The 72089-nt window shown below is 43.1% G+C and overlaps 1 protein-coding gene and 3 pseudogenes across 1 annotated transcript; 3 read left to right on the top strand and 1 right to left on the bottom strand.

Moving 5' to 3' along the window:
* The first annotated feature begins 15676 nt into the window (after nucleotides 1-15676).
* LOC123769107 (PE-PGRS family protein PE_PGRS5-like) lies at nucleotides 15677-16237 on the top strand. Its single transcript, XM_045760058.2, has one exon. It carries the CDS (start codon nucleotides 15677-15679, stop codon nucleotides 16235-16237), a length of 561 nt encoding a protein of 186 aa, XP_045616014.2.
* An 18200-nt stretch (nucleotides 16238-34437) lies between these two features.
* Nucleotides 34438-34489, top strand: LOC123769123 (U6atac minor spliceosomal RNA; annotated as a pseudogene).
* Nucleotides 34490-51365: 16876 nt separating this feature from the next.
* Nucleotides 51366-51417, bottom strand: LOC138354846 (U6atac minor spliceosomal RNA; annotated as a pseudogene).
* Nucleotides 51418-58325: 6908 nt separating this feature from the next.
* Nucleotides 58326-58377, top strand: LOC138354847 (U6atac minor spliceosomal RNA; annotated as a pseudogene).
* The last annotated feature ends 13712 nt before the right edge of the window (nucleotides 58378-72089 follow it).

Here is a 72089-nt window from a genome sequence, read left to right on the forward strand (position 1 = left end):
TCTGCAGCTTGTCCAGGTCTTCTTGAAGCTATAAGCTTTCCTCCTCTGTCTTAATCCTTCTCATAATTTTGGCGTCGTCAGCAAACATTGAGAGGAATGAGTCTATACCTTCTTTGAGATCAATTACAAATATCAGAAACAGGAAAAGTCCGAGTACAGAGCCCTGTGGGACTCCACTGGTGACTTCATGCCATTCTGAGGTCTCACCCCTCACTGTAACTCTCTGCTTCCTATTGCGTAGGTACTCCCTTATCCACTGGAGCACCTTACCAGCTACACCTGCCTGTCTCTCCACCTTATGTACCAGCCTCTTATGCGGTACTGTGTCAAAGGCTTTCCGACAATCCAAGAAAATGCAGTCCGGCCATCCTTCTCTTTCTTGCCTAATCTCTGTCACCTGGAATTATATTAAGCCAGTCAGGCAAGATTTACCCTCCCTGAATCCATGTTGGCGATTGGTCACGTAGTCCCTTCTCTCCAGATGTGTTACCAGGTTTTTTCTCACGATCTTCTCCATCACCTTGCATGGCATACACGTGAAGGACATTGGCCTGTAGTTCAGTGTCTCTTGCCTGTCGACCTTTTTGTATTGGGACCACAATCGCCATCTTCCATATTTCTGATAGGTCTCCCGTCTCCAGTGACCTACTATACACTATGGAGAGTGACAAGCAAAGTGCCTCTGCACACTCTTTCAGTCCCCATTGCGAAATCCCGTCTGGACCAACAGCCTTTTTAACATCCAGATCCAACAGGTGTCTCTTGACCTCGTCTCTCGTAATTTCGAACCCTTCCAAAGCCGACTGGTTTACTTCCCTTTTTCCTAGCACAGTGACCTCATCTTGTTCTACTGTGAAGACCTCCTGGAACCTCTTGTTGAGTTTTTCACACACCTCTTTGTCATTCTCTGTATACCTGTCCTCGCCTGTTTTAAGTTTCAATACCTGTTCTTTCACTGTTGTTTTCCTTCTGATGTGACTGTGGAGAAGCTTTGGTTCGGTCTTGGCCTTGTTTGCTATATCATTTTCATAACTTTTCTCTGCTTCTCTTCTCATCCTGACATACTCATTTCTGGTTCTCTGGTATCTCTCTCTGCTTTCTGGTGTTCTGTTATTCCGGAAGTTCCTCCATGCCCTTTTGTTCAGTTTCTTTGCTTCCATACATGCCCTATTATACCATGGATTCTTCTTTTGCTTCTTGGATTTTTCCCTTTGGGCCGGGATGAACCTGTTTATTGCCTCCTGACACTTTTGGGTGACATAGTCCATCATATCTTGTACAGACTTAGCTCTGAGGTCTGTGTCCCAAGGTATTTCCCTTAGGAAACTTCTCGTCTCATAATTCCCCTTTCGGTATGCCAGCCTTTTGTTTCCTAGTTCTTTTTGGGGGGAGATAAGTCCTAGCTCTACCAGGTACTCAAAGTTCAATACACAGTGATCACTCATTCTCAAGGGGGCTTCCTTCTTAACTTGCCTTATATCCCATTCATTTAGGGTAAATATCAAATCAATCATTGCTGGTCCATCTTCTCCTCTCATTCTTGTTGGTTCCTTGATGTGCTGGCTTAGAAAGTTTCTTGTTGCCACGTTCAGCAGCTTAGCTCTCCATGTTTCTGGTCCTCCATGCAGGCCTCTGTACTCCCAATCTATCTTCCCATGGTTGAAGTCTCACATGATTAGTAGTCCAGTTCCATTCCTGCGCTCTCTGTTATGTTAATGGTGGCCATGTTGTTTCTATCATATTTCTATCTGGGTCATTTGTCATTTGGTGGTGGATTATATATGACTACGACTATAATTCTTTTGTCCTCCAGTTGTTATGGTAATTGTTATATAGTCACTGAAACCTTTACAGCCTTGAATAACCTCTTTCCTTACACACCACACTACCTTCAACGTTGTAACCGTCTTAACTACACATCATTCCTGTCCTCCTCCACCTGCCTTACATATCATGACCTTCTCTACCCTTCACCATTCCACTTATTTACCACTCTAATTGCACGCCAGTATTTTCTTGGATAGTATTTTTCTTGTATTTCCCGTCCCATCCCAAATCCTTATCCTGATCCCTTCCCAGTGCTATATAGTCGTAATGGCTTGGTGCTTTCCTCTGATAGTTCCCTTACCTTCCTCTTGTCCTCCATCCTCCTCCTCCTGTACCTATTCCAACCTATTTTTTCCTCTTCCTTTTACTATCTTCCACCTCTAATTTTTCCCTCTCATCTGTTCCCCTTCTTGTGTTCTACTTGGTCTCTTAACCCCATCATGGACCTCCTACACAGCAGCTGCCAGCCAGACTGGAATGTTTATGGCCGGGGCCAAATTAGCGTGTGAGCTGCGCGGTCCTTCTTGATGAAGAGTTGACGCCACCCGCGATATTGGTCACCAGGAGTGTTCCGCAGATTGTTGGGAGGGAGACGGAGGGAGAGAGAGAGAGAGAGAGAGAGAGAGAGAGAGAGAGAGAGAGAGAGAGAGAGAGAGAGAGAGAGAGAGAGAGAGAGAGAGAGAGAGAGAGAGAGAGAGAGAGAGAGAGAGAGAGAGAGAGAGAGGAACTATCAGGAGAAAGCGCCAAGCTATTACGACTATATAGCACTAAGAAGGGATCAGGATAAGGATTTGTGATGAGATGGGGGAAGGAATGGTGCCCAACTACTTGGAAAGTCGAGGACTGAACCCCGACCTGCGTAAAGCAAGACCGTCGCTCTACCGTCCTGACTCAGTGGTTGGACCCAGAGAGAGAAATAACTGTTGCTATTGCTAGAAACTGCTAGCTCAGCCCATCCTCATGGTAAAGCAATGTATTTCACTGTCTTAGGGTATTGAGACACCAACCTCTCTCACACACCATACTGATAATTGTGATATCATAAAAACCTATTACAGTTCCAACAATATTCTTCTTATAAACTGGCAAGAGAATTTTGTCTAAAACAGATAATTTTTATCTTTTTAACTTTATTGAATTACAAATCGATAGCTTAAAATATAAAAAGTCTATGGTTAACACATTTTCTTCAATACAGTTGAATCCTAATTTTTTTTAATTTGAAATGCTACGAGAGACTAAAAAAGTTTCCAAATTTCATATTTCACAAATTTGAATATAATACGACATTATGAAATGTTTTAATATAATGAAACCTAACCAAGCTTAACAACCTAATCTAATAAAACCTTAATTAACTAACCTAAACTTAACCTTAACCTAACTTACTCATGTATAAGGAGTAGATAATAACATTAATTACATCATCCCATTCACAGTAAAAAATTATTATATTGAGACACCAACCTCGTCTCGAAACCATCTGGATAGTTTTCTAGATATTTGTGGTTGTCTGAAAATATATAATGATTCCAGTGATAGTCTACTTGTAAACACAAACAGGAACAAAGCAAAAATTAAAGAAAAAACACAAAACACGCACCATGACAAGCCATACTGGGCACAGCGAAAGTACAGTATACACCAGAACACACACAGACCAGGGAGACAAATCAGACCCACACACACACATATACACACACAGTGGAAACAAACCCCGGCACACACAGGAACCAGGAAACAAAACCACAACCCCACCCCAAACACACATGAAAGAAAAAACTGGAACACGCAGGAACCGGCAAAAGAAACAGAAAACACACACAACACAGACATGAGAAAGCACATGCACACACCTAACAGCACAAGTACATAACACAGGAAACAACATGAAAACACATAAGGAAAATCAATAGCACAGGACTATCAAAATACAAACAAAATACAACGCCCAAACGAGGCGAGCCAACACCACGGATACAAGACAGACATAAAGCAGACAAGGCAACAATTACAGGGAGCACGCAATTCAAGCACAGGGACTATTTATATTTATCGGGAACGCCCACGCTGGAAAGCGCATGCAATAAGCCTCCCAAACCAGCATGACGTCATCGGGCAACCGTCCACCAAGAGGCACACATGGCCAAGGCATCAGATCCGGCACCCCAGAAAGAAACCCCTCTCGCCCGCGGCACCCAAATGGTAGAAGAGCACTAGGGGACCAGACGCACCTTGTTATCCAAAGTGAGTTCCAGCGGCTATGACTCATGAAAGACGACCCCGGAGGCCGTGACCACAAAGAAGGGTACCCCACGAGGGGTGTCGAGCACTGCGTGGCATACAAAGTTTGTCACAAGGAGTCGCATTGGCTTCCACACGGGGCTTCACACTGGGAGGATCCGCAGGGGACGCAGGTGCGCCAGGGCCCCGCCACCGGGCACAGGAGCAGAGGCCTACCAGCGCACATGCTTCCACAGCCCCAGGACGAGGTCCCGATCACTGGGCAATCTCCCATGGAGGGGAGCCAACAGCAGGAGGCGCAAGGCAGCACAGAGCCCCCGCAGCACCATCAACCACATCGTCATACTCGGCAGCCCACTCATTAGGAGGTGTCACACTCCTAGCCATCCGAGAACGCCTTGACACAGGTCGCTGGTCATCCAAACTGTCGCCACCAGCAGCAGGCACTCGAGAAGAGCCCTCAGCTGGCTGCATCACCCCGTGCAAAGCGCGAGCCGGAATCACAGCAGCCTCAACAACAGGGGGGGTTCAAGCCCACACCTCACAGGCGACACAGGAACTGGAAACAGGGCAGGCAGAGGCGAGGGAGCCGGCAGAGGCGAGGAAGCTGACTGTGGGGGCAAGCTGTCCCACATCACCACCCAGACACCCACACCACCAATCGCACTCACGGGCACACAGGCCGAGGAACCCGGTAACACCACCGAGGCAGCAGATGGCAGGGAAGCTTCCCCCACCAGGCCATCACAAGGCGATAGGTATGTAGCCGCCAACGGGGGAAAATCCTCGTCCCGAAACAGATTCACAGGAGCCTCTGCCACACCAGTGCAGGCCGCTGCCCGATGCCCCTCAAGGCCACACAGAAAACACAACCTTTGCTGTCCAGCGTAGAAGGCACGGACGGTTTAGCTCAACAACATGATGGACGACAGAACAGGAGTCTGAAGATGGAGACCGACGGTCCGAGTCCCGTTCGAAACCCCGGCCACCGGCCAGAGGAGACTGAGTTCATCTGGAGGGACACCACTGACCCAAATTTACTGAAGTAACGACGAAGCAGCCCCTCTAAAAACTCAAAAAGGACCCAATGTAGCGCCACATATGTGAGGGTGCAGCAACGATCAGACACAGCAACCATACCACCGCCAGCAAGGAGGGAATACGAGCGGCCATCATAACGGGCAATCAAATCTTGATAAACAGCCGGAGAGCTGATCTTCGCAAGCGCTCGATGGTACGTGAGGAGCTGCACACAAGAAACATCCACCACATTCACCCGGAACATGTCCAGGATGACCACTTCCACAGCTAGGTACGACGCCTTGCGAGAAGAATTCGAGACCAATAGTCTCCGAACGGTGGATAGGGGAAGGGGGGGGGGGGGTTCCTCATGACGCCAAGCAAACGGCCGGAGCCGCGCCCCCAGTCCACACACAACAACAGCCGGAGCAACACTGGGAGAAGGTCGCCACGCACACCCTAACCCGGCGCTGGTCAGCCACCCAATCTATTGGAATTGAAGTGATTACTTCCAGGGCTACTATCCCCCTGAGAACAGGTTGGCTTGTTATGGTATCAGTTACCATTACCTGCATTATGAGAACACCTGTCGAACAAAGAAATTAATTTGAAAACATAAACATATGTTTAGGTATGTAATGTCGGACCATTTAAAGAAGTATTCATATTTTGTTTAGACACTGTTCAGTGAACAGTGACCATGAACCTTTGAAGTCCAATTCACCCCACGTAAGTTTCGATAGCAACAGCGACAGTCTGATACCCGTCTTCTCGGAGATATGTTGTTATTAGTCTTGGAAGTTTTGCAGGCATTGGAGGGGCACCATGCTAATGTAACTCGCTCCATCCATCTAGATGGTTTGGATGAAGTTAGGAGCGCGCTTGGCAACCTATTTTGATAATTATTTACACTATGTTCGACCAGCTAGAAGTAGCTCTTCCAATGGGCAGCTATGGTAATCTTCAGACCATCTGATCTGATTGTCCGACTGTCTTTTTCGAGTTGAAGACCATACGGCTGCACAAATGCTACCCTGGTGGAGGCCTGTAGTCTTAAGACTTCTATAATGGGTGTTCAGTAACTTCGTTGATTGAGCAATCTGTCCTCGATTCAAATCCATTACATCCAACGGTCGATCCCACAGACGTATTCATAAATTTATACATGCTGTTCAATAAAAACATGAATTTTCAAAAATATAAATTAATATTATAACATATTAGCATATTGTGCATATATAGGGGTAAGTTAGGTTAGGTGTTTAGGTTCTGTTGGCGATTATTTGTATTTGAAGTACGTGGGGTGAAACATTTACAGGGATATGGGTCGAAAAACATTCGTCAGTGAATCACTTGTTCTGGAAGTGTTCGACCGTCATCAGTTGTGAGTCGTGAGAAAATCGATTTTTATCCATAAAGATGGGGGTTTGGCGGGTGCATGGAATCACTTTTGGGTCTTTGTTTGGAGGACGGGCTGGATGGAGCTACGACCTTACGATTTTTAGTGATCGTGGTTCAAGGCTCCTATGGCACCAGTGAATTAAATATTATCAATTTGGTTAGAATAATATATAACTCGGGAACGGATCAAATGATAATATAATTGTTCTTTGTACCATTCACCCATACTAAAGTGTCGCCCATATTCAAGTGTCACCCATACTCAAGTGTCACCCATACTCAAGTGTCACCCATACTCAAGTGTCACCCATACTCAAGTGTCCCCCATACTCAAGTGTCACCCATACTCAAGTGTCACCCATACTCAAGTGTCACCCATACTCAAGTGTCGCCCATACTCAAGTGTCACCCATACTCAAGTGTCGCCCATACTCAAGTGTCACCCATACTCAAGTGTCACCCATACTCAAGTGTCACCCATACTCAAGTGTCACCCATAATCAAGTGTCACCCATACTCAAGTGTCACCCATACTCAAGTGTCACCCATACTCAAGTGTCACCCATACTCAAGTGTCACCCATACTCAAGTGTCACCCATACTCAAGTGTCACCCATACTCAAGTGTCACCCATACTCAAGTGTCGAGGTGTTCTATACACCTGTTGCAAAGTGCTCCTGGCAGTATGGGTTTGAGTCACTTCTGGGGTATGCAGTTTTCAGTTGCATGTATGCCTGGGAACCATTCAGGCTTGTTCTCATTTGTGTTGCTCACGTGGCTCCACGAAATGAGGTGATTTGATAGCATAAGATAGTAAATGGTTATCCATGTGTGGTCCTGTGTATGGTTATTTATGGGAGCTGCATCGGATGGGCCAAAAGGCCCTCTGGAGTTTTTGTGCGGCTCATATTTGTGTCCACTTATTGTACCTCACTTCACTCCACCATTCACTCCTGCCTATTTATGTCCAGTACTCGACCTGTAAAACCATTCCTTCTGAAGATGTATTAATATACGAAAGTACTTAAGGAAATTCCTGTTTCAATTTTCCTCCGTAATCTGACACTGTCACATTTTTAATCACGTGTAAATTTTTCGTGATTTACACACACACACACACACACACACACACACACACACACACACACACACACACACACACACACACACACACACACACACACACATATATATATATATCCCCAGAAGTGACTCGAACCCATACTCCCACAACTGGTATGTACAGGGACGCCTTAATCCACTTGACCATCACGACCGGACATAAGGAAGTGATAGCCGAGGCTATATGAACCACTTCCCCGCCGGCACTCGGATGGTAATCTTGGGCATAGCATTTTATCAAATCACCTCATTCTTTGGGGCACACGTGAGGAACACAAATACAAATGCTTTTGCATTTGTGTTCCTCACGTGTGCCCCAAAGAATGAGGTGATTTGATAAAATGCTATGCCCAAGATTACCATCCGAGTGCCGGCGGGGAAGTGGTTCATATAGCCTCGGCTATCACTTCCTTATGTCCGGTCGTGATGGTCAAGTGGATTAAGGCGTCCCTGTACATACCAGTTGTGGGAGTATGGGTTCGAGTCACTTCTGGGGTTGTGAGTTTTCAGTTGTATATAGTCCTGGGGACCATTCAGGCTTGTTTGCATATATATATATATATATATATATATATATATATATATATATATATATATATATATATATATATATATATATATATACATATATATATATACATATATATATATATATATATACATATATATATAAATATATATATATATATATATATATATATATATATATATATATATATATATATATATATATTATATATATATATATATATATATATATATATATATATATATATATATATATATACACATACATACATTTTTTTTTTTTTAAAGTTTGTGAGGGTACCACCTCTGGTGCCAATGTGGGGACCCGTAGCCTCGGAGAAGAAAATAAAAAGTATTCAGAGGAGACCTTGTGGTTTCTAACACTAATATTATCTTCTTCTACCACCCACATTCTTTTGTATGTACACATATATATTTACTTTATTTGAACTTTGTTACAAAAAAAAAGTTACATATGGGTTACAAAGATGGTTATCATAGGTTGTCGAGTTCCTCCAGCTCCTCAGATGGCGGGCAGGAACCCTGGATGCAGTGCGCATTTCCTCTCTGTATCGCCACACTGCGGCGCTGGAAAAGAAAGCTTGCAGCTCTTGGGTCTCTTGTTGTTTCAATGAGCCTAGAACCCAGTTCCTTCAAAAAACTGGTAGCACTTTTACCCCAGGCGCCGAGTGTCTCAGAAGCAATGGGGACAAAATTGTAGTGGTGAATACTTCCGGGATTTGGCTGCTTCCCTGTGGGTGACAGCGCCACCTGGTTGTGCAACACTGAGGTTAATGTAGGTGTTAGCCAGGGTTGATACGCACGTGTAGTCCCATACCAACTGCTTCTCATTCTTCCAGGGGTTCACTGTGATACCATCCGGGCGACCAATAAGAGCATCAGAGTTACGGGGCGTTAGGTATATATACATATATATATATATATATATATATATATATATATATATATATATATATATATATATATATATATATATATATGTATATATATACATACATATATATATATATGTCGTACCTAGTAGCCAGAACGCACTTCTCAGCCTACTATGCAAGGCCCGATTTGCCTAATAAGCCAAGTTTTCATGAATTAATTGCTTTGCGACTACCTAACCTACCTAACCTAACCTAACTTAACTTTTTCGGCTACCCAACCTAACCTAACCTATAAAGATAGGTTAGGTTAGGTTAGGTAGGGTTGGTTAGGTTAGGTTAGGTTAGGTTAGGTTAGGTAGGGTTGATTATGTTCAGTCATATATCTACGTTAATTTTAACTCCAATAAAAAAAAAATTACCTCATACATAACGAAATGGGTAGCTTTATCATTTCATAAGAAAAATATTAGAGAAAATATAATAACTCAGGAAAACTTGGCTTATTAGGCAAATCAGGCCCTGCATTGTAGGCAGAGAAGTGCGTTCTGGCTACTAGGTACGACATATATATATATATATATATATATATATATATATATATATATATATATATATATATATATATATATATATATATATATATATATATATATATATATGTCGTACTTAGTAGCCAGAACGCACTTCTCAGCCTACTATGCAAGGCCAAATTTGCCTAATAAGCCAAGTTTTCCTGAATTAATATATTTTCTCTAATTTTTTCTTATGAAATGATAAAGCTACCCATTTCATTATGTATGAGGTCAATTTTTACTTATTGGAGTTAAAATTAACGTAGATATATGACCGAACCTAACCAACCCTACCTAACCTAACCTATCTTTATAGGTTAGGTTAGGTTAGGTTAGGTAGCCGGAAAAGTTAGGTTAGGTTAGGTTAGGTAGGTTAGGTACTCGAAAAACAATTAATTCATGAAAACTTGGCTTATTAGGCAAATCGGGCCTTGAATAGTAGGCTGATAAGTGCGTTCTGGCTACTAGGTACGACATATATATATATATATATATATGACAATGTCAGACCACGGAGGAAAAATGAAACAGGAAATTTCCTTAAGTACTTTCGTATATTAAATACATCTTCAGAAGGTCATTTCACAGATCGAGTGATCGAGTGAAGATGTATTTAATATACGAAAGTACTTAAGGAAATTTCCTGTTTCATTTTTCCTCCGTGGTCTGACATTGTCACATTCTTAATCACGTGTTTATTTTCGTGATATACACACACACACACACACACATATATATATATATATATATATATATATATATATATATATATATATATATATATATATATAATATAAACAAATATAAAAGTTGTGAGGGTACCACCTCTGGTGCAAATGTGGGGACCCATAGCCTCGGAGAAGAAAATAAGGAGTATTCAGAGAAGACCTTGTGGATTCTCACTGAACACTTTAATATTTCCTTCTACGACCACCCCCATTCGTTTGTATATACACATATATGTTTATTTTTCTTAAACTTTGTTACAAAAAAGAAGTTACATATTGGGTACAAAGATAATTATCATTAGTTGTCATTAGTGTGCATTTCCCTTCTGTATCGCCACGCTGAGGCGCTGGAAAAGGAAGCTGCCAGCTCTAGGGTCTCTTGTTGTTTCAATGAGCCTAGAACCCAGTTCCTTAAAAAAGCTGGTGGCACTCTTACTCCAGGCGCCGAGTGTCTCAGAAAGAATGGGGGCAAAATTGTAGTGGTGATCCAGCTCTCTGTTCTTACGGGATTTGGCTGATTCCCTATGAGTAGCAGCGCCACCTGGTTGTGCAACACTGAAGTTAATGTAGGTGTTAGCCAGGGTTGATACGCAAGTGTAATCCCATACCAACTGCATCCATTCTTCCAGGGGTTCACTGTGATACCATCCGGGCGACCAACAAGAGCATCAGAGTTGCGGGCGTTAGGTAACGGGGCTCTCTCTCAAGGCTGGGCATCCAGCTGTGGTGAGACTCCTCTTGATATCGTTAACTTCACTGTGCCTCGAGTGCCACCCCCCTGTGCTTTGTCAGAGTAGGCCATGTTGGCCGTACCTGTCAGCCACCACCTTGCCGCAAATAAACCTATATTTGGTATGGATTGGGGCAGCAAAGTGGAGGGCCACAGCAATTCGGAGGGGTGATCATGTCTCCCCGACCTCTTCTCTCTTCCAGCGACGTGAGGTGCAGTTCACACAGCCGTTCCTCATAACTCATGCCTCGTAGTTCTGGGACTAGCCTAGTGGCATTCCTCTGAACTTTTTCCAGGTTCGTCTTGTGCTTGTCAAGATACGGGCTCCATTCTGGGGCCGCATACTCCAGGATTGGCCTTACATATGTGGCATACAAGGTTCTGAAGGTTTCCTTACACGGGTTTCTGAAAGCAGTTCTGATGTTAACCAGCCTCGCATACGCTGCTGATGTTATTCTGTTGATGTGGGCTTCAGGAGACAGATTTGGCGTGATATCAACTCCTAGATCTTTCTCTCTCTCCGTTTCGTCTCCCATTCGGTATCCAGTGTCTGGCCTCCTATTTCCTCCTCCTAGTTTCATTACCTTACATATACTTGGGTTGAGCTTTAGTAGCCATTTGTTGGACCACTCCTTCAGTTTGTATAGGTCATGTTGTAGCCTCATACTATCTTCCTTTGTCTTGATCCTCCTCATAATTTTTGCATCCTCAGCAAACATCAAGAGGAACGAGCCTATTTCTTCTGCGAGATCATTTACGTATATCAGAAACAATATAGGTCCAAGGACTGATCCTTGTTGGATTTCACTGGTGACTCCTCGCTACTCTGAAACTTCACCCCTCACAGTGGCTCGCTGTGTCCTGATGCTACCCTTATCCAGTACAGTACCTTCCCTTTCACTCTTGCCTGCATCTCCAGTTTGTGCACTAGTCTCTAATGTGGTACTGTGTCAAAGGCTTTCTGGCATTCTAGAAATATTCAGTATGCCCAGCCCTCTTCTCTTTTGCCTAATTTTTGTTGCTTGGTCATAGAACTCAATTAAACCTGTCAGGCATGATTTGCCATCTCTGAGCCCATGCTGATGTTGTGTTACATAGTTCTTTCGCTCCAGATGTTCTACTAGCTTTTTACGCACATTCTTCTTCATCATCTTGCATGGAATGCAAGTTAGGGACACTAGCCTGTAGTTCAGTGCCTTCTGCCTATCACCCTTCTTGTATATTGCGACTACGTTGGCCGTCTTTTAAATTGTTGGCAGTTCGCCTGTTACCAGTGATTTGTTGTACACAATGGAGAGTGGCAGGCACAGAGCTTCTGCTCCTTCCTTTAGAATCCATGGTGAGATTCCAACCGGGCCTATAGCCTTTGTCACATCCAAATTTAGCAGATGCTTTCTCACCTCCCCACTGGTAATCACAAACTCCTTTAATGGTGTCAGGTTTGATATTCCGTCTCTTATCTCTGGGACTTCTCATTATTCTAAGGTGAAGACCTGGAATTTGTTATTGAGTTCCTCGCACACTTCCTTGTCGTTTGTAGTGAATCTTTCTCCCCCTATCCTCAGTTTCATTACCTATTCCTTCACTGTTGTTTTCCTCCTGATGTGGCTATGCAGCAGTTTGGGTTGAGACATTGCCTTGCTAGCTATGTCATTTTCATGTTACCTCTATACCTCTCTTTTCACCCCTGACGTATTCATTCCTGGCGCTCTGGTATCTTTCTCTGCTCTCTAGTGTTCTCTTGTTTCTATAGTTTCTCCACGCCCTTTTACTTAGTTGCTTTGCTAGCTTACATCTCCGATTAAACCATGGGTTTCTCATCTGCAGTTCATTTTTTTCCTTTTGGACTGGGACGAACTTGTCTGCTGCCTCCTTACACTTCTGTGTGATATAATCCATCATGTCTTGAACCGTCTTTCCTCTGAGCTCTGTTTCCCCAGCTATATCATTTTCTTTCTTATCTCTTATTCTTATCTAGGAATTTTCTTATCTCCTCACAGTTTCCCTTCCGAAATGCTGGCCTCTTGCTTTCTGGTCCCTTCCTTGAGTACAATAACCCTTCGACCAGATACTCAAACAACACTGTGATCACTCATACCCACGGGGGATTCAAGACCGATTTCCCTTATGTCTTTATCGTTCAGAGTGAATACTAGGTCGAGTCTTGCTGGTTCATCATTGCCTGTCATTCTCGTAGGACCCTTGACATGCTGACTTAAAAATTTTGTAGTCGCCACACACACACTAGGTGTGTGTGTCATATGGTGTGTGTGTCATATGGGGTGAGTGTCATATTTTATGTGTTGTCTAGTATGAATGTCACTCGCTGTATGTGGTGTGTGTGTGTGTGTGTGTGTGTGTGTGTACTCACCTAATTGTACTCACCTAATTGTGCTTGCGGGGGTTGAGCTTTGGCTCTTTGGTCCCGCCTCTCAACTGTCAATCAACTGGTGTACAGATTCCTGAGCCTACTGGGCTCTATCATACCTACATTTGAAACTGTGTATGGAGTCAGCCTCCACCACATCACTTCCTAGTGCATTCCATTTATTAACTACTCTGACACTGAAAAAAATCTTTCTAACGTCTCTGTGGCTCATCTGGGTATTAAGTTTCCACCTGTGTCCCCTTGTTCGTGTCCCACCCGTGCTGAAGAGTTTGTCTTTGTCCACCCTGTCAATTCCCCTGAGAATTTTGTAGGTGGTTATCATGCCTCCCCTTACTCTTCTGTTTTCCAGGGATGTGAGGTTCAGCTCCTTTAGCCTTTCCTCGTAGCTCAATCCTCTCAGTTCCGGGACGAGCCTGGTGGCATACCGCTGAATCTTCTAATAAGAAGAATAAGAAGAAGTTCTTTCTAATATCTCTGTGGCTCATTTGGGCACTCAGTTTCCACCTGGGTCACCTAGTGTGTGTGCCCCTTGTGTTAAATAGCCTGTCTTTACCTACCCTATCAATTCCCTTGAGAATCTTGAATGTAGTGATCATGTCCCCCCTAACTCTTCTGTCTTCCAGCGAAGTGAGGTTCAATTCCTGTAGTCTCTCCTCGTAGCTCATACCTCTCAGCTCGGGTACTAGTCTGGTGGCAAATCTTTGAACCTTTTCCAGTTTAGTCTTTTCCTTGACTAGATATGTACACCATGCTGGGGCTGCATACTCCAGAATTGGCCTGACATATGTGGTATACAAAGTTCTGAATGATTCTTTACACAAATTTCTGAATGCTGTTCGTATGTTGGCCAGCCTGGCATATGCCGCTGATGTTATCCTCTTGATATGTGCTGCAGGAGACAGGTCTGGCGTGATATCAACTCCCAAGTATTTTTCTTTCTCTGACTCCTGAAGGATTTCCTCTCCCAGATGATACCTTGTATTTGGCCTCCTGCTCCCTACACCTATCTTCATTACATTACATTTGTTGGGTTAAACTCTAACAACCACTTGTTCGACCATTCCTTCAGTTTGTCTAGGTCTTCTTGAAGCCTCAAACAGTCCTCTTCTGTCTTAATCCTTCTCATAATTTTGGCATCGTCCGCAAACATTGAGAGAAATGAATCTATACCCTCTGGGAGATCATTTACATATATCAGAAACAAGATAGTGTGTGTGTGTGTGTGTGAGTGTGTGTATGTGTGTGTGTGTGTGAGTGTGTGTATGTGTGTGTGTGTGTGAGTGTGTGTATGTGTGTGAAAGCCGAAGTCATCAACAGACACAAGCTGTAGCCTGAAGCCTCATTAAACCACTCGGCGTCAATGAATACTCTACATGTCGTACATAAGAGCTATACATGTTCTTTAATACATATTACTCGTTGAACTATTCCAAGCGGAAAAGTTATTTGTTTTACTGTGATAAACAAATCAACGACAGCCATTCCTTGACTACGACGCTACAAGCGACCTGTCGTTGTCAAGCTCTGGGTACTAGGTCTCACGCTCAGCGGCAAACTCCAAAATCTTTATACAATTTCCAAAAACTATTTCGCTACGTAATGCAAGGGAATTTTTAACGCTAAAACCGAAATAGATTTTTAGAAGAATAAAACTCATTTATCTCAAAATAATTGATGTACAAAATTTTGATTTCTAATGACCAATTCAAATTTTGGAATTTATTGCTTAAGGTTAAAGAACTGTATAGAACTTCTGTAAAATTGTTGGAATTCTTAGACAATATGAAATGCTAGTATTGACGGAGGCAGCGTTCACCACAGTGCTAGTATTGACGGAGGCAGCGTTCACCACAGTGCTAGTATTGACGGAGGCAGCGTTCACCACAGTGATGGTATTGACAGAGGCAGCGTTCACCACAGTGCTGGTATTGACGGAGGCAGCGTTTACTACACTGCTGGTATTGACGGAGGCAGCGTTTACTACAGTGCTGGTATTGACAGAGGCAGCGTTCACCACAGTGCTAGTATTGACGGAGGCAGCGTTCACCACAGTGCTAGTATTGACGGAGGCAGCGTTCACCACAGTGATGGTATTGACAGAGGCAGCGTTCACCACAGTGCTGGTATTGACGGAGGCAGCGTTCACCACAGTGATGGTATTGACGGAGGCAGCGTTCATCACAGTGATGGTATTGACGGAGGCAGCGTTCACCACAGTGATGGTATTGACGGAGGCAGCGTTCACCAGTGCTGGTATTGACGGAGGCAGCGTTTACCACAGTGCTGGTATTGACGGAGGCAGCGTTTACCACAGTGCTGGTATTGACGGAGGCAGCGTTTACTACACTGCTGGTATTGACGGAGGCAGCGTTTACCACACTGCTGGTATTGACGGAGGCAACGTTCACCACAGTGCTGGTATTGACGGAGGCAGCGTTTACTACACTGCTGGTATTGACGGAGGCAGCGTTTACCACACTGCTGGTATTGACGGAGGCAGCGTTCACCACAGTGCTGGTATTGACGGAGGCAGCGTTTACTACACTGCTGGTATTGACGGAGGCAGCGTTTACCACACTGCTGGTATTGACGGAGGCAGCGTTTACCACACTGCTGGTATTGACGGAGGCAGCGTTCACCACAGTGCTGGTATTGACGGAGGCAGCGTTTACTACACTGCTGGTATTGACGGCGGTAGCAGCGTTCACCACAGTGCTGGTATTGACGGCGGTAGCAGCGTTTACCACAGTGACCCTCACCCACCAGAGTTGATCATTTAACTCCTCAGGTCACATTAATTTACTTTTGGTAAAGAAGCAATTTAAAGTCAGGAAAATTTCCATCTCACACATCTTGGAGAGGTCGGTTACCACAGACCACCAACCCTCACATCTGACAACTTCCTCGAGAAAATTGTAAAGTTTTTATAGGCTCTTCAACACGATTTTGCATTAAAACATAATATATTCTTGTTATTAAATAATTTAATGATTCACTGTGTCTCAGAACCATAAAGTGTATTCATACACGTTAGGCTTCTTTCGTGGTTCACACAATACCTTTATACAATTATGTTCATCCCTGCATTGTAACTATTTTGTTTGTCACAAGAAAAAAAATGGCTCTCGTAATCAACATAAACTGTAAAAGAAACTATATTAACAATAACAACAGTAAAACCAAAAAATAATTATAATCTCGACAAATACGACAACAAGGAGAAGGTCAACAACTGTGCTTGTCACCGACAGCCCCGTCTTCAGTACCAACACTGTCAACGACAGCCCCGTCTTCAGTACCAACACTGTCAACGACAGCCCCGTCTTCAGTACCAACACTGTCAACGACAGCCCCGTCTTCAGTACCAACACTGTCAACGACAGCCCCGTCTTCAGTACCAACACTGTCAACGACAGCCCCGTCTTCAGTACCAACACTGTCAACGACAGCTACTTCAACACAATTATCGTTAAGAACCACAAGAATAACGTCAATATCATCAGTGACAACATCACTACCTCCGCCACCAATAACGGCGACCTCACTATATACTACATCAGCACTACCACAACCATCAACAGATATACCGTTATCTGCAACGTTAACAACACCGTCTAAAACATCGTCAATAACATCAGCATCATGTACAACATCCACAACAACATCAATATATTTCATAACATCTATACTCAAAGAAATCACACAAACGTGATGAATATTAGTGAGGAAATCATTTAGAACAATGAGGTGACTCGAACCTGCAATCAAGGTATTCACAGCCGCGGACCTTGCCCCTGCACCACGACATGGGGTAAGTTATACAACATGGGTTTCCGCTGAATTCACAGGAAGTCTGGCGGCTTCCTCGAGTGGCTCCACGACTTCCGTCCAGGAATTAGTGAAAAATGTGTAACTTATACATTATTGTGGTACAGGGGTAAGGTGCGCGTCTGTACCGTGATCGATGGATCGAGTCGCCTCATTGCTCTAAATGATTTTCTTACTGATACATATAACATCAACATCAACGATATCATCTATACTGACATCAACACCAACAATGCCATTCACATCATCATCAACAATAACAATACCATCTACAGCATCAACAACAACAACAATACAATGTAAAACATCAACAACTACATTACCTTATATAACCACAACAACTAATCAATAACATAACGGCGCCATCTATTACACAGAGACATCCCACTAACATGTTGTATATCACTGAGATAATCAACTGAAGCTCTGAGATGATTCGAACCCATGACCGAAGAACTCCCCCGCCGCTCTGCTTACCACTGTACCACCCCAACTTGTTATAAGTTATACAATCAGTATTGTACTAGAACCTCAGGGAGTCTGGAGGCCTCTACTGAAGCCAGTCCAACTTCACCGCACTACACCCAAGTTAGTGGGATTTCTCTGTGTATCTGCAGTTGGAGCGACCGGTGGACGGACCACTTTGCCTGCACCCGAGTGTTTGGGAGTTATACAATAGGGAAAGGGACAAAGGAGCCCAGGAGTTATGTAAACTATAATGGGAGGTCAACTACAGGAGTCAAAGAGAAAGAAGGTTTCGGAATGGATATAATTCCAGTACTCTCTCCAGAGGCTCACATAGACAAGGGAAACATCGTCAGCTTATAAGACACTGAGAAGCATTAGAACGTCGTTTAGAAGCCTAGACGACAGTACCGTTTTACGACTCTTTCGAGGCCCTCTACTTTCAAGGTCACCCTTTGTTAGACCAGCAGTGGAACATGGGGCACCGGCCAGGAATCCCCACCTTGGGAAAAATAAAATTTAAAGTTAAAACCTACAACAAGATTATAACTAGAACAATAAGGGCTGAGTTATGAGGACAGGTTAAGGGAAGTAAACCTCACGACTCTGGAGGAGACAAGAAACAAAGGGAACAATAGATGAAATAAGAGTATAGATGCAATACAATAGATGAAATAAGAGCTGGTCTGGTCTGGGGCCAGATTCACGAAGCGGTTACGCATGCACTTACTAACCAGGACATCTTTTCTCAATCTTTGGCGGCTTTGTTTACAATTATTAAACAGTTAATTAGCTCTGAAGTACCAGGAGGGTGTTCATAGCAATAATCAATATTATTTCCCCACTACTCTCATGCTAAAAGAAAACTTTCTAACATCTCTATAACTCATCTGCGTTTCCAGGTTCAACCTAAGTCATGGTCTGTTGGTATTCCGTGGGAAAATTTCGTCTTTTTATACTCCGTTAATCCCCCTAAGTATTTTGTATGCTGCTATCATATCTCTCCGCTCCGTCCTTTTGTTCTAACGTTGTCAGGTTCAGTTTCTTCAGTCGTTCTTTTTATCCCATCCAGCAGCTCTGGGACTAACCTCGTCGCAAATACTTATTCCTTTTCTAGTTTCCTAATGTGACTCTTTAGGTGGGGGCTTCATGATGGGCTGCATACTCTATGACTAGTCCCTCGTAGGCAATGAGACCATTTCTCCGTCGGCCGGATTACCCATCGCCATTTTATAAACAAACATTTGGCATGGCGATGGGTAATCCACTCTCCCCGGTTTTGAACAATTTGTACATTTGAGTGTTTTGAAACGAATATCTTACCCAGGATTTTGCCCTCAAATTTGGAGTGGAATAGAAACGTTGAAGATATTTTGTGCCTGTGGCCGGTTAACCATGACCAAACTGATCTCTTCATTCAGCTTAATTCATTGGTTCCGTCAATTAAATTCATAATTGAGAATGAAGAGAATGGTGTTCGACCTTTTTTAGACATCATGATTCATAGGATCGGTAAGAATTTCAAATTCAATGTGTATGGGAAACCTACCAATGTGTGCTCGTATGTTCATTTTTACTCAAATCATCCTATTCTGGTTAAGCGGGCAGTATTTTCTGGTATGTTTCTCAGAGTCCTGAGAGTTTGATGCCCGGATTTTTTTGATGAAGAAATAATGAAAATATTTGAAACTGAGTAGAAGTTAAAATACCCAAAATCGATCTTGGATTTCGCGTTTGGTCAAGCAAAAGGAATGTTCTACAAACAAGCTCCCAAGTTTAAACCAGAAATAAAACGCTCGTTGGTATTATTAACCAATTTTAATGAACTAGTGAATCTTGCTCGGTGTCTTAGTTGACATGGGCTTGAAACCCGCCATATACTGTAGGTATGTTGACGACATTTTTACACAGGTACCTGATGCCAGATGTCTGCAGCAGCTGAAGGAGGCATTTGAGCAGAATTCTGTGCAGAGTTTCACGTACGAGATGGAGAACAATGGGAAGCTGCCCTCTCTGGATGTAACAGTCACGGAAAGGAGCGGAGGTTTCCATACTGCAGTCTACACAAAAGAAACAAACATAGGAATGTGCCTCAAAGCCAATAGTGAATGCCCAGACAGGTACAAGAGGAGTGTTGTCGATGCTTACGTCGACCGTGCTCTAAGCCACCGCTCAGGATGGAAAGAAGCCGATGAAGAACTCTGTAGGGTAAGGCAAGTTCTAGTCAACAACGGCTTCTCTAACGGTTTTGTTGAAGACATCATAAAAAGAAAGGTAAAACGCCATGCAGCTTCTGAAGAGTAAACCAACACAACACTTGTACCCCCAATTAAACTATTTTACAGGAACTTCTTTTCGACGGCTCATAAAACGGAGGAAAGGGTCCTTAAGGATATTGTTGATAGGAACGTCATCCCTACAGACAAAAATCAGAAAATACAATTGATAATTTTTTATAAAACCCAAAAAACGGCCAATCTACTCATGAAAAACTCGCCAGACACCAAGCAGAACGCTTTGAAGGAGACCTACGTCGTCTATGCCCTTAAATGCCCACTTGGAGACTGTAAGTCAGAAAGAACTCGGTATATAGGCAAGACAACAACGTCTCTTTCTAGGTGACTAACAATGCATAAGCAACAGGGAGCCATCAAGGAACACATAATCTCTTCTCACAACTAGACCATCACCAGAGAAATCTTAACAAACAACACAGAAATCATCGATAGGTTCGGCGATAGCAGGCGCCTAGACATCAGCGAGGCACTACACATTAAAACGTCAACACCAGCAATCAACAGTCAATTAATGCACAACTATATTCTACCTACTTCAGGACCCCCGAACCAATATGGAAGCAGCAAGAGGAAGTATGGGCCAATAGACCTTCTGCATTTACTTCCCATTGTTTCGTGTTCTGTCTTGTGTTTGTCGCCTCACCCAAAACTTTTGTACAATATCACCTCATCCAATAGAGTACAAGTACGAAGAATTTGTGTGTAAATTAAGACTTTGATAATGGAATACGAATTACGAAACGCGTTCAGGCGTCAGACAATTAAAAAAATTAATTTCGGAGAATTGATATTTTTATTACCACCGACAGTGAAGAAAAACATAAGAAATATTGAGAAGATTCGTGTTAGAATTATTAATCTTACCTTTTCGGTCATATTCAACAACATATGTTTACAAGAAAGACTGATACCAAAATATACTAATATATATATATATATATATATATATATATATATATATATATATATATATATATATATATATATATATATATATATATATATGTCGTACCTAGTAGCCAGAACGCACTTCTCAGACTACTATGCAAGGCCCGATTTGCCGAATAAGCCAAGTTTTCCTGAATTAATATATTTTCTCTAATTTTTTTCTTATGAAATGATAAAGCTATCAATTTCATAATGTTTGAGGTCAATTTTTTTTTATTGGAGTTAAAATTAACGTAGATATATGACCGAACCTAACCAACCTAACCTAACCTAACCTATCTTTATAGGTTAGGTTAGATTAGGTACCCGAAAAAGTTAGGTTAGGTTAGGTTAGGTAGGTTATGTAGCCGAAAAAACATTAAGTCATGAAAACTTGGCTTATTAGGCAAATCGGGCCTTGCATAGTAGGCTGAGAAGTGCGTTCTGGCTACTAGGTACGACATATATATATATATATATATATATATATATATATATATATATATATATATATATATATATATATATATATGTATATATATATAATATATATATATATATATATATATATATATATATATATATATATATATATATATATATAATATATATATATATATATATATATATATATATATATATATATATATATATATATATATATATATATATATATATATATATATATATATATATATATATATATATATTATTAAATATGACCGAAAAAGTAAGATTAATAATTCTAACACGAATTTTCTCCATCTTTCGTACGTTTCTTTTCACTGTTGGTGGTAATGCAAAAATCAATTCTCCAAAATTCATTTTTATTTCTAGTCTGACGCGACACTTGAGCGCGTTTCGTAAAACTTATTACATTTTCAAAGACTTTAGCTTACACATACACAACTGAATAGAACTTACACATCTTCGATTTGCTTACATCTACATTTGAGTGAGGTGGATGGGGTGAGGTGGTATTAATAGGGTATTAAATTCCTAAACACAAGACAGAACACGAAACAATGGGTATTGAAGTGGAAGTGATTTGTAGAAAGCCTATTGGTCCATATTTCTTGATGCTTCTATATTGGAGCGGAGTCTTGAGGTGGGTAGAATATAGTTGTGCAATAATTGGCTGTTGATTGCTGGTGTTGACTTCTTGATGTGTAGAGCCTCGCAGACGTCAAGCCGCCTGTTAGCGCTGTATCTATATCGATGATTTCTGTGTTGTTTACTAGGATTTCTCTGGCGATGGTTAGGTTGTGGGAAGAGATTATATGTTCCTTAATGGAGCCCTGTTGCTTATGCATCGTTAAACGCCTAGAAAGAGATGTTGTTGTCTTGCCTATATACTGGGTATTTTGGAGCTTACAGTCCCCAAGAGGGCATTTGAAGGCATAGACTACGTTGGTCTCTTTTAAAGCGTTCTGCTTTGTGTCTGGAGAGTTTCTCATGAGTAGGCTGGCCGTTTTTCTGGTTTTATAGTAAATCGTCAGTTGTATCCTCTGATTTTTGTCTGTAGGGATAACGTTTCTATTAACAATATCTTTCAGGACCCTTTCCTCCGTTTTATGAGCTGTTGAAAAGAAGTTCCTGTAAAATAGTCTAATAGGGGGTATAGGTGTTGTGTTGGTTTTCTCTTCAGAGGTTGCATGGCATTTCACTTTCCTTCTTATGATGTCTTCGACGAAACCATTGGAGAAGCCGTTGTTGACTAGGACCTGCCTTACCCTACAGAGTTCTTCGTCGACTTGCTTCCATTCTGAGCTGTGGCTGAGAGCACGGTCGACATAAGCGTTAACAACACTCCTCTTGTACCTGTCTGGGCAGTCGCTGTTGGCATTTAGGCACATTCCTATGTTCGTTTCCTTAGTGTAGACTGCAGTGTGGAAACCTCCGCTCTTTTCCATGACTGTTACATCTAGAAAGGGCAGCTTCCCATCCTTTTCCATCTCGTAAGTGAAACGCAGCACGGAACTCTGCTCAATTGCCTCCTTCAGCTCCTGCAGATGTCTGACATCAGGTACCTGTGTAAAAATGTCGTCAACATACCTGCAGTATATGGCCGGTTTCAAGTTCATTTCGACTAAGACTTTTTGCTCGATGGTACCCATGTAGAAGTTTGCAAACAGGATACCTAGGGGGGAACCCATGGCGACCCCATCTACTTGCTTATACATGTGCCCATCCGGGCTCAAGAAGGGTGCCTCTTTAGTACAAGCTTCTACATGGGTACCATCGAGCAAAAAGTCTTAGTCGACATGAACTTGAAACCGGCCATATACTGCAGGTATGTTGACGACATTTTTACACAGGTACCCGATGTCAGACATCTGCAGGAGCTGAAGGAGGCATTTGAGCAGAGTTCCGTGCTGCGTTTCACTTACGAGATGGAAAAGGTTGGGAAGCTGCCCTTTCTAGATGTAACAGTCATGGAAAAGGGCGGAGGTTTCCACACTGCAGTCTACACTAAGGAAACAAACATAGGAATGTGCCTAAATGCCAACAGCGACTGCCCTGACAGGTACAAGAGGAGTGTTGTTAACGCATATGTCGACCGTGCTCTCAGCCACAGCTCAGAATGGAAGCAAGTCGACGAAGAACTCTGTAGGGTAAGGCAGGTCCTAGTCAATAACGGCTTCTCCAATGGTTTCATCGAAGACATCATAAGAAGGAAAGTGAAAAGCCATGCAACCTCTGAAGAGACAACTAACACAACACCTATACCCCCTATTAGACTATTTTACAGGAACTTCTTTTCCACAGCTCATAAAACGGAGGAAAGGGTCCTGAAAGATATTGTTAATAGGAACGTTATCCCTACAGACAAAAATCAGAGGATACAACTGACGATTTACTATAAAACCAGAAAAACGGCCAGCCTTCTCATGAGAAACTCTCCAGACACAAAACAGAACGCTTTAAAAGAGACTAACGTCGTCTATGCCTTCAAATGCCCACTTGGGGACTGTAAGCTCCAAAAAACCCAGTATAAAGGCAAGACAACAACATCTCTTTCAAGGCGTTTAACGATGCATAAGCAACAGGGCTCCATTAAGGAACATATAATCTCTTCCCACAACCAAACCATCGCCAGAGAAATCCTAGTAAACAACACAGAAATCATCGATAGATACAGCGATAGCAGGCGGCTTGACGTTTGCGAGGCACTACACATCAAGAAGTCAACACCAGCAATCAACAGCCAATTATTGCACAACTATATTCTACCCACCTCAAGACTCCGCTCCAATATAGAAGCATCAAGAAATATGGACCAATAGGCTTTCTACAAACACTTCTATTCAATACCCATTGTTTGTGTTCTGTCTTGTGTTGATACTTTTAATACCCTATTAATATCCCCTCTTGTTCTGTCTTGTGTTAATGCCACATCACCCCTCCCACCTCATTCAAATGTAGATATAAAATCGGAGATACGTATGTTCAGTTGTGTATTTGTGAACTAAAGTCTTTGAAAATGTAATAAGTTTTACGAAACGCGCCCGTGTCGCGTCAGACTAGAAATAAAAATGAATTTTGGAGAATTGATTTTTAATTTACCTCCAACAGTGAAGCGTAATGTACGAAAGATTGAGAAAATTCGTGTTAGAATTATTAATCTTACTTTTTCGGTCATATTTAATAATATATGTCTACAGGAAAGACTGCTACCAAAATATACTAACATATATATACACATATATATACACATATATATATATATATATATATATATATATATATATATATATATATATATATATATATATATATATATATATATATATATATATATATATATATATATATATATATATATATATATATATATATATATATATATATGCCTATACTTGCATAAACCACAAGTGAAGATTAACAATCTTTGGACAACACCCACCAGTGGGCCTCGAACCCAGAAAGCACAACTACCTTCCAGTAGCAGCCATAACTAGTACGCCTTAACCCACTACACCATCAGACCCTACAAAAGAAGTAGAGACTTCGAGATATATATACACCTCAAATATCTCCACTTCCCGAGGGCACTAGACAAGTGAGAGGTTACTCTGCGTTTTTCATCAAGCCACTGTTAATGTTAGAGAACTCGTGTCCATGCTGTAAGCCTATACTTGCATAAACCACAAGTGAAGATTAACAATCTTTGGACAACACCCACCAGTGAGCCTCGAACCCAGAAAGCACAACTACCTTCCAGTAGCTGCCATAACTAGTACGCCTTAACCCACTACACCATCAGACCCTACAAAAGAAGTAGAGACTTCGAGATATATATACACCTCAAATATCTCCACTTCCCGAGGGCACTAGACAAGTGAGAGGTTACTCTGTGTTTTTCATCAAGCCACTGTTAATGTGAGAGAACTCGTGTCCATGCTATAAGCCTATACTTGCATAAACCACAAGTGAAGATTAACCATCTTTGGACAACACCCACCAGTGGGCCTCGAACCCAGAAAGCACAACTACCTTCCAGTAGCTGCCATAACTAGTACGCCTTAACCCACTACATCATCAGACCCTACAAAAGAAGTAGAGACTTCGAGATATATATACACCTCAAATATCTCCACTTCCCGAGGGCACTAGACAAGTGAGAGGTTACTCTGCGTTTTTCATCAAGCCACTGTTAATGTGAGAGAACTCGTGTCCATGCTATAAGCCTATACTTGCATAAACCACAAGTGAAGATTAACAATCTTTGGACAACACCCACCAGTGGGCCTCGAACCCAGAAAGCACAACTACCTTCCAGTAGCTGCCATAACTAGTACGCCTTAACCCACTACACCATCAGACCCTACAAAAGAAGTAAAGACTTCGAGATATATTTACACCTCAAATATCTCCACTTCCCGAGGGCACTAGACAAGTGAGAGGTAACTCTGCGTTTTTCATCAATCCACTGTTAATGTGAGAGAACTCGTGTCCATGCTATAAGCCTATACTTGCATAAACCACAAGTGAAGATTAACAATCTTTGGACAACACCCACCAGTGGGCCTCGAACCAGAGGGTGGGTGTTGTCCAAAGATTGTTAATCTTCACTTGTGGTTTAACCCTTACACTGCTCAGGGGTCATATGGACATTTACACCCCTGTGCGCAAGAAAAAAAAAATTCAAAATTTTTTTTTCGTCTTCTAAACATGTTAATTTGAGTCTCCTGAGCACGGGAAAAATAATAAAAAAATTCTATTATACATACCAATGACACAATTGAGCCGAGAAGTTGGCCGATGACGTCACAGATTGTGAGCGCTCAAGAGTGCTGCGTCAGCCAGCTGTCACTCACGGCCGCTCGCGCGGCCCGAGTTGCCGCGAATTTATTTTCGCGGAATTATTTACAGTATTCTTGGGTCATTTTACTCCAATTTTTTTCGCTAGTATTGTTCCAATTATTAGCAATAGACGTTGTATTATAATAAAAATGGTATAAACTCACTAAGCGCTCACATATTAGTGTCACAAGTATTCCCACCAAAATGGTATAATTTACAGGAAATATTCAATGTATTTGGGTTTTTCTCAATATAAACACAAAAATAAACTTGATATGTACATTTATTTACCAAAGAATTACACATTTAGTACTCCAGGAGACTGTGATACTGTGCGAAACAGTCGATATGGCACAGAGGGACGGCACACGCTTCGCACCATGTCAACATCAATTTGCGTTTCTGTGGCCTCAATTTGGTATTGGAACACACAACACACCGACGCTGGCCTGCTTCACGAGCTCCAGTTGGTGGTAATTTCTTGATTTGATGTATCAGAAAAGCCTCCCTGTAAGCGAGCCTGGGTGCAGGAGCATGGTTCAGTATTGGGTCTCGAATGGGTCTTTGTATACCAGGTGTGTCCTTGCCAAATTTACCTAGCAACTGTTTCACAACTTGGAAACTGAACGAACGGAAATATGGTTTTCTACCTGTCTTCACAAGAAACATATTGTAACTGTTCAGCATTGTTACATCAATAAGGTGAAAAATCATTTTCTTTGTCCACTTCACTGTTTTACGTACACACTCTACAGCACCCACCATCATGTCACATTTATCAACTAAACGCATGTTGATGTTGTAGTCCATCACACAATCTGGCTTTTATATTATTTATTTTGTTGTTCTGTTCACCTTGCCACTGTCTACCATTGTACCAAGGTGAATGGTGGTCAACATGTTCACTTCACGTCTGTCTTTCCACCGCACTGAAAGCATTGCACCACTTTTCCTTACCTCGCAGTCACCTACTTGCATAGCAGTATCAAACACAGGCATTTCCTTTCGTTTTGGCTTTACTGTTCCACACACTCCAGTCTTATTATCCAGCAAGAATTTCGTTAGCAAGGGACTGGTATAATAGTTATCTGTGTACAATATGTGGCCCTTGTTCAGATATGGTGCAAGCAGTGACTTCACCACACTACCTGAGAAGCCATGTTCGTCATTAGCAGGAATATCTATATTTGTGGCTGAATAAAGTATCATGTGTAACACCATTCCTGATTCACAGTCACAGAGCACAAAGAATTTCAGTCCAAATCGGTGACGTTTTGAGGGAATATACTGCTTGAAGGCAGCACGTCCTTTGAAAAGCACCAGGGATTCATCAATAACCAGCTTCTGAGCTGGTACGTAGTAATCTCGGAACTTTCCAATCAGGTCATTTAGCACGTGCCTCACCCTCCAAAGCCTATCATCCTGTGTCTCGTCAGCATTATTTGCAAAATGAATGCACCGTAGGATCAACAGAAATCTGTCTCGGGACATATATTTCCCGAACAATGGTGTTGGAACAGAGTTGTCTTTGCTCCAATAATCTGAAATTACGTGTTTCACACAATGTTTCATCAACATGCAAATTGCAAAAAACACATACATCTCATCAACAGTTGTCTCTTTCCAACGCTGTAGTCGCGAAAATTCTGAAACTTCCTCACCTTCGATGAGATCATCCGCAAGTCTGTTCGTTTCGTGAACAATGTGTTTCATTAGCGGCTCATCGAAATATGCAGTAAAGAAGTCCATTTCACACATTTCGTCACCAGTATCAGGGAAAAGATCAGTAATTCCCACATCTCTGTTATCAAAGTCGGGAATTTGTGGAACAAAATCTTCCCCATCACTCCACACACACAAACCTGCTGCCTTCCGAGAGCCATTAGCTGCACCACGGCGAGGAATCCGGGGACCAGGAGCTGAAGCACGCCTTGTAACAGTAGGGGCAGGAACGGTAGATGAGGAAAAAGATGTGGAACATGAGGGAATTTGTTCCTCATTGTCGCCATATTGTCCCATGCGGCGGCGCTTGACTGGGCGGGCAGCTGATGCGGCGAAACTTGTACTGGCACTGGGGGTAACACTATTCTCCAACTCTTCATCACTAAAGCCTGAGAAAGATTCACTTGTTTCAGACTCGTCAATCGTATCATAAACGTGCAGTGGTATAGATGAACGATGTGCTTGGGCGCGGGGTGGTGTTGAGTGGTGTTGAGTAGCAGCCTCGAGAGGCATCCTCACCCTCGTGGCACCCACATGTTCCCCCTCATTATCCGTTGTTTCAATTTCTTCTGGCTGGGTATAATCTTCATCTATATCTGAGTCATCAATATCAGACTCATCAACGTCCTTGAACAATTCATCTGCAATTTCGTCTTCGGTCAAGGACTGCGCGGCGCGGAGCGCTGGGCGAGGTCGCACGCTGGGTCGTGATGCGCTCGCCATGGTGTCTGGCCACTAACTAAGGCCTGTGAAACAAAGGAGGCCTGCTCTGGAATTTTTTTCAAAATGGCGTCTGTTTACAATCGCCCCTGGCTACGGTATGGGTGACCCCTTTACACCGCGGGACGTTTGAATCGTGCCTGGCACCCTTTGGCGTATATATACGCCATGCGCACGGTGGGACATGTTACTCATGGCGTATATATACGCCATGCGCAGTTTAAGGGTTATGCAAGTATAGGCTTATAGCATGGACACGAGTTCTCTCACATTAACAGTGGCTTGATGAAAAACGCAGAGTAACCTCTAACTTGTCTAGTGCCCTTGGGAAGTGGAGATATTTGAGGTGTATATATATCTTGAAGTCTCTACTTCTTTTGTAGGGTCTGATGGTGTAGTGGGTTAAGGCGTCCTAGTTATGGCAGCTACTGGAAGGTAGTTGTGCTTTCTGGGTCGAGGCCCACTGGTGGGTGTTGTCCAAAGATTGTTAATCTTCACTTGTGGTTTATGCAAGTATAGGCTTATAGCATGGACACGAGTTCTCTCACATTAACAGTGGCTTGATGAAAAACGCAGAGTAACCTCTCACTTGTCTAGTGCCCTCGGGAAGTGGAGATATTTGAGGTGTATATAGATCTCGAAGTCTTTACTTCTTTTGTAGGGTCTGATGGTGTAGTGGGTTAAGGCGTACTAGTTATGGCAGCTACTGGAAGGTAGTTGTGCTTTCTGGGTTCGAGGCCCACTGGTGGGTGTTGTCCAAAGATTGTTAATCTTCACTTGTGGTTTATGCAAGTATAGGCTTATAGCATGGACACGAGTTCTCTCACATTAACAGTGGCTTGATGAAAAACGCAGAGTAACCTCTCACTTGTCTAGTGCCCTCGGGAAGTGGAGATATTTGAGGTGTATATATATCTCGAAGTCTCTACTTCTTTTGTAGGATCTGATGGTGTAGTGGGTTAAGGCGTACTAGTTATGACAGCTACTGGAAGGTAGTTGTGCTTTCTGGGTTCGAGGCCCACTGGTGGGTGTTGTCCAAAGATTGTTAATCTTCACTTGTGGTTTATGCAAGTATAGGCTTATAGCATGGACACGAGTTCTCTCACATTAACAGTGGCTTGATGAAAAACGCAGAGTAACCTCTCACTTGTCTAGTGCCCTCGGGAAGTGGAGATATTTGAGGTGTATATATATCTCGAAGTCTCTACTTCTTTTGTAGGGTCTGATGGTGTAGTGGGTTAAGGCGTACTAGTTATGGCAGCTACTGGAAGGTAGTTGTGCTTTCTGGGTTCGAGGCCCACTGGTGGGTGTTGTCCAAAGATTGTTAATCTTCACTTGTGGTTTATGCAAGTATAGGCTTATAGCATGGACACGAGTTCTCTCACATTAACAGTGGCTTGATGAAAAATGAAGGGTAACCTCTTACTTGTCTAGTGCCCTCGGGAAGTGGAGATATTTGAGGTGCATATATATCTCGAAGTCTCTACTTCTTTTGTAGGGTCTGATGGTGTAGTGGGTTAAGGCGTGCTAGTTATGGCAGCTACTGGAAGGTAGTTGTGCTTTCTGGGTTCGAGGCCCACTGGTGGGTGTTGTCCAAAAATTGGACAATATATATATATATATATATATATATATATATATATATATATATGTCGTACCTAATAGCCAGAACGCACTTCTCAGCCTACTATTCAAGGCCCGATTTGCCTAATAAGCCAAGTTTTCATGAATTAATGTTTTTTCGTCTACCTAACCTACCTAACCTAACCTAACCTAGCTTTTTTTGGCTACCTAACCTAACCTTACATATAAATATAGGTTAGGTTAGGTTAGGTAGGGTTGGTTAGGTTCGGTCATATATCTACGTTAATTTTAACTCCAATAAAAAAAAATTGACCTCATACATAGAGAAAAGGGTTGCTTTATCACTTCATAAGAAAAAAATTATAGTAAATATATTAATTCAGGAAAACTTGGCTTATTAGGCAAATCGGGCCTTGAATAGTAGGCTGAGAAGTGAGTTCTGGCTACTAGGTACGACATATATATATATATATATATATATATATATATATATGTCGTACCTAGTAGCCAGAACTCACTTCTCAGCCTACTATTCAAGGCCCGATTTGCCTAATAAGCCAAGTTTTCCTGAATTAATATATTTACTATAATTTTTTTCTTATGAAATGATAAAGCTACCCTTTTCACTATGTATGAGGTCAATTTTTTTTTATTGGAGTTAAAATTAACGTAGATATATGACCGAACCTAACCAACCCTACCTAACCTAACCTAACCTATATATATAGGTAAGGTTAGGTTAGGTAGCCAAAAAAGCTAGGTTAGGTTAGGTTAGGTAGGTTAGGTAGACGAAAAAACATTAATTCATGAAAACTTGGCTTATTAGGCAAATCGGGCCTTGCATAGTAGGCTGAGAAGTGAGTTCTGGCTACTAGGTACGACATATATATATATATATATATATATATATATATATAAAATATGTTGTACCTAGTAGCCAGAACGTCGTACTTGGCCTACTATGCAAGGCCCGATTTTCCAAATAAGACAAGTTTTTGTGAGTTTATATATTTTTCCAATTTTTTTTCTTATGAAATGATAAATCTGCCCATTTCATTATGTATAAGTTAATTTGTTTATATTTGAGTTAAAACTAATGTAGATATATGACTGAACCTAACCAACCCTACCTAACCTAACCTAAACTAACACAAATAAGTCAATAAATTATGGTCTTAATATAAAATAATAATAATAATTCATATAAACTACTTGAAAAAAATAAATTTAAAATCAAGTAAATCACTTGGCCTATTGGGCAAATTGGGCCATGCATAGTAGGCCGAGAAGTGTGTTCTGGCTATTAGGTACGACATATATATATATATGCTTCGTGACGATAATGTGAAGCATATCCTACCGGAATATCTAGGCAACTTGGTAGGGTACACGACCCCCAAAAGTTTCACTGCACTACAAAGTGAGTTTCTCGCGCAGTCCCAGCATTCCAGGACAATTAAAACGAACTTCTGGTCTGTGACTACTTGGAGCTGTTCGGTCATTAGATAAATAGCTTCGGCTTCCAGTGACTTGCAACAGTCTAGTAAACATTTGGTCAAAGTACGGGACCTGTCAAAGATTTTTATTGCTCCTGTCAGTCTAGGTTTGAACTTTACATGGGAGGAGTCCTTTCTGATATATTCGGCTTGCTTGTTTGTGCAAGGTAATGTGTTACAATTGTGGCTTGTGATCTCTCATACATGTGAATTGTGTCACTGAAATGGGAAAATTTACCCAGCCTCATCTGAAGCTCGGAAGTAATCCAGCTGGGACAGACCAGCTGCAGTGTCACCCGGTGAGCGGGTCGATCTGCCACCCAGGTCAAGGTGCCTTGGACGACCTGGTATAATATCACGAATAGCAAATCCAAGAAAAATTATGAGAATTAGGGATAATAAATGGGAACGTATGGAGCATCTAAACATATGTCAACACCTCCCTTCTCTATTTCTGTCTCTGTCTATGTGTGTACAGACGACATTCTTTCTTATAGGCATAAGAGAGAATGTCTGTTTATCTCTCTGTCCAATGTTGAAGACCAGACGCTTGCGGCTAGACTCACCCAAATTAACAGAGGGAAAGGTCTAGGGTCTGGGAAGAACATAGGCTGGTCGGGGCCGTCATAATTCAAAAGGAAACAGCGTGTCAAGGTCGCATTTAGACTCCCATGACGCTATGTGGCACTGCTCGCTGACTACACAGTTAAATATTTTGAAAACAACGTTTGAAAACAATTTTATCTTATAGTAATATACGCGTTTATTCACTTATGGGAAATGTACACATTTCCTTCTTTCCATAATTCACATGTAGTCGCATGAAGGAGACGATCCTCCCACAGCTTGAAAGGTTTCTAAAGCCACACCATTATCTCAGAGTAAATGGGAACTCTATTATTGAGCACTTGACGCCGCAAAGCTTCTCTTACTGACGACCACACACACCAATAGTGGACAATTATATTTTGTATAAGGGAGAGAGAGAGAGAGAGAGAGAGACAGAGAGAGAGAGAGACAGAGAGAGAGAGACAGAGAGAGAGAGAGAGGTACACAGAGACAGACTGACAGAGAGAAACAGAGCTCGAGACACAGAGGATGGCAGAGGTGGAGACAGACACACAGAAAGAGACCAGCTCATCCTCCTGTTCTTGTCGTACTTAAAGTAACGATGAGGACTATAGAATATATACCGACGAACAACGAAAATAGAAATCTAAGCTATTGAGTTGGACAAACCGGAAAGCAAATTTTTACTTGTGTAGCTCTGTAAAACTAACCTAACCATTACTGGATGGATGGACTGACCTTCCTAGAATACACGATATCTCAGGCCTAATATAGTACATATGTGTGCTATAATATGTCTTGGAATATTAAAGTTTGTTTTTAGTTTTATTTATTTAAAAAAAATTCTTACTAGCCAGTATACTACTATCTAAATGCTAAATACGTACGAATTGGTGACTGTTGATGACTGTCAAAATAGGTACTGTCTAAACAGAAGGATGGATTGAAGAGACAGACAGACAGTAGATAGTTGGATGGGTAAATGGATGGACTGACAGATGGATAGTTGGATGGATAGGTGGATTGATAGACGGAAAGGTGGATGGATAGATAGGATGAAAAGATGAGTAGATGGATGAAAAGATGAGTTGAGGGATGAGAACATGAGTAGATAGATGGATAGAAGAAAAACTAGATAGATATTCAGATGAGTAGATGGATGATTGGACGGATAGATGGAATGATAGATGGATGGATAGAAGAAAAACTAGATAGATATTCGGGTGAGTAGATAGATGATTGGACGGATAGATGGATGGATAGATCTATAGATAGATGGATGAATAGAGAGACATATCAGTGGAGAAATGTAGAGCCTGATGGATAAATGTACAGACTGTTGGACAGATGTACAGACTGATAGGCAGATGTTCAGACTGATGGATAGATTGATGGATGGACGGAAAGATATATGGAGGGATAGATGTATGAATAGATAGATGGATTGTTATCCTGCATATAATAGAACCCGAATCCTGGAGAGGGAGATCGTGGTGGAGAACAAGTGAGGAAGAACCGTGCCTCCAGGTGAAGATGAGACACACATCACGCTGAGAACTCCAGAGAGCCTTGACGGAGGTGGAGGGGAGCGCGGGGCCGAGGTTCTGACCAGCGACCATGTACCAATACATATTTCTTGACATAAACACGTCCCTGTTGATTAAATCTGGCTACAACTACGCAGAGTTACAACCACCAATCTGTGAACTGTGGCCTTGGGCCCTGACAGCGTCTATAAACCAGTTGTGAGTAATGTTGCAGTGAGAGTGACTTGTGGTTGGTGCAATAACTGGTCCCCTTGTCTCTCTGTCCTCCTCCTCTTCTACTCACCCACTCTCCCTCTGTCTCTGTCTCACTTTCCCCCTCCCCCTCTCTCTCTCTCTCTCTCTCTCTCTCTCTCTCTCTCTCTCTCTCTCTCTCTCTCTCTCTCTCTCTCTCTCTCTCTCTCTCTCTCTCTCTCTCTCTCTCTCTCTCTCTCTCTCTAACTCTGAGCCTGCATCTTTGTGTATGCCTCGATCCCCATATTTCCATATGTCTGACAACCATTGTGTCACCACCACCAGTGTGCTGTAGGAGAGAAGGTTAGCACTCCCCTGTATAAGGACGGACAACACATACAGTCGCTCCGGTGACACCTGACACCATGTGTCGGAGGCCTGGTCGAGAACCGGGCCGCTCGGACGTTGAGCCCCGAAATCATCGCAAGGAAAGGTAACCACAATCATCTGTCTATTGTCCTCCCGTCAGTCTGTCATTCTGTGCGTTACTCACCTGTCTGGTTCACTTGTGTCTTGTTTGCCTCTGTCATTGTGTCCGTTATATCACCTGTCTCCCCAAGATATGTGGATTTGTATGTATTACTTGGCCACCAGGATAATCCCGTTACATGTAGTGAGTCATGAGTAACATTAATGAGTCCTGAGTAAGATCACTGACCGGCAGGGGAGGGTGAGTGTGACGAACGATGGTAAGATGACAGAGTCATTATGGCCGGACCGAGCTAACAGGGAGATATGTTTTCTCTAAGCTCACTCTGGTATATAATATTGTGTACCAATATGGGTAGTTGGAGGGACTCCGTCACACCCTTCACTGTATAACGGTGCTCTAAAAGACCCCCTTTACATCCGGGGGTCTCCTCCAACGTGCTTGTCCCTTTTCCAGTAGGGCTCCGTGGTAGAGCTGATCACGGAGGTGAGGGTCTATTATTACTTCCTTTAGAGGAAATTCATCCTCTGAGACTTTGTAACATTGTCATACAGGCTAAACTCTTTCTTCTTATTATTCGTCTTCCTTTTCTTTGAGACTTGCGAGGTTGGTAACCAGGTCTTCGACATAGCCTTATAAGGTTCACAAAGACTTTATTTTGATAAAGAAGAAAGGGGAGGAGGGAATTGTTTGGAAGACTAGGGGACGGGGGAATGGGAGATGGTGGGGAGGACAAAAAGACAGTGGAGAGGGGAATGGTTAGGAGGACGAGGGGATGGTGGAGTGGGGGATGATGGGGAAGAAAAAGAGATGGGGGAGGGGGATATAGTGGGGAGGACGAGAGGACGGGGGAATGGGGGAATGGTTGGGAGGACTAGGGGGACGGGGAAGTCAGGAATGGTTGGGAGGACGATGGGACGGGAGGGGAGGAATGGTGGGGAAGACTGGGAGACAGGGGAATGTTGTTGTAGGCACATGCGTTGCTGAACCAGAGCAACGCGTGGCCGGGTACAGCTAGTCTTTGAATATACGTATTCAATTTTGTCTCTACTGTATCATGTTCTGTTTAGTGCTGATATATTTAATATCTTATTATTATTTCCTTTCATCTATTTCAGTACATCATTCATGTCACCACTTTCACTTCACCGAGGAAAAAATAAGTTTTCCTAATCCCTCATGTTGATGGTTTCCAATTCTTGTGCTGAACTTTGTCATCCTTTTTTGTATCCAGTTAATTGAAGTTATGTCCGCTTTAGATTCTATTTACATTTACTAAAATTGAGGTTCAAACAATTAACTGATTCTCAGCAAAAAATCCCGTTTTGTATAATTTCTAATATAGAGAGCCCAAGAAAGAAGACAGCAGTTATGTACCTTACAAATAGTTGCGAAGCTAAGGTCGCTTGCCCACGTATAACTTTCTCTTATAATAACAGTGATGACCTCAACGTTCTTAAAATTTATATTTTCATTGTGTTGGGGTCAATCTCCCTTGAACTTGTTTCTTCAGCATTAACCATTGACCCATCACCAAGAAAATTTTGTATACAGCTATCGTCAATATACAGGTATGAAGAAAATTAAAGGAAACGCATACTGAAGTAAGTCTAAATTTAGGTATTAAATTATGTGATAGGCAAAGGAATAAGATTAGCAATTCGTTAAATGACGCGGATGATTCACTTACCATCTCATCAACTCTCCCAATCATTAACTTATTGACATCTTTATTCCTGTTTAAAGATCTTCCACGGAGTATTGGATGAAGAAGTTGGTGTCAGTATAAGGTCAACATTAACAGTTTATGTCACATGAGTACACAAGTTGACTAATATTGGCATTAAGCGTATATGCAAGTTTAAAGATCAGAATGACTGAGATTTTGCAAAAATGACAATTTTCTGCAGTGGAAGATATTTCAAGTAAAAGACATTAATCTGTGAAAAACCGAAGATATTGGTTCTCGCTCTCAGGGTGAAACAAAAAACTTGGGAACAGTTAACTTAAACATGTTTAATTGAATTCCATTAAATCTAAATTTTTCGTTATATTTGTGGGAACCGACTTGTGAGATTTATATTTATTTAATTTATATGAATTTATATAGAATTTATATTTACGTTAATTTATATACTTCGATAGCAATTTGTATAATGATAAGTGGACTGTATTTCTGCAATAATCTCATAATCTCACAAATCGATCCTCTACACATTAGGGGGGGTTTATATTAATTGAATTTATATATATATGCAGCCAATCAAACTACAGTATTAGACTACATACATTGAAAAGGTTCCTTATCTTATTGTACAGCAGGCCTTAGTCTACCAGGTATAACCAGGATGTTGACACCACATTTTCCTCGTGTGAGGTAGCTTCCAACACCCTGGTAACTGATGCACAAAGCATGCTTCCTCGTCTTGACCTGTCAAAAGGGCGCTAGCTATAAAGCCAGAATCCTAATATATGACAGCTATATCAGAGAAAACACTGTACATGGAACCATATAGACCTGGGCCTTATTACCTTTAGTATGAGGCGATCTCATGCTCTAACCGACTCACCCTATCCAATGACATTAATGGCCACTAATGATAGATAAATGGGTTTCGGCAGAACACTTAACTTGAATTTGTTGACAGCGTGTTGATGATGGTACACCTTTGGTCTCCATAACACTTCGTCCAAGTAAATTTAACAGGAGCCGAATTGCTCCCATGCCTCTGGTCTCAGTATAAACAATCGCTGACACTCCATACTACTGACGCTACTGGCCGATATTGTCCAGATATGATAGGAGCCGAATTTGCTCCACGCGTCTCGGAGGTGACAACAACAAAGGCTGACCACTCCCTCACCCTGACGCCTGGCTTACATTGTCCAGATTTCAGAAAGTGATAGAAGGGTCACATTTACTCTATTTTAATTCTGATAATTAAGTTAATTTATATGAGATGTTTTTATGATGGGAAAGTCCAAAGACTAATGTATTTAAGAATAATTCCCACCATAATAGGTGGTGAATTTATAATAGTATGTGGTAATGATATCCCGTTTTCTATAGACGGAAATTCCACTACAATTTACATTTTCTATGGGTAACTTGTTTATACAACACAGCAACAATTATTATCTGTCTGTATGATATTATTAAATGGTGTCGGATTTTCCGACATAATTCCCCAGTGGCTGCTCACGGGTCGAAGTCCTCTTTAGAACAGACGAACACCGATACTCCTCCCTCGAATTATTAGATTAATTTGATGTTAGTAGTTAGTAATCACACATTTGTGCATCTGTTCGTACAGGACGGATGTCCCGTACTAGAGTTGCAGGGGTTAGAAGTCTAATGCGATTTCATTTCCCTGTTAACTCTTGAAAGGCTAATATTCAAGCCTAATTACATATTATTTAACCCAGAAGACTGAATGTGATCAAGTACTACAGTCAAGTATGATTCAGGGACTGCAGTGAGATCAGTGACATTAGATATAACTTGAAGCTGTTCAGGTAACTGGTCACTGATATATAAACACTGAGGCCCATGGAATACATCTTGATTAAATAATAAATGTATCAAATCAGTCATCAGATTTATTGGGGTTTAATTTAGTTAATTGATTCAGAAGATTAAATAGCTCATCATTAAAGTGAAGTATGGTTCTGAGACTGCAGTGGGTTCAGTGACATTGGTCGCAGTGACTTGTAGCTGTTTTAGGCTACTGTTCACTGATTTGCCACTGAGGCCTCATGAACTCATCTTCAGCTTTAAATGATGATACTAACATCAACCTCTGTTACTATAGTCAGCTGTAATCTCCTTAGTATAATGCTACTGGAGAAATATAATCAGCTGACAAATTTAGATTTCTATTGGTATTGTTTATCTGCAGCCATAGGTCTCCTCAGGCTTGATACTGAGCCTGAGAGTAATTTACCTCCTGCAGAGTTTAACATGGTTATGCCCTGATATTTAGTAGGGCTACCGATGAATCGATGGCAATAGTCTGTCCCTACAAGGAGACCGAAGTCGGTGAGGTGATCAGACTTAATATTATCTGCCAATTTTATTCCTCTATTTCTCAGGAATTTGGCTGTTGCTCTCAGACCTTGTACTTGTAGGTCTACTGGTATTTTGTCCACCACAATGGCTTGTACTCTACAGACGTACCTGCCTAAACGTACTGATGGTTGTACCACCTGGTAGACTTGAGGTCCTGCATCTGTTACAAACCCTGAGATATTGAATGACATCTGGGCTACAGGCCTTAATTGTAGTTCATCTGCCAACTTTTTAGTGACATATGTTCTCTGGGACCCTTGGTCAAACAACCCACGGGTATGGACCTTGGCCCACTTATTCTGGATGGTGATTTGGGCAGTAGGCAAAGTCGTATTACCTTTAGACTTTGCCGATTAGACACTCTTTGTTTGTTGCACCTTGCAGTACTGTACTGTGGTGGGAATGCTATCTTCCACCTTGGGGTTTGGAGACGTTGTTTTGGTGTCTCTGCACAATGCTGCATGGTGCTGACCTTTGTTACACCTATTACAGGTGTGTAAATGGGTCTCACAGTCCTTGATGTTATGTTTCCTGAGGCACCTCGTGCAATGTTGCAAATCTTTGAGTCGCTCAACACGGGCGTCACTATCAGGAAAATTAGAGCAGTGGTACATTGAATGTTTCTCATCGCAGAACAAACATGTTCCATAGCTTCCAGTACCCTTTGGTGTCACGTTCTTGGGTGACACAGTAACTATAGGCTTGGAGGGTCCCACTGCATATACGCCCACACTGCTACTGTTCCACTTTGGTGTTGAATTATATTGTCTAGATTGATTTGGAGTACCCTTGGTACTCTGTGGTTTACTATTATTGGTTTCTGAGGGTTTACTTGGTGGTTTTAATTTGTCATGTGTTCGTAATTGATGAACTACTGACTTTAAACCCTCAGATATTTCACTCATGGATAAGATGCTTTTATTGTAATGAGCACTCATTTGTCTCAATATGTCCCTAGGTATTTTCTCCTGGACAATTATTTTCAAGACCCACTCAGATCCGTTTGTATCTGCTGTCAGGCTGAGGGCATTGATCAATGATTCTACCTCCAGCTTGAAGACTTGGAGTGAATCAGCTGAAGCCTCCGGTGGGGGTAAATGCAACAGCTCATAAACTAAATGTGATGTTCTTACTTCTGGATCAGCATAATTATCCTTGAGGAGTTTTACTGCCAGATCATAGCCGTCATTAGTTAATCTCAGATGGGATACTACTGTTTTAGCCTCACCTGATAATTGGCCTTGCAAATAAGAGAATTTACTACTCTTTGGTAAAGATTGTTTTGAGTCTACAAGGTCAACGAATTTGTTCCAAAATTCGTCCCAATCTTCCTCATCTTTTCCTGAGAAAGTGGGTAAATTAATTGGAGGGAGTCGAGCTTCTGCTTGACTCGTATTAGATGCAACTGTTGTTGTTGTTGCTGTTGCCTTGTTCTGGGCAATTAATTTGACATAAGGCTGTAACGTGGCCTGAGTGTGATCTTCATAATTCGCAAGATCAACCATAATGTCGTCTATTTCTGTTTCTGATAAATTGGTGTTGGCAAGTTCAGCCACATATGTTGCTATTTGGCATTTGATTTGCTCAAATTTACCTGCAGCTGCTTGATAATAGCTTTCCAGGTCAGCATAATCAACTGTTGATTGTTGTGACAAATCTTCACATTTCTTGATCTGTCTTGTTAAGTGGCCTTTAAGGCCTGCAAGGGTTCTTTTCATTCTCCCTGCATTATCCATACTGGCTAGTTGGTGAAGCCTTGTGGGGCTTGTACTTGGGTCGCTCATAATACTGAACAAGTACTGATGGTAGCGTAGGGTAAAATTTCTGCACTCACTAGGCAATAATCCTACCTCTACTAGAGGTTAGCACTTAAAATTAATACACATTATATATATACATTCATACACTCTAATAATTTGAGTGATAAACCAGTGTCATGGAAGTACCTTCAGGTTAGCTCTTCTATATCACCCTAGGATGGTAGAGACACTAATTAATCATTCAAAGGTGTAATGATCATAAGTAAATTATTATATATACAACTCAACTTAAGTTGATAAAAATTACACCCAAAATAGGGTCTGGACCATTCATTAATGGTGTTAGGTTGTTCAATATAGTACAACTGACTACGGTAATAATGGGACTACGATGAACAATAAATAGTTCAACTAGTCCCTGGTAATATCCTACCCTGTTGTGGGTTGGCAATTAGTAAATATTATATTGTGAACACTAGTGCAATATATATTAAATAATTCTCTATATTGGAGAAATAATATACACAATTATTGATAATAGCCTCTTAATTAGCCTCTATGAAACTTCTAATATTATCAAGAAGTATTAAATATTATTAGTGACCTCGCGAAATAAACTCCACAAAATTCGTAGATAATCTCTCGCGAAATTTAACACCACGAAATCCGTGAACAATCTCGCGACACAGCCACTAATTTGGCTGGCTTCAATATTAGCGCTGTCATTTCACAGAATAACACGCCACCAAATCTGTGGGTGTGCATGAAACCGCTGACGAGGCTGATCTGAACTGAGTGGGGCTCGTGAACTCGCTTGAGGCAACGCCGCCGTCTTTGACTGCTGGCCTTTGTTTAAATCACACTCCACTAGTATATTTAATGAATCCACTGGTTAACTGGTTCATCCGGTACTAAGATGACCAAATGTGGGTTCAAAGGACCAAATAATCCGGTTCCGAAGGTCCAATTAATGTGGGAACCGACCTGTGAGATTTATATTTATTTAATTTATATGAATTTATATAGAATTTATATTTACGTTAATTTATATACTTCGATAGCAATTTGTATAATGATAAGTGGACTGTATTTCTGCAATAATCTCATAATCTCACAAATCGATCCTCTACACATTAGGGGGGGTTTATATTAATTGAATTTATATATATGCAGCCAATCAAACTACAGTATTAGACTACATACATTGAAAAGGTTCCTTATCTTATTGTACAGCAGGCCTTAGTCCACCAGGTATAACCAGGATGTAGACACCACATTTTCCTCGTGTGAGGTAGCTTCCAACACCCTGGTAACTGATGCACAAAGCATGCTTCCTCGTCTTGACCTGTCAAAAGGGCGCTAGCTATAAAGCTAGAATCCTAATATATGACAGCTATATCAGAGAAAACACTGTACATGGAACCATATAGACCTGGGCTTAATTACCTTTAGTATGAGGCGATCTCATGCTCTAACCGGCCACCCTATCCAATGACATTAATGGCCACTAATGACAGATAAATGGGTTTTGGCAGAACACTTAACTTGAATTTGTTGACAGCGTGTTGATGATGGTACACCTTTGATCTCCATAACACTTCGTCCAAGTAAATTTAACAGGAGCCGAATTGCTTCCATGCCTCTGGTCTCAGTATAAACAATCGCTGACACTCCATACTACTGACGCTACTGGCCGATATTGTCCAGATATAATAGGAGCCGAATTTGCTCCACGCGTCTCTGAGGTGACAACAACAAAGGCTGACCACTCCCTCACCCTGACGCCTGGCTTACATTGTCCAGATTTCAGAAAGTGATAGAAGGGTCACATTTACTCTATTTTAATTCTGATAATTAAGTTAATTTATATGAGATGTTTTTATGATGGTAAAGTCCAAAGACTAATGTATTTACGAATAATTCCCACCATAATAGGTGGTGAATTTATAATAGTATGTGGTAAAGATATCCTGTTTTCTATAGACGGAAATTCCACTACAATTTACATTTTCTATGGGTAACTTGTTTATACAACACAACAACAATTACTATCTGTCTGTATGATATTATTAAATGGTGTCGGATTTTTCGACAATATTTACAGTTTGTATAGATGATAATGCTTTAGTTACATTATGCACTGCAAATTTCTTACCTTCTCGCTGAATCTTACTGAAGTTCTGACCTTTCACACGCTTGGACAGAACTTTTGTACTACTTTTGCCACTGCCTGGTAGTCGTGGCCAGTGGTCGTGTCACTGCCTGGTAGTCGTGGCCAGTGGTCGTGACACTGCCTGGTAGTCGTGGCCAGTGGTCGTGCCACTGCCTGGTAGTCGTGGCCAGTGGTCGTCACACTGCCTGGTAGTCGTGGCCAGTGGTCGTGTCACTGCCTGGTAGTCGTGGCCAGTGGTCGTGACACTGCCTGGTAGTCGTGGCCAGTGGTCGTGACACTGCCTGGTAGTCGTGGCCAGTGGTCGTGTCACTGCCTGGTAGTCGTGGCCAGTGGTCGTGACACTGCTTGGTAGTCGTGGCCAGTGGTCGTGTCACTGCCTGGTAGTCGTGGCAAGTGGTCGTGACACTGCTTGGTAGTCGTGGCCAGTGGTCGTGTCACTGCTTGGTAGTCGTGGCCAGTGGTCGTGTCACTGCCTGGTAGTCGTGGCCAGTGGTCGTGACACTGCTTGGTAGTCGTGGCCAGTGGTCGTGTCACTGCCTGGTAGTCGTGGCTAGTGGTCGTGACACTGCCTGGTAGTCGTGGCCAGTGGTCGTGTCACTGTCTGGTAGTCGTGGCCAGTGGTCGTGTCACTGCCTGGTAGTCGTGGCCAGTGGTCGTGACACTGCCTGGTTGTCGTGGCGAGTGGTCGTGTCACTGCCTGGTAGTCGTGGCCAGTGGTCGTGTCACTGCCTGGTAGTCGTGGCCAGTGGTCGTCACACTGCCTGGTAGTCGTGGCCAGTGGTCGTCACACTGCCTGGTAGTCGTGGCCAGTGGTCGTCTCACTGCCTTGTAGTCGTGGCCAGTGGTCGTCACACTGCCTGGTAGTCGTGGCCAGTGGTCGTGTCACTGCCTGGTAGTCGTGGCCAGTGGTCGTGTCACTGCCTGGTAGTCGTAGCCAGTGGTCGTGTCACTGCCTGGCAGTCGCGTCCAGTGGCCGTGTCACTGCCTGGTAGTCGTGTCAAGTGGTCGTGTCACTGTCTGGTAGTCGTGGCCAGTGGTCGTCACACTGTCTGGTAGTCGTGGCCAGTGGTCGTCACACTGTCTGGTAGTCGTGACCAGTGGTCGTGTCACTGCCTGGTAGTCGTGGCCAGTGGTCGTGTCACTGCCTGGTAGTCGTGGTTAGTGGTCGTGACACTGCCTGGTAGTCGTGGCCAGTGGTCGTGTCACTGCCTGGTAGTCTTGGCCAGTGGTCATGTCACTGCCTGGTAGTCGTGCCCTGTGGTCGTGTCACTGCCTGGTAGTCGTGGCCAGTGGTCGTGACACTGCCTGGTAGTCGTGGCCAGTGGTCGTGACACTGCTTGGTAGTCGTGGCCAGTGGTCGTGACACTGCCTGGTAGTCGTGGCCAGTGGTCGTGTCACTGCCTGGCAGTCGTGGCCAGTGGTCGTGTCACTGTCTGGTAGTCGTGGCCAGTGGTCGTGACACTGCCTGGTAGTCGTGGCCAGTGGTCGTGACACTGCCTGGTAGTCGTGGCCAGTGGTCGTGACACTGCCTGGTAGTCGTGGCCAGTGGTCGTGTCACTGCCTGGTAGTCGTGGCCTCACAACCTAACATTACATGCAATTTCGTCATCAGAGTGAAGGCCATTGCCAGCATCCAATAACAAACGTCTAATGACGGAGCGCTGTTTCATATGGTTGATACCTGTGACCGAGAGGCTTGACGGGACACTTCGGGAGCTCAAATCTACCACTGAGAGCACACGAGTGGCTCACCTGTCTCGCTATACACAGATATTTCATGTCACACCTGAACCATATATGTTAATGAGGAATTTTTACAGCCCAATCCTTTGGCAGGTAAGTTTGTGACCTGGAGATATTAGTGGAGCTGGCCTCCTATAACCTGTGGCTTCTCGCATACCCTTGCTGCCCCAAAGACGCCATTTTAGGCGCCATGACATGGCCCGGCACCTGGGCCACATGTAGCCACACACTAACAGATGTTGGGACCACATAAAGTCTAATCAGGCCATATGAACCATACAGCTAAGGCCATGTATAACTTTGTACTAACCCTACTATAGATAGTTATAAGTCACCATATATGGTATAATTTATATGAAATTGAAAGTAAATATTTATGTTTTTTTTTATCTCCACCAACTGTGAACATTTACGCCCAACTATATGTAGGTAAAGCTTGGCAGGCTAAATTTACATACTGTCCACTACTTAGAATCATAATTCATTTAGAATAATAAATAATTAAACTAAAAAATATCAAGTAAATAAAATACAAATTAAATATTCACAAAGAATAAAAACAAATAACTTTTTGCTAGGATTACCCCGCTGTTCCATGGGCTTATAGGGCTTATAGGGTTCATGGGCTTATAGGGCTTATAGGGTTCATGGGCTTATAGGGCTTATAGGGTTCCATGGGCTTATAGGGCTTATAGGGTTCATGGGCTTATAGGGCTTATAGGGTTCATGGGCTTATAGGGCTTATAGGGTTCATGGGCTTATAGGGCTTATAGGGTTCATGGGCTTATAGGGCTTATAGGGTTCCATGGGCTTATAACCCTATGGGTGAGAAAGGATCTCCTGTTCTCAGTTCTTACCTTCATTGTGGCTTGTTAAGCTTGAAACCGTGTCTCCTCGTTCGTGTTACATCTGACCTTTTGAAGAAATTGTTCGGATCAACATCCTCCAAATTGTTAGTATTTTAAAGGTTTCGATGAGATCCGACCTGTCATGCCTGGTCTAGTGTTTTTAGCCCTGTGGCCCTCAACCGTTCCTGATACGAGAGATGAATTAGTATGTTGAAGAACTTGTTTTCATTTCACTGCAAATATCTGGGTCATGGTGAATTTCCGGGCCACTTTTGTAGTATAGGGAATTGGATGATGTAAAGTGAGTTGGTTTCGCTAATTCAACTACAAATTATTTTTTGGAATACTCCACAGTGTGCCGGCACACATCATAGAGATATGTCATATCCTTCTGAACAGTGTTAGTGGAAAAGCGGGAGGAAAGGAAAGACTTTGACTTTGGATCCATGTGAACAGTATGTGATGACTTGAACCTCATTATGTCACTGCCGATTGTGCAGTCCCCAGTTGGTATTGTAGATATTATTGTTAGAAAATGGTACAAAACAGGTAATTCTGCTGTTAATATTGCTAAACGGTATTGTAGTCGCTATTTTTGCTTGAAGCAGTAATGTGGGATCCCCACATCACTGGTAACACAGGGTTCAATGTCTTTTTAGATTTGAGATCCATGTGTGTAAATTGCGGTCGTGTTGAGACAGCATATTGTCATGGTAGAGTCGAAGGTTGAGTAAATGACTGAATAATGTGCGTATTTTGGCGTTATAGGACAGTCGTGATAACTCTAGGAACTGTTTATTGCCGGGGACAAAAAAAATGGTAAAATGTATATTTACTGGTTCTAAAATTGATAGCTGCAAATTGAGCATGCTGGGAACTCCTGTCTTCGCATCACTTGGACAGTTACGGGCATAAGGAGACCGGTGACCTGTCAAACAATGTAGACAAGTCATCGATATCAGGAGCAGAACTTCCACTCAGGTATAGCGAGACAGGTCAGCCACTCGTGTGCTCTCAGTGGTAGATATGAGCTCCCGAAGTGTCCCGTCAAGCCTCTCGGTCACAGGTATCAACCATATGAAACAGCGCTCCGTCATTAGACGTTTCGTTATTGGATGCTGGCAATGACTCTCACTCTGATGACGAAATTGCATGTAATGTTAGGATGTGAGGACACGACTACCAGGCCGTGTGACGACCACTGGGAACGACTACCAGGCAGTGACACGACCACTGGCCACGACTACCAGACAGTGTGACGACCACTGGCCACGACTACCAGACAGTGTGACGACCACTGGCCACGGCTACCAGGCCGTCTGACGACCACTGGGAACGACTACCAGGCAGTGACACGACCACTGGCCACGACTACCAGGCAGTGTCACGACCACTAACCACGACTACCAGGCAGTGACACGACCACTGGTCACGACTACCAGACAGTGTGACGACCACTGGCCACGACTACCAGACAGTGTGACGACCACTGGCCACGGCTACCAGGCCGTCTGACGACCACTGGCCACGACTACCAGGCAGTGACACGACCACTGGCCACGACTACCAGGCCGTCTGACGACCACTGGGAACGACTACCAGGCAGTGACACGACCACTGGCCACGACTACCAGGCAGTGACATGACCACTGGCCACGACTACCAGGCAGTGTCACGACCACTAACCACGACTACCAGGCAGTGACACGACCACTGGTCACGACTACCAGACAGTGTGACGACCACTTGCCACGACTACCAGACAGTGTGACGACCACTGGCCACGGCTACCAGGCAGTGACACGACCACTGGACACGACTACCAGGCAGTGATACGGCCACTGGACGCGACTGCCAGGCAGTGCCACGACTTCCAGGCAATGACACGACCACTGGCCACGACTACCAGGCAGTGTCACGACCACTGGACACGACTACCAGGAAGAGATACGACCACTGGACATGACTACCAGGCTGTGAGACGACCATTGGCCACGACTACCAGGTAGTGACACGACCACTGGCCACGACTACCAGGCAGTGAGACGACCACTGGCCACGACTACCAGGCAGTGACACGACCACTGGCCACGACTACCAGGCAGTGACACGACCACTCGCCACGACTACCAGGCAGTGACACGACCACTGGCCACGACTACCAGGCAGTGACACGACCACTGGCCACGACTACCAGGCAGTGACACGACCACTGGCCACGACTACCAGGCAGTGACACGACCACTGGCAACGACTACTAGGCAGTGACACGACCACTGGCCACGACTACCAGGCAGTGACACGACCACTGGACACGACTACCAAGCAGTGTGACGACCACTGGCCACGAGTACCAGGCAGTGACACGACCACTGGACATGACTACCAGGCAGTGACACGACCACTGGACACGACTACCAGGCAGTGAGACGACCACTGGACACGACAACCAGGCAGTGACACGACCACTGGCCACGACTACCAGGCAGTGACACGACCACTGGCCACGACTACCAGGCAGTGTGACGACCATTGTCCACGACTACCAGGCAGTGAGACGACCACTGGACACGACAACCAGGCAGTGACACGACCACTGGCCACGACTACCAGGCAGTGACACGACCACTGGCCACGACTACCAGGCAGTGTGACGACCATTGTCCACGACTACCAGGCAGTGACACGACCACTGGACACGACTACCAGGCAGTGACACGACCACTGGACACGACTACCAGGCAGTGACAAGACCACTGGCTACGACTACCAGGCATTGTCACGACCACTGGCCACGACTACCAGGAAGTGACACGACCACTGGCCACGACTACCAGGCAGTGACACGACCACTGGCCATGACTACTAGGCAGTGACACGACCACTGGACATGACTACCACGCAGTGACACGACCACTGGCCACGACTACCAGGCAGTGTGACGACCATTGTCCACGACTACCAGGCAGTGTGACGACCACTGGACACGACTACCAGGCAGTGACACGACCACTGGCCACGACATCCAGGCAGTGACACTACCACTGACCACGTCTTCCAGGCAGTGACACGACCACTGGCCACGACTTCCAGGCAGTGACACGACCACTGGCCACGACTACCAGGCAGTGACACGACCACTGGCTACGACTACCAGGCAGTGAGACGACCACTGGCCACGACTTTCAGGCAGTTAGACGACCACTAGCCACGACTACCAGACAGTGACACGACCACTGGCCACGACTGCCAGGCAGTGACACGACTACTGGCCACGACTGCCAGGCAGTGACACGACCACTAGCCACGACTACCAGACAGTGACACGACCACTGGCCACGATTGCCAGGCAGTGACACGACTACTGGCCACGACTGCCAGGCAGTGACACGACCACTAGCCACGACTATTAGACAGTGACACGACCACTGGCCACGACTGCCAGGCAGTGACACGACCAGTGGCCACGACTGCCAGGCAGTGACACGACCACTAGCCACGACTACCAGACAGTGACACGACCACTGGCCACGACTGCCAGGCAGTGACACGACCACTGGCCACGACTGCCAGGCAGTGAGACGACCACTAGCCACGACTGCCAGGCAGTGAGACGACCACTGGCCACGACTGCCAGGCAGTGACACGACCACTAGCCACGACTACCAGACAGTGACACGACCACTGGCCACGACTGCCAGGCAGTGACACGACCACTGGCCACGACTGCCAGGCAGTGAGACGACCACTAGCCACGACTGCCAGGCAGTGAGACGACCACTGGCCACGACTGCCAGGCAGTGAGACGACCACTGGCCACGACTGCCAGGCAGTGAGACGACCACTGGCCACGACTGCCAGGCAGTGAGACGACCACTGGCCACGACTGCCAGGCAGCTTTCAACGTGACGAGTGTGACGCTGAAAGAGGTGAATGCCGCACATTGAGACCCGGCCCGGGAGCGCCATTCACACCATCGTCATGTAAAGAGGAAACCTGTAAATATTGGTGTTAAGGGAGAGTGAAGGATGAGTGGGGTGACCCAAGCTGGTACCTGCACCACCAGTAATGTCTTCTAGTGTAAGGAAGCTTTTACTCTTGCTAGCCATTCATGGAAGTCCCTCATGTTAACACATCCTAGTCCAGCAAGTAGCCTAAGATCACAAGAATAAATGAAACTGCCTAAACCAATTAGGCCACCCGAGGTAAGCTATATACAGCCCACTGAACGTGTTCCTGTATATATGTAATCCTCGCTTATAATACTCCAGCAGTACCACGTCTCTCATGTTATCTGGTAAATTGTTTCATAAATTAACATTAGTATTTCCTAACGAATATTTAATTATGTCATCTATATAAATAAAAATGTAAACGTTTGTTCAAAATCGCTAATCTCCGAAAGTTCTTCACCGATTGCTTTAAATTTTTCGCACAATGTTCCATTTGCATCCGAACGGGACTTTATATACATACTATATAGATGTCACGTCTGTGACGAGAAAAAACATGCTTTTCATGAAAAACTGTATTTTTTCATGTTTTCCATGTCAGAGAAATTTTTCGAAACCTCTTTACTGATTGCTTTGAAATTTTGACACAATGTTGCATTCGAATAGGTGCGTGTTTTTATACACCTACTATATACATGCCTCACCTGTGACAGGAAAAAACATGTATTTTTTTTAAACCAATGTTGGACGAAAGAGCAACACATGCTGCAATCTCCAAATTTTTTTTTACTGATTGCTTTGAAATTTTGACACAACATTCCATTCGAATATGCACGTGATTTTTTATACCTACTATATAGATGCCACACCTGTGATAGATAAAACATGATTTAAAAAAAACACACCATTTGATGCAGGTAAGAGCAACTCTCGCTATATTAAATATGTTACTATTCCATTTCAATGTTTCCGATTGCATTGATATATTAAATGTTCATAGATTCCGATTTTTTTTTAATTTTGATTGAACTATTTTGTGTGACTGCGTTGGAATTGAACGGTCTTGTTTACCTTACCGTTCATTTCGTGAGTATAAGTATAGAACATGTGACAGTTAAACCATATTTTTTTGAAAAACAGCGCCATCTGTTGCACGTAAGAGCAACACACCCTATACTAAATATGTTGCGATTCCATTTCAATGTTTCCATTTGCATAGATAAATTTAATTTTCAAAGATTTTGATTTATTTACGTTTTGATTTAAATACTTCGTGTGATTTGCCTTGGAATTGAGCTGCATTGTTTACCATACCGTTCATTTCATGAATATAGTTTAGTTATTTATTTATTAATTTTTTTTAATTTCGTTTTTTTAACTGTTCTCATTTTTTCATTGATGGGAACATCAGATCATTTGATGTTCCCAATTTTCTGATGGGAACATCAGATCATTTGGGAATGCATCGGAGGAGGGAGTGGGGAATTGTGAGGAGGACGAGGCGATGGGAGTGGGGGATGGTGGGGAGGACGTGGGGAAAGGGGATGGGGTTAATGGAGGGGAGGACCAGTGGACGGGAGAGTTGGGGATGATGAGGTCGAGGTGACGGGGGGATTGAGAATGGTGGGGGAGGACAAAGGGACATGGGAGTAGGGAATGGTGGGGAGGAAAAAGGGGCATAGGGAGGAGGGAATTGTTTGGAAGACGAGGGGATGGGGGAGTGGGAGATGATGTGGAGGAAAAAGGGAAGGGGGAGGGGTGAATGACGGAGAGGACGAGTGGAACGGGGGAATCAGGAATGGTTGGGAGGACGATTGGACGGGAGGGGGGGAATGGTGGGGAAGACTGGGAGACAGGGGAAATGTTGCTGTGGCTCAGCAACGCACATGCGGTGCTGAGCCTCAGTAACGCATCTCACCTAGTTGTGCTTGCGGGGGTTCAGCTCTGCTCTTTCTCAACTTTCTCAACTGCTCTTTCCCGTCTCTCAACTGTCAATCAATTGTTTCTACTACTACTATTTTTTCTCACACCACACACACACACACACAAACACGCACACCAGGAAGCAGCACGTGACAGCTGACTAACTCCCAGGTACCTATTTACTGCTAGGTAACAGGGGCATTCAGGGTGAAAGAAACTTTGCCCATCGTTTCTCGCTGGTGCCCGGGATCGAACCCGGGACCACAGGATCATGTGTCCAGCGTGCTGTCCGCTCGGCCACCGGCTCCCCTCCGGGATGTGTTGTCCGTCCTTATACAGGGGAGTGCTAACCTTCTCTCCTACAGCACACTGGTGGTGGTAACACAATGGTTGTCAGACATATGGATATATTTGGTGGATCGAGACATTACCAAAGATGCAGGCTCAGAGTTATTGGTCTCTGAGAGAGAGAGAGAGAGAGAGAGAGAGAGAGAGAGAGAGAGAGAGAGAGAGAGAGAGAGAGAGAGAGAGAGAGAGAGAGAGAGAGAGAGAGAGAGAGAGAGAGAGAGAAAGTGAGACAGAGACAGAGGGAGAGTGGGTGAGTAGAAGAGGAGGAGGACAGAGAGACAAGGGGACCAGTTATTGCACCAGCCACAAGTCACTCTCACTGCAACATTACTCTCAACTGGTTTATAGACGCTGTCAGGGCCCAAGGCCACAGTTCACAGATTGGTGGTTGTAACTCTGCGTAGTTGTAGCCAGATTTAATCAACAGGGGACGTGTTTATGTCAAGAAATATGTATTGGTACATGGTCGCTGGTCAGGACCTCGGCCCCGCGCTCCCCACCACCTCCGTCAAGGCTCTCTGGAGTTCTCAGCGTGATGTGTTTCTCATCTTCATCTGGAGACACGGTTCTTCCTCGCTGGTTCTCGACAACGATCTCCCTCTCGAGGATTCGGGTTCTATTATATGCAGGATAACAATCAATCTATCTATTCATACATCTATCCCTCTATATCTTTCCGTCCATCCATCAATCTATCCATCAGTCAGAATTTCCGCCCATTGGTATTTCTCTTTATTCTTCCATCTATCTATAATTCTATACATTCATCTATCCTTCCATTTATCCATCCAATCATCCATTTACTCATCTGAATATCGATCTATTTTTTTCTTCTATCCATCTATCTACTCGTGTTCTCATCCATCTACTCATATTTTCAGCCTATCTATCCATCAACCTGTCCATCAATCTACCCATCCAACTATCTATTGTCTGTCTCTTCAACCCATCCTCCTGTTTAGACAGTACCTATTGTGACAGTCGTCAATAGTCAGCAATAGTCTGCCAAAGGACAGGAGGATGGCATGCAAGACACGGCGAGGTCAATGACATTATTAAGAGAAGCCTTACCACAGCCGGTTGTCCAGCAGAGAGAGAGCCCCGTTACCTAATGTCCCGCAACTCTGATGAGCCTGTCGGTCGCCCAGACGGAATCACGGTGAACCCCTGGAAGTATGGTAGACAGTTGGTGTGGGACTACACTTGCGTTTCAACTTTAGCGAATACCTATGTTGACTTCAGTGCTACACAAGCAGGAGGAGTTGCCAATCACCGGGAAGCGGCCAAGTCACGTAAATACAGAGACCTTGAGCACCACTACAATTTTGTCCCCATTGCCTCAGAGACACTTGGTGCCTGGGGTAAAAGTGCTGCTAGCTTTTTGAAGGAGTTGGGGTATAAGCTAATCGAAACAACTAGAGACCCTAGAGCTGCCAGTTTTCTTTTTCAGCGCCTTAGTGTGGCAATCCAAAGAGGAAATGCTCACTGCATCCATGGTTCCTGCCCGCCATCTGAGGAGCTGGAGGAGCTGTTCAACTTGTGACAAGCAGCCTTGTACCCTGCATGTAATCAATATTGTAACTTTTTTTGTGTAATGACATTTTCAAATAAAGTTAGATAAATATACACACATACCAAAAGAATAGGGGTGGTAGGAGAAGAAAATATCAAAGTGTTCAGTGAGGATCCACAAGGTCTTCTCTGAGTACTCTTTATTTTCTTCTCCGAGGCTATGGGTCCCTACACTTGCACCAGAGGTGGTACCCCTTCTAGGTTTATAAAAAAAATAAAATAATATATATATATATATATATATATATATATATATATATATATATATATATATATATATATATATATATATATATATATGTATATACCGTATATATATATATATGTATATATATATATATATATATGTCGTACCTAGTAGCCAGAACTCACTTCTATGCCTACTATGCAAGGCCCGATTTGCCTAATAAGCCAAGTTTTCTTGAATTAATTGTTTTTGGTCTACCTAACCTACCTAACCTAACCTAACCTAACTTTTTCGGCTACATAACCTAACCTAACCTATAAAGATAGGTTAGGTTAGGTTAGGTAGGGTTGGTTAGGTTCGGTCATATATCTACGTTAATTTTAACTCCAATAAAAAAAACTTGACCTCATTCGTAATGTAATGGGTAGCTTTATCATTTCATAAGAAAAAAGTTAGAGAAAATATATTAATTCAGGAAAACTTGGCTTATTAGGCAAATCGGGCCTTGCATAGTAGGCCGAGAAGTGCGTTCTGGCTATTAGGTACGACATATATATATATATATATATATATATATATATATATATATATATATATATATATATATATATATTTATATATATATATATATATATATATATATATATATATATATATATATATATATATATATATATATATGTGTATATACCGTCGTACCTAGTAGCCAGAACGCACTTTTCAGCCTATTATGCAAGGCCTGATTTGCCTAATAAGCCAAGTTTTCATGAAATAATGTTTTATCCACTACCAAACCTACCTAACCTAACCTAACCTACCTTTTTCGGCTACCTAACCCAACCTAACCTATAAAGATAGGTTAGGTTAGGTAGGGTTGGTTAGGTTCGGTCATATATCTACGTTAATTTTAACTACAATAAAACAAAATTGACCTCAAACATAATGAAATGGGTAGCTTTATCATTTCATAAGAAAAAAATTTGTGAAAATATATTAATTCAGGAAAACTTGGCTTATTAGGCAAATCGGGCCCTGCATAGTAGGCTGAGAAGTGCGTTCTGGCTACTAGGTACGACATATATATATATATATATATATATATATATATATATATGTCGTACCTAGTAGCCAGAACTCACTTCTCAGCCTACTATTCAAGGCCCGATTTGCCTAATAAGCCAAGTTTTCCTGAATTAATATATTTACTATAATTTTTTTCTTATGAAATGATAAAGCTACCCTTTTCACTATGTATGAGGTCAATTTTTTTTTATTGGAGTTAAAATTAACGTAGATATATATGACCGAACCTAACCAACCCTACCTAACCTAACCTAACCTATATATATAGGTAAGGTTAGGTTAGGTAGCCAAAAAAAGCTAGGTTAGGTTAGGTTAGGTAGGTTAGGTAGACGAAAAAACATTAATTCATGAAAACTTGGCTTATTAGGCAAATCGGGCCTTGCATAGTAGGCTGAGAAGTGAGTTCTGGCTACTAGGTACGACATATATATATATATATATATATATATATATATATATATATATATATATATATATATATATATATATATGTCGTACCTAATAGCCAGAACGCACTTCTCAGCCTACTATGCAAGGCCCGATTTGCCTAATAAGCCAAGTTTTCATGAATTAATGTTTTTTAGACTACCTAACCTACCTAACCTAACCTAACCTACCTTTTTCGGCAACCTAACCCAACCTAACCTATGAAGATAGGTTAGGTTAGGTTAGGTAGGGTTGGTTAGGTTCGGTCATATATCTACGTTAATTTTAACTACAATAAAAAAAAATTGACCTCATACATAATGAAATGGGTAGCTTTATCATTTCATAAGAAACAAATTAGAAAAAATATAATAATTCAGGAAAACTTGGCTTATTAGGCAAATCGGGCCTTGAATAGTAGGCCAAAAAGTGAGTTCTGGCTACTAGGTACGACATATATATATATATATATATATAATATATATATATATATATATTATATATATATTATATATATATATATATATATATATAATATATATATATATATTATATATATATTATATATATATATGTCGTACCTAGTAGCCAGAACTCACTTCTCAGCCTACTATTCAAGGCCCGATTTGCCTAATAAGCCAAGTTTTCCTGAATTAATATATTTACTATAATTTTTTTCTTATGAAATGATAAAGCAACCCTTTTCTCTATGTATGAGGTCAATTTTTTTTTATTGGAGTTAAAATTAACGTAGATATATGACCGAACCTAACCAAACCTACCTAACCTAACCTAACCTATATTTATAGGTAAGGTTAGGTTAGGTAGCCAAAAAAAGCTAGGTTAGGTTAGGTTAGGTAGGTTAGGTAGACGAAAAAACATTAATTCATGAAAACTTGGCTTATTAGGCAAATCGGGCCTTGAATAGTAGGCTGAGAAGTGCGTTCTGGCTATTAGGTACGACATATATATATATATATATATATATATATATATATATGTCGTACCAAATAGCCAGAACGCACTTCTCAGCCAACTATGCAAGGCCCGATTTGCCTAATAAGCCAAGTTTTCATGAATTAATGTTTTTTAGACTACCTAACCTACCTAACCTAACCTAACCTACCTTTTTCGGCAACCTAACCCAACCTAACCTATGAAGATAGGTTAGATTAGGTTAGGTAGGGTTGGTTAGGTTCGGTCATATATCTACGTTAATTTTAACTACAATAAAAAAAAATTGACCTCATACATAATGAAATGGGTAGCTTTATCATTTCATAAGAAAAAAATTAGAAAAAATATATTAATTCAGGAAAACTTGGCTTATTAGGCAAATCGGGCCTTGAATAGTAGGCCAAAAAGTGAGTTCTGGCTACTAGGTACGACATATATATATATATATATATATATATATATATATATATATATATATATATATATATATATATGTCGTACCTAGTAGCCAGAACGCACTTCTCAGCCTACTATGCAGGGCCCGATTTGCCTAATAAGCCAAGTTTTCCTGAATTAATATATTTTCACAAATTTTTTTCTTATGAAATGATAAAGCTACCCATTTCATTATGTTTGAGGTCAATTTTGTTTTATTGTAGTTAAAATTAACGTAGATATATGACCGAACCTAACCAACCCTACCTAACCTAACCTATCTTTATAGGTTAGGTTGGGTTAGGTAACCGAAAAAGGTAGGTTAGGTTAGGTTAGGTAGGTTTGGTAGTGGATAAAACATTATTTCATGAAAACTTGGCTTATTAGGCAAATCAGGCCTTGCATAATAGGCTGAAAAGTGCGTTCTGGCTACTAGGTACGACGGTATATACACACATATATATATATATATATATATATATATATATATATATATATATATTATTTTATTTTTTTTATAAACCTAGAAGGGGTACCACCTCTGGTGCAAGTGTAGGGACCCATAGCCTCGGAGAAGAAAATAAAGAGTACTCAGAGAAGACCTTGTGGATCCTCACTGAACACTTTGATATTTTCTTCTCCTACCACCCCTATTCTTTTGGTATGTGTGTATATTTATCTAACTTTATTTGAAAATGTCATTACACAAAAAAAGTTACAATATTGATTACATGCAGGGTACAAGGCTGCTTGTCACAAGTTGAACAGCTCCTCCAGCTCCTCAGATGGCGGGCAGGAACCATGGATGCAGTGAGCATTTCCTCTTTGGATTGCCACACTAAGGCGCTGAAAAAGAAAACTGGCAGCTCTAGGGTCTCTAGTTGTTTCGATTAGCTTATACCCCAACTCCTTCAAAAAGCTAGCAGCACTTTTACCCCAGGCACCAAGTGTCTCTGAGGCAATGGGGACAAAATTGTAGTGGTGCTCAAGGTCTCTGTATTTACGTGACTTGGCCGCTTCCCGGTGATTGGCAGCTCCTCCTGCTTGTGTAGCACTGAAGTCAACATAGGTATTCGCTAAAGTTGAAACGCAAGTGTAGTCCCACACCAACTGTCTACCATACTTCCAGGGGTTCACCGTGATTCCGTCTGGGCGACCGACAGGCTCATCAGAGTTGCGGGACATTAGGTAACGGGGCTCTCTCTCTGCTGGACAACCGGCTGTGGTAAGGCTTCTCTTAATAATGTCATTGACCTCGCTGTGTCTTGCATGCCATCCTCCTGTCCTTTGGCAGACTATTGCTGACTATTGACGACTGTCACAATAGGTACTGTCTAAACAGGAGGATGGGTTGAAGAGACAGACAATAGATAGTTGGATGGGTAGATTGATGGACAGGTTGATGGATAGATAGGCTGAAAATATGAGTAGATGGATGAGAACACGAGTAGATAGATGGATAGAAGAAAAAAATAGATCGATATTCAGATGAGTAAATGGATGATTGGATGGATAAATGGAAGGATAGATGAATGTATAGAATTATAGATAGATGGAAGAATAAAGAGAAATACCAATGGGCGGAAATTCTGACTGATGGATAGATTGATGGATGGACGGAAAGATATAGAGGGATAGATGTATGAATAGATAGATTGATTGTTATCCTGCATATAATAGAACCCGAATCCTCGAGAGGGAGATCGTTGTCGAGAACCAGCGAGGAAGAACCGTGTCTCCAGATGAAGATGAGACACACATCACGCTGAGAACTCCAGAGAGCCTTGACGGAGGTGGTGGGGAGCGCGGGGCCGAGGTCCTGACCAGCGACCATGTACCAATACATACTTCTTGACATAAACACGTCCCCTGTTGATTAAATCTGGCTACAACTACGCAGAGTTACAACCACCAATCTGTGAACTGTGGCCTTGGGCCCTGACAGCGTCTATAAACCAGTTGAGAGTAATGTTGCAGTGAGAGTGACTTGTGGCTGGTGCAATAACTGGTCCCCTTGTCTCTCTGTCCTCCTCCTCTTCTACTCACCCACTCTCCCTCTGTCTCTGTCTCACTTTCTCTCTCTCTCTCTCTCTCTCTCTCTCTCTCTCTCTCTCTCTCTCTCTCTCTCTCTCTCTCTCTCTCTCTCTCTCTCTCTCTCTCTCTCTCTCTCTCTCAGAGACCAATAACTCTGAGCCTGCATCTTTGGTAATGTCTCGATCCACCAAATATATCCATATGTCTGACAACCATTGTGTTACCACCACCAGTGTGCTGTAGGAGAGAAGGTTAGCACTCCCCTGTATAAGGACGGACAACACATCCCGGAGGGGAGCCGGTGGCCGAGCGGACAGCACGCTGGACACATGATCCTGTGGTCCCGGGTTCGATCCCGGGCACCAGCGAGAAACGATGGGCAAAGTTTCTTTCACCCTGAATGCCCCTGTTACCTAGCAGTAAATAGGTACCTGGGAGTTAGTCAGCTGTCACGTGCTGCTTCCTGGTGTGCGTGTTTGTGTGTGTGTGTGTGTGGTGTGAGAAAAAATAGTAGTAGTAGAAACAATTGATTGACAGTTGAGAGACGGGAAAGAGCAGTTGAGAAAGTTGAGAAAGAGCAGAGCTGAACCCCCGCAAGCACAACTAGGTGAGATGCGTTACTGAGGCTCAGCACCGCATGTGCGTTGCTGAGCCACAGCAACATTTACCCTGTCTCCCAGTCTTCCCCACCATTCCCCCCCTCCCGTCCAATCGCCCTCCCAACCATTCCTGATTCCCCCGTCCCACTCGTCCTCTCCGTCATTCACCCCTCCCCCTTCCCTTTTTCCTCCACATCATCTCCCACTCCCCCATCCCCTCGTCTTCCAAACAATTCCCTCCTCCCTATGCCCCTTTTTCCTCCCCACCATTCCCTACTCCCATGTCCCTTTGTCCTCCCCCACCATTCTCAATCCCCCCGTCACCTCGACCTCATCATCCCCAACTCTCCCGTCCACTGGTCCTCCCCTCCATTAACCCCGTCCCCTTTCCCCAAGTCCTCCCCACCATCCCCCACTCCCATCGCCTCGTCCTCCTCACAATTCCCCACTCCCTCCTCCGATGCATTCCCAAATGATCTGATGTTCCCATCAGAAAATTGGGAACATCAAATGATCTGATGTTCCCATCAATGAAAAAATGAGAACAGTTAAAAAAACGAAATTAAAAAAAATTAATAAATAAATAACTAAACTATATTCATGAAATGAACGGTATGGTAAACAATGCAGCTCAATTCCAAGGCAAATCACACGAAGTATTTAAATCAAAACGTAAATAAATCAAAATCTTTGAAAATTAAATTTATCTATGCAAATGGAAACATTGAAATGGAATCGCAACATATTTAGTATAGGGTGTGTTGCTCTTACGTGCAACAGATGGCGCTGTTTTTCAAAAAAATATGGTTTAACTGTCACATGTTCTATACTTATACTCACGAAATGAACGGTAAGGTAAACAAGACCGTTGAAATTTCCAACAGAGTGTCACACAAAATAATTCAATCAAAATTAAAAAAAAATCGGAATCTATGAACATTTAATATATCAATGCAATCGGAAACATTGAAATGGAATAGTAACATATTTAATATAGCGAGAGTTGCTCTTACCTGCAACAGATGTTTATTTTTTAAATCATGTTTTATATATCACAGGTGTGGCATCTATATAGTAGGTATATAAAATCACGTGCATATTCGAATGGAACGTTGTGTCAAAATTTCAAAGCAATCAGTAAAAAAAATTTGGAGATTGCAGCATGTGTTGCTCTTTCGTCCAACATTGGTTTAAAAAAAATACATGTTTTTTCCTGTCACAGGTGAGGCATGTATATAGTAGGTGTATAAAAACACGCACCTATTCGAATGCAACATTGTGTCAAAATTTCAAAGCAATCAGTAAAGAGGTTTCGAAAAATTTCTCTGACATGGAAAACATGGAAAAATACAGTTTTTCATGAAAAGCATGTTTTTTCTTGTCACAGACGTGACATCTATATAGTATGTATATAAAATCCCGTTCGGATGCAAATGGAACATTGTGCGAAAAACTTAAAGCAATCGGTGAAGAACTTTCGGAGATTTGCGATTTTGAACAAACGTTTACATTTTTATTTATATAGATGACATAATTAAATATTCGTTAGGAAATACTATTGTTAATTTATGAAACAATTTACCAGATAACATGAGAGACGTGGTATTGCTGGAGTATTATAAGCGAGGATTACATATATACGGGAACACGTTCAGTGGGCTGTATATAGCTTACCTCGGGTGGCCTAATTGGTTTAGGCAGTTTAATTTATTCTTGTGAGCTAAGGCTATTTACTGGACTAGGATGTGTTAACATGAGGGACTCCCGTGAATGGCTAGCAAGAGTAAAAGCTTCCTTACACTAGAAGACATTACTGGTGGTGCAGGTACCAGCTTGGGTCACCCCACTCATCCTTCACTCTCCCCTTAACACCAATATTTACAGGTTTCCTCTTTACATGACGATGGTGTGAATGGCGCTCCCGGGGCCGGGTCTCAATGTGCGGCTCACGTTGAAAGCTGCCTGGCAGTCGTGGCCAGTGGTCGTCTCACTGCCTGGCAGTCGTGGCTAGTGGTCGTAACACTGACTGGTAGTCGTGACCAGTGGTCGTGTCACTGCCTGGTAGTCGTGGCCAGTGGTCGTCTCACTGCCTGGTAGTCGTGGCCAGTGGTCTTCTCACTGCCTGGTAGTCGTGGCCAGTGGTCGTGTCACTGTCTGGTAGTCGTGGCCAGTGGTCGTGTCACTGCCTGGTAGTCGTGGCCAGTGGTCGTGTCACTGCCTGGTAGTCGTGGCCAGTGGTCGTGTCACTGCCTGGTAGTCGTGGCCAGTGTCCGTGTCACTGCCTGGTAGTCGTGGCCAGTGGTCGTGTCACTGTCTGGTAGTCGTGGCCAGTGGTCGTGTCACTGTCTGGTAGTCGTGGCCAGTGGTCGTGTCACTGCCTGGTAGTCGTGGCCAGTGGTCGTGTCACTGCCTGGTAGTCGTGGCCAGTGGTCGTGTCACTGTCTGGTAGTCGTGGCCAGTGGTCGTCTCACTGTCTGGTAGTCGTGGCCAGTGGTCGTGTCACTGCCTGGTAGTCGTGTCCAGTGGTCGTCTCACTGTCTGGTAGTCGTGGCCAGTGGTCGTGTCACTGCCTGGTAGTCGTGGCCAGTGGTCGTGACACTGCCTGGTAGTCGTGGCCAGTGGTCGTGACACTGACTGGTAGTCGTGGCCAGTGGTCGTGTCACTGCCTGGTAGTCGTGGCCAGTGGTCGTGTCACTGCCTGGTAGTCGTGGCCAGTGGTCGTGTCACTGTCTGGTAGTCGTGGCCAGTGGTCGTCTCACTGTCTGGTAGTCGTGGCCAGTGGTCGTCTCACTGTCTGGTAGTCGTGGCCAGTGGTCGTGTCACTGCCTGGTAGTCGTGTCCAGTGGTCGTGTCATTGCCTGGTAGTCGTGGTCAGTGGTCGTGACACTGCCTGGTAGTCGTGGCCAGTGGTCGTGTCACTGCCTGGTAGTCGTGGCCAGTGGTCGTGTCACTGTCTGGTAGTCGTGGCCAGTGGTCGTGTCACTGTCCGGTAGTCGTGGCCAGTGGTCGTCTCACTGTCTGGTAGTCGTGGCCAGTGGTCGTGTCACTGCCTGGTAGTCGTGTCCAGTGGTCGTGTCATTGCCTGGTAGTCGTGGTCAGTGGTCGTGACACTGCCTGGTAGTCGTGGCCAGTGGTCGTCACACTGCCTGGTAGTCGTGGCCAGTGGTCGTGTCACTGCCTGGTAGTCGTGGCCTCTCACCTAACATTACATGCAATTTCGTCATCGAGAGGCCATTGCCAGCATCCAATAACAAAACGTGGAATGACGGAGAACTGTTTCATATGGTTGGTACCTGTGACCGAGGGGCTTGACGGGACACTTCGGGAGCTCATATCTACCATTGAGAGCACACGAGTGACTGACCTGTCTCGCTATACCTGAGTGGAAGTTCTGCTCCTGATATCGATGACTTGTCTACATTGTTTGACAGGTCACCGGTCTCCTTATGCCCGTAACTGTCCAAGTGATGCGAAGACAGGAGTTCCCAGCATGCTCAATTTGCAGCTATCAATTTTAGAACCAGTAAATATACATTTTACCATTTTTTTCCCCCGGCAATAAACAGTTCCTAGAGTTATCACGACTGTCCTATAACGCCAAAATACGCACATTATTCAGTCATTTACTCAACCTTCGGCTCTACCATGACAATGTGCTGTCTCAACACGACCGCAATTTACACACATGGATCTCAAATCTAAAAAGACATTGAACCCTGTGTCACCAGTGATGTGGGGATCCCACATTACTGCTTCAAGCAACAATAGCGACTACAATACCGTTTAGCAATATTAACAGCAGAATTACCTGTTTTGTACCATTTTCTAACAATAATATCTACAATACCAACTGGGGACTGCACAATCGGCAGTGACATAATGAGGTTCAAGTCATCACATACTGTTCACATGGATCCAAAGTCAAAGTCTTTCCTTTCCTGCCGCTTTTCCACTAACACTGTTCAGAAGGATATGACATATCTCTATGATGTGTGCCGGCACACTATGGAATATTCCAAAAATAATTTGTAGATGAATTAGCAAAACCAATTCACTTTACATCATCCAATTCCCTATACTACAAAAGTGGCCCTAAAATCCACCATGACCCAGATCTTTGCAGTGAAATGAAAACAAGTTCTTCAACATACTAATTCATCTCTCGTATCAGGAACGGTTGAGGGCCACAGGGCTAACAACACTAGACCAGACATGACAAGTCGGATCTCATCGAAACCTTTAAAATACTAACAATTTGGAGGATGTTGATCCGAGCAATTTCTTCAAAAGGTTAGATGTAACACGAACGAGGAGACGCGGTTTCAAGCTTAATTAACAAGCCACAATGAAGGTAAGAACTGAGAACAGGAGATCCTTTCTCACCCATAGGGTTATAAGCCCATGGAACCCTATAAGCCCTATAAGCCCATGAACCCTATAAGCCCTATAAGCCTATGGAACAGCGGGGTAATCCTAGCAGAAAGTTATTTGTTTTTATTCTTTGTGAATATTTAACTTGTTTTTTATTTACTTGATATTTTTTAGTTTAATTATTTATTATTCTAAATGAATTATGATTCTAAGTAGTGGACAGTATGTAAATTTAGCCTGCCAAGCTTTACCTACATATAGTTGGGCGTAAATGTTCACAGTTGGTGGAGATAAAAAAAAACATTAATATTTACTTTCAATTTCATATAAATTATACCATATATGGTGACTTATAACTATCTATAGTAAGGTTAGTACAAAGTTATACATGGCCTTAGCTGTATGGTTCATATGGCCTGATTAGACTTTATGTGGTCCCAACATCTGTTAGTGTGTGGCTACATGTGGCCCAGGTGCCGGGCCATGCCATGGCGCCTAAAATGGCGTCTTTGGGGCAGCAAGGGTATGCGAGAAGCCACAGGTTATAGGTGGCCAGCTCCACTAATATCTCCAGGTCACAAACTTACCTGCCAAAGAATTGAGCTATAAAATTGCTCATTAACATATATGGTTCAGGTGTGACATGAAATATCAGTGTATAGCGAGACAGGTGAGCCACTCGTGTGCTCTCAGTGGTAGATATGAGCTCCCGAAGTGTCCCGTCAAGCCCCTCGGTCACAAGGTATCAACCATATGAAACAGCGCTCCGTCATTAGACGTTTCGTTATTGGATGCTGGCAATGGCCTTCACTCTGATGACGAAATTGCAAGTAATGTTAGGTTGTGAGGCCACGACTACCAGGCAGTGAGACGACCACTGGCCACGACAACCAGGCAGTGAGACGACCACTGGCCACGACTACCAGGCAGTGAGACGACCACTGGCCACGACTACCAGGCAGTGACACGACCACTGGCCACGACTACCAGGCAGTGACACGACCACTGGCCACGACTACCAGGCAGTGACACGACCACTGGCCACGACTACCAGGCAGTGACACGACCACTGGCCACGACTACCAGGCAGTGACACGACCACTGGCCACGACTACCAGGCAGTGACACGACCACTGGCCACGACTACCAGGCAGTGTCACGACCACTGGCCACGACTACCAGGCAGTGAGACGACCACTGGCCACGACTACCAGGCAGTGACACGACCACTGGCCACGACTACCAGGCAGTGACACGACCACTGGCCACGACTACCAGGCAGTGACACGACCACTGACCACGACTACCAGGCAGTGTCACGACCACTGGCCACGACTACCAGGCAGTGACACGACCACTGACCACGACTACCAGGCAGTGACAAAAGTAGTACAAAAGTTCTGTCTGAGCATGTGAAAGGTCAGAACTTCAGTAAGATTCAGCGAGAAGGTAAGAAATTTGCAGTGCATAATGTAACTAAATCATTGTCATCTATAGGAACTGTAAATATAACGAAAAATTTAGATTTAATGGAATTCAATTAAACATGTTTAAGTTAACTGTTCCCAAGTGTTCACAGATTAATGTCTTTTACTTGAAATATCTTCCACTGCAGAAAATTGTCATTTTTGCAAAATCTCAGTCATTCTGATCTTTAAACTTGCATATTCGCTTAATGCCAATATTAGTCAACTTGTGTACTCATGTGACATAAACTGTTAATGTTGACCTTATACTGACACCAACTTCTTCATCCAATACTCTGTGGAAGATCTTTAAAGAGGAATAAAGATGTCAATAAGTTAATGATTGGGAGAGTTGATGAGATGGTAAGTGAATCATCCGCGTCATTTAACGAATTGCTAATCTTATTCCTTTGCCTATCACATAATTTAATACCTAAATTTAGACTTCAGTATGCGTTTCCTTTAATTTTCTTCATACTTGTATATTGACGATAGCTGTATACAACATTTTCTTGGTGATGGGTCAATGGTTAATGCTGAAGAAACAAGTTCAAGGGAGATTGACCCCAACACAGTGAAAATATAAATTTTAAGAACGTTGAAGGTCATCACTGTTATTATAAGAGAAAGTTATACGTGGGCAAGCGACCTTAGCTTGGCAACTATTTGTAAGGTACATAACTGCTGTCTTCTTTCTTGGGCTCTCTATATTAGAAATTATACAAAACGGGATTTTTTGCTGAGAATCAGTTAATTGTTTGAACCTCAATTTTAGTAAATGTAAATAGAATCTAAAGCGGACATAACTTCAATTAACTGGATACAAAGAATGATGACAAAGTTCAGCACAAGAATTAGAAAAAAACACATGAGGGATTAGGAAAACATATTTTTTCTTCGGTGAAGTGAAAGTGGTGACATGAATGAAGTACTGAAATAGATGAAAGAAAATAATAATAAGATGTTAAATATATCAGCACTAAACAGAACATGATACAGTAGAGACAAAACTGAATATGTATATTCAAAGACCAGCTGTACCCGGCCACGCGTTGCTCTGGTTCAGCAACGCATGTGCGTTGCTGAACTACAACAACATTCCCCTGACTCCCAGTTTTCCCAGCCATTCCTCCCCTCCCGTCCCATCGTCCTCAAACCATTCTTGACTTCCCCGTCCTCTCGTCCTCCCCACTATTCCCCCCTCCCCCATCTCTTTTTCTTCCCCATCATCCCCCTCTCCACCATCCCCTCGTCCTCCTAACCATTCCCCTCTCCACTGTCTCTTTGTCCTCCCCACCATCTCCCACTCCCCCGTCCCCTCGTCTTCCAAACAATTCCCTCCTCCCCTTTCTTCTTTATCAAAATAAAGTCTTTGTGAACTAAGGCTAAGTCGAAGACCTGGTTACCAACCTCGCAAGTCTCAAAGAAAAGGAAGACGAATAATAATAAGAAAGAGTTTAGCCAGTATGACAATGTTACAAAGTCTCAGAGGATGAATTTCCTCTAAAGGAAGTAATAATAGACCCTCACCTCCGTGATCAGCTCTACCACGGAGCCCTACTGGAGAAGGGACAAGCACGTTGGAGGAGACCCCGGATGTAAAGGGGGTCTTTTAGAGCACCGTTATACAGTGAAGGGTGTGACGGAGTCCCTCCAACTACCCATATTGGTACACTTTATTATATACCAGAGTGAGCTTAGAGAAAACATATCTCCCTGTTAGCTCGGTCCGGCCATAATGACTCTGTCATCTTACCATCGTTCGTCACACTCACCTCCCCTGCCGGTCAGTGATCTTACTCAGGACTCATTAATGTTACTCATGACTCAATACATGCAACGGGATTATCCTGGTGGCCAAGTAATACATACAAATCCACATATCTAGGGGAGACAGGTGATATAACGGACACAATGACAGAGGCAAACAAGACACAAGTGAACCAGACAGGTGAGTAACGAACAGAATGACAGACTGACGGAAGGACAATAGACAGATGATTGTGGTTACCTTTCCTTGCGATGATTTCGGGGCTCAACGTCCGAGCGGCCCGGTCCTCGACCAGGCCTCCGACACATGGTGTCAGGTGTCACCGGAGCGACTGTATGTGTTGTCCGTCCTTATACCTTCTGCTAACCTTCTCTCCTACAGCACACTGGTGGTGGTGACACAATGGTTGTCAGACAATATGGATATATGGGGATCGAGGCATACACAAAGATGCAGGCTCAGAGTTATTGGTCTGCGTATCAGGGGAGAGAGAGAGAGAGAGAGAGAGAGAGAGAGAGAGAGAGAGAGAGAGAGAGAGAGAGAGAGAGAGAGAGAGAGAGAGAGAGAGAGAGAGAGAGAGAGAGAGAGAGAGAGAGAGAGAGAGAGAGAGAGAGAGAGAGAGAGAGAGAGAGAGAGAGAGAGAGAGAGAGAGAGAGAGAGAGAGAGAAAGTGAGACAGAGACAGAGGGAGAGTGGGTGAGAAGAGGAGGACAGAGAGACAAGGGGACCAGTTATTGCACCAGCTACAAGTCACTCTCACTGCAACATTACTCTCAACTGGTTTATAGACGCTGTCAGGGCCCAAGGTCACAGTTCACAGATTGGTGGCTGTAACTCTGCGTAGTTGTAGCCAGATTTAATCAACAGGGGACGTGTTTATGTCAAGAAATATGTATTGGTATGTAATATGTACATACATATGTAATATGTATTATAACAAAAATTAAGATAACATATTTTAATATCAAGTGAACAAATTATGCAGAAAATAATTCCGTCGTGTGTATGTAAACAAGGGCCATTTGGAGGTAGGCCCACCCCAGTACTCTCTGTGTGTGTATTTTTTCAAATAGTGTAACGTACTCAGGTAACTAGTGCCCAGACACAGAAATTAGACGCCTCCGCTGTAAGATAATTAGTGGGAAAATGCAAGTAATGTAATCTAACAAGTGAAAAACAAATTAAGAGTGCTATACGTGGTAGCAACACTGGCCGTCCATACAGCCTCCTCCAGGCCTGTCTCAAGTTGGTAAACACCCACGGTCAGCACCCGCGGTCAACCCCCCCACCGGTCAACACCCCACCTTGTAAGACCTTGTAAGACCACCACCACTGAACAGAAGTGTTAAAAAAATGGCTTTGATAAAAACGTGCATAGAATGCAACATGAAGGTAGATTACCAACAGAGCTTTCAATGCCAACTCTGTTCAGCAGCCATACACAAAAAATGTGCCAACATGACTAACAATTCAAGGAGAAATGGTCCCAGTGACCACTCGGTGTACTGGCTCTGCAAAAAGGATGATGTAACTTTTTTGAAATTGATGGAAATCCTGGATAAAACTCCCTCCGAAAACAGAGAATTACTAATTAATGCCTGCATAGCAGTTTCTAATGTCTTCAAACAAACTGTACAAGACACCAAGGTACAACCAGATGTAGCACAGAGCTCGGTGGCAGCGGCGCCTGAGCAGGGCGCGGAGTCGGGGATGCCTGAGCAGGGCGCGGAGTCGGGGATGCCTGAGCAGGGCGCGGAGTCGGAGATGCCTGAGCGGGGCGCGGAGTCGGTGACGCCTGAGCAGAGCGCGGTGTCACAGGCCCTGGAGCGGAGCGCGGTGTCACAGGCCCCGGAGCGGAGCGCGGTGTCACAGACCCCGGAGCGGAGCGCGGTGTCACAAGCACTGGAGCAGAGCGCGGTGTTACAGGCACCGGAGCAGGGCACAGTGTCGGGGGAGCCGCAGCAGAGTGCAGTCCCTGGCAAAGGGAAACAAACAAAACATGGCCCCAAAATCTGTTGGTATTACAAATATGCTACCTGTAAGCATGGGGAATCGGGAAGAATAAATGGAACATGTACATACGATCACCCTAGAAAGTGCAGAAACCTCCTCAATACAGGTAAATGTACCAAAAGCTGTGAATTCTTTCACCCAGAAATTTGCAAGAACTCTTTGGACAGGAAAGAGTGCTTCAATGCTGAATGTCCAGCTTTTCATATAAGAGGTACCAGGCGAATAAAGCAGACAGACTACCACTATGAAAACAGCCACTACTCCATCGACCGGGATAATTTTTTAGCAAGAGGAGGAGGAGACGAATGGCTAAAAATGACCAGACTCTACCACCAACTCGGTCAAATGCAAGAGAGGACCCAAACACAGTGGCCTCCTTACCAGAGCCTCAGATATTAACACCAAGTAAAGCATCCAGCACTTTCACTAACACGATAACATCATTTATATTTGCCAACATCCAGGGTATAAAAACACGCAAATCCAACAAAGTTCACTTTATAGATGGTCTCCTTCGTGAGGCAAATGCAGTGTTTGCAGCCCTAACGGAAACTCACACAAAGGACTACCATGATGGTGAAATATGGATCTCAGAATACAATCTCTTCAGATGTGATAGGAAACAAAGGCTTCAGGGTGGGGTCAGCCTCTACATCAAAGACACACTCATCTGTACTGAGCTGCTAAACACCTCAAATGATATGGTGGAAGTGCTGATAGTCAAAATAGAGATCCTAAATGTAGTTGTTGTCCTTGTATATAAGTCACCGGAGGCAAACCCTCAGCAGTTTAAAGACCAACTAATGAAAATAGAGCACTGCTTGGAAAACCTCACAAATCCAGCTCCGAACATCATCCTGCTTGCGGACTTCAACCTACGGCACCTGAAATGGAAGCACCTGGCTAATACAGTAATATCAGAAAGAATACCAGGAAGTAGCCTAAATGAACAGGCACATGCAAATGACCTGCTACGGATGGGCGATAGGTTTGCCTTAAACCAGCCAATAGTAGGACCAACTAGGAAGGAGAACACGCTGGACCTCATTTTCACTAATAATAATGAGTTGATCGGGAACATAATGATTACAAATACTTGTTACTCAGATCATAACTTAATTGAAGTTCTGACAACCATGGGGAATGGACCTTCAAAACCAGTCCAGATTCCCGGTGGAGATTTCAGCAAATTCAACTTCAATAATAAACGGATAAACTGGGAGCAAATAAACCAGGACTTCACAGAAATAAACTGGGAAGAACAGCTAGGAAATGCAAACCTGAACCAGTGCCTGGAAAAAATAAGCTCAGTAGCACTAGAAATATGTTCAAACCGCATACCCCTAAGAAAAAAGAGAAAGAGATGCAGATTGGAACGGGAACGTCGTTCCCTATATTGGCGAAGAAAACGAATCGCAACTTGAGAGTCGCACCCTATCTCAAGAACGGCGAAGAAGGTTAGGTAGAGAAATAGAAACAATTGAACTCAAGCTACAAGAATCATACAAAACCCAGGAGAGGCAAAGAGAGCAAAAGGCCATCAGTGAAATAGAGAGAAATCCGAAATATTTTTTCTCCTATGCAAAATCAAGATCAAAAACCACATCTAGTATCGGGCCCCTGCGAAAGGGAGATGGAACTTTCACCGATGACAACAAAGAAATGAGCGAGTTACTGAGGAAGCAGTACGACTCTGTTTTCAGCGAGCCATTAAATGCACTAAAGATTGATAACCCAAATGAATTTTTCATGGATATGATACCAACATCAAATCATATATCAGACGTCGCCCTATCCCCACTACATTTTGAAGAAGCCATAAACAGTATGCCTATGCACTCTGCACCAGGCCCGGATTCTTGGAACTCCATATTCATCAAGAACTGTAAAAAACCACTATCGCAGGCCCTTCACATTCTGTGGAGACAAAGCCTAGATACTGGCGTTATCCCTGACATACTAAAAACAGCAGAGATAGCACCACTCCATAAAGGAGGAAATAAGGCAGAGGCAAAAAATTACAGACCGATAGCACTAACATCGCACATCATAAAAAAATTTGAGAGAGTGCTAAGAAGTAAGATCACAAAATACATGGAATCACAGCATCTCCATAACCCCGGACAACATGGTTTCAGAACAGGGCGCTCTTGCCTGTCACAGTTGCTGGACCACTATGATATGGCATTAGATGCTACGGAAGACAAACAAAACGCTGATGTAATTTACACAGATTTCGCAAAAGCTTTTGATAAATGTGACCATGGTGTTATTGCACATAAAATGCGTTCAAAAGGAATTACCGGGAAAATAGGCAGATGGATCTACAATTTCCTGACTAACAGAACTCAATGTGTAATAGTCAACAAAATAAAATCCAGCCCATCAACCGTGAAGAGCTCAGTTCCCCAAGGTACTGTGCTTGCTCCAGTACTTTTTCTCATCCTCATATCGGACATAGACCAGAACACAACCTATAGCACTGTGTCATCCTTTGCAGATGACACTAGGATTTTCATGAGAGTTGGCAACATAGAGGACACGGCAAACCTCCAATCAGATGTAGTTCAGGTCTTTCTATGGGCTACAGAAAATAATATGGTGTTTAACGAGGATAAGTTTCAGCTCATGCGCTACGGAAAAATTGAAAATATAAAAACAGAAACCACGTACAAAACTCAGGCAAATCATAACATAGAACGAAAAGGCAATGTAAACGATCTGGGTATACTCATGTCGGAAGACCTTACATTTAAAGAACACAATAAAGTAGCCGTCACAACTGCAAGAAAAATGACAGGTTGGATAACAAGAACTTTTCACACTAGAGATGCTATACCGATGATGATACTTTTCAAAACGCTTGTGCTCTCTAGAGTGGAGTACTGCTGCACAATGACAGCCCCTTTCAAAGCTGGAGAAATTGCTGACCTGGAGAGCGTGCAAAGATCCTTTACTGCTAGAATCCACTCAGTAAAACATCTAAATTACTGGGACCGACTAAAGAGCCTAAATCTGTACTCCCTTGAGCGCAGGCGGGAGAGATACATAATAATTTACACGTGGAAAATAATTGAAGGGCTGGTCCAAAACCTGCACACAGAAATAACATCACATGAGACCAGAAGATATGGCAGGATGTGCAGAATACCCCCGTTGAAAAGCAGAGGTGCAACAGGTACTCTGAGAGAGAACTCTATCAACATCAGAGGCCCGAGACTGTTCAACACGCTTCCACTACACATATGGGGCATAACTGGCCGACCCCTCACAGTGTTCAAGAGAGAACTGGATAAGCACCTCCAAAGGATACCTGATCAACCAGGCTGTGACTCATACATCAGGCTGCGAGCAGCCGCGTCTAATAGCCTGGTTGATCAGTCCAGCAACCAGGAGGCCTGGTCGACGACCGGGCCGCGGGGACACTAAGCCCCGGAAGCACCTCAAGGTAACCTCAAGGTTGGTACATGGTCGCTGGTCAGGACCTCGGCTCCGCGCTCCACACCACCTCTGTCAAGGCTCTCTGGAGTTCTCAGCGTGATGTGTCTCATCTTCACCTGGAGGCACGGTTCTTCCTCACTAGTTCTCGACCACGATCTCCCTCTCGAGGATTCGGGTTCTATTATATGCAATATAACAATCCATCTATCTATTCATACATCTATCCCTCTATATATCTTTCCGTCCATCCATCAGTATGAACATCTGCCCATCAGTCTGTACATCTGTCCATCAGTCTGTACATTTATCCATCAGGTTCTACATTTCTCCACTGATAT

Source organism: Procambarus clarkii, chromosome 64 (genome assembly GCF_040958095.1).
Source record: "Procambarus clarkii isolate CNS0578487 chromosome 64, FALCON_Pclarkii_2.0, whole genome shotgun sequence".
Classification (NCBI taxonomy): Eukaryota; Metazoa; Arthropoda; class Malacostraca; order Decapoda; family Cambaridae; genus Procambarus; species Procambarus clarkii.

What these genes read in the sequence shown, in the direction of transcription:
- LOC123769107 (XM_045760058.2), top strand. Translation starts at nt 15,677, where the DNA reads ATGGTATTGACGGAGGCAGCGTTCACCAGTGCTGGTATTGACGGAGGC.